General features: G+C 42.2%; 1 pseudogene; it reads left to right on the top strand.

Annotated features, from left to right (window-relative positions):
- The first annotated feature begins 9,074 nt into the window (after positions 1-9,074).
- LOC123484504 lies at positions 9,075-46,922 on the top strand (annotated as a pseudogene).
- The last annotated feature ends 12,979 nt before the right edge of the window (positions 46,923-59,901 follow it).

Below are 59,901 nucleotides of genomic sequence, written 5' to 3'. Positions count from 1 at the left end.
GTTATTGGTATGTGTCCTCAAGGGGGAGTGGGCAAGTATTTATAATTTCAGTCGAGTGATCTGTACTAGGTCATGACAGATTGTTCATTGCATTAACTAGGCTTCACCATTTATATCCTTGTTCATCTTCATCGAGTGTGTGAATCATTTCCTGGAGGGTAGCTTTCTCCGTCTCTGCCCTTGCGTTCTCAGCCTCGGTCTGCTTGGAGGCACGCTTAAGTTCTTCTGCATCCTAAAGCTCTTACCCTCATCTCAGCTTTCTCTTTTCTCCACTTTCTCATGAGTATCCTGGATATCTCTGGTGGTGAGCACTGAGCAGCAGATCGTCCTCACCATCTCTACCTCTTCCAGAGTCTCTCCTGCTGGGCCCACTGGTCTGAGAACCTGGCCTTGTGTCGAGTCCAGTCCAGCACTAAAGATTTGTTCTGCTCCCATTTCACTTTCTGCTCAAACAGCAGAATATTGGTCATTAGGTCCTTGTGCTTAGGTCTTCATGCTCCTTTCTCCTCTCCTCATCCATTATGTCCTTCATACGTTCAAAACCTTGACTTGAGTTTTTTCCAGCAGTTGGAGCAGCTTCAGCAGCAGCCCGCTCTGTATTTACCACTGCCTTGGCTTGAAAAGGGTGCATCCTTACATCTTACAGGCCTGTAGAGAGACAGATAGAGACAGTTCAATTGCTGCTAGCTTTATGTCCTTGTGTGCACATACAGTGCATTCGGAAAGTATTCAGACCCTTTGACTTTTTCCACATTTTGTTACGTTACAGCCTTGTTCTAAAATTGATTAAATAGTTTTTTTTCCCTCATCAATCTACACACAATACCCCATAATGACAAAGCAAAAACAGGTTTTTAGAAATGTTTGCTAATTTATTAAAAATAAAACATGGAAATATTATATTTACATAAGTATTCAGACCCTTTACTCAGTACTTTGTTGAAGCACCTTTGGCAGCTATTATAGCCTCGAGTCTTCTTGGGTATGACGCTACAAGCTTGGCACACCTTTATTGGGGAGTTTCTCCCATTCTTCTCTGCCGAACCTCTCAAGGTCTGTCAGGTTGGATGGGGAGCGTTGCTGCACAGCTATTTTCAGGTCTCTCTTAGAGATGTTTGATCGGGTTCAAGTCCAGGCTCTGGCTGGGCCACTCAAGGACATTCAGAGACATGTCCCGAAGCCACTCCTGCATTGTCTTGGCTGTGTGCTTAGGGTCATTGTCCTGTTGGAAGGTGAACCTTCACCCAAGGATCTCTCTGTACTTTGCTCCGTTCATCTTTCACTTGATCCTGACTAGTCTCCCAGTCCCTGCCGCTGAAAAACATCACCACAGCATGATGCTGCCACCACCATGCTTCACCGTAGCGAAGGTGCCAGGTTTCCTCCAGACGTGATGCTTGGCATTCAGGCCAAAGAGTTAAATCTTGATTTCATCTGACCAGAGAAAATTGTTTCTCATGGTCTGAGAGTCTTTAGGTGCCTTTTGGCAAACTCCAATCGGGCTGTCATGTGTCTTTTACTGAGGAGTGGCTTCTGTCTGGCCACTCTACCATAAAGGCCTGATTGGTGGAGTGCTGCAGAAATGGTTGTCCTTCTGGAAGGTTCTCCCATCTCCAGAGAGGAACTCTGGAGCTCTTTCAGAATGACCATCGGGTTCTTGGTCACCTCCCTGACCAAGGCCCTTCTCCCGATTGCTCAGTTTGGCCGGGCGGCCAGCTCTAGGAAGAGTCTTGGTGGTTCCAAACTTCTTCCATTTAAGAATGTTGGAGGCCTCTGTGTTCTTGGGGACCTTCAATGCTGCAGACATTTTTTGGAACCCTTCCCCAGGTCTGTGCCTTGACACAATCCTTTCTCGGAGCTCTACTTCCTTCGACCTCTTGGATTGGTTTTCGCTCTGACATGCACTGTCAACTGTGGGACCTTATATAGACAGGTGTGTGCCTTTCCAAATCATGTCCAATCAATTGAATTTACCACAGGTGGACTCCAATCAAGTTGTAGAAACATCTCAAGGATTATCAATGGAAATATGATGCACCTGAGCTCAAGGTCAAAGGTCAAAGGTTAGTTGACCCGAACATAAGCTTTCCTATGATATTTGATTAATGAATGTGTAATAACTTGTTCTCTACTGCCATCATTTGTCATAGGGTAAAATCCTATGTGAAAACTGAATGGGATGGAGGGATGAAAGAAAGAGTGATAATAACACACAGAGATCTACCACCGCTGAAATACTAGCACACATTTTCCATCTCTAGGGACATAGACCTTCAAAAGAATCACTTTGAGACATCGACCCAGATGGTACTGACAGCCAAAATTTGGTGGTCTGGCGAATGGACTCTTATTATTGGGCTACTTGTGGGAGGATTAGGCCTATAATTCAAGGCTGATATTGAATGAGTTTGATCATTTGGGGCAGATGACCCGCCTTGCCCCCTAGCACTGCATCACTTCACAATCACATTTATTTATTTAACCTTTATTGTACAGAGACTTTATTGTCCCAATTGAGACCAGGGTCTCTTTTTCAATGGTGCCCTGTGTTACAACAAACAACGATTCAAACAGCTTAAAGAGATACAATTACAAACAGAGCAGAAATTATATACAGTTTAAAGTTTTATTTGTCACATGTCCAGTGAAATAGTGGAAATAAATAAGGGATTTCTGTTTTTAATTTTTATAAATTAGCAAAAATTGCTACAAACTTGTTTTTCGCTTTGTCATTATGGGGTATTGTGTGTAGATTGATGAGGGGAACAAATTATGTAATCCATTTCAGAATAAGGCTGTAACGTAACAAAATGTGGAAAAAGTCAAGAGGTCTGAATACTTTCCGAAGGCAGGGATTAGGAGAAAGTGACTGGTAGCAGGATAAATAATAATAATAATAATAATAATAGTAAACAGTATGGCAGCAGCATAAGTGGTGAGTGGGTGTGTGCGTGGTGGTGAGTGTAGGTATGTAAGTGTGTGTGTGCAAGAGTGTCAGTGTAGGCGTGATAGGCGAATATACATGTAAACAGGAGTAATAGTGACCAGTAGCAGGATAAATAGATAGATACTAATGGTAATGGCAATCAATAATCAATTAACAGCAGCGGAGTGGTAGTAATAAATCTAATCAATAATCATTTTAGCAGAAGTGTAGGTGTGAGGGAGTGTGTGAGAGTGGGTGTGTGAGTATGTGGGGGTGCGTGTGAGTAAGAATGACAGTAAAGGTGTGTGTGTCTGAGTGGGTAGAGACCTGTGGATGGGCACAGAGTCAGTGTGGATAGTTTGTGGGAGAGGGAGAGCAGTAGTTGTTAGCCATTTAAGGGGGATAGAAGCTGTTTAGAGTCTGTTGGATCTAGGAAAAATGTATCTTTCCTAGATCCTTTCCTCCTTTCCTAGCTCCCTTTTCCTAGCTTCCTTGCCTTCTTCCTTTCATTTCCTCCTTTTCTTTCCTAGCTTACTTTCCATCCCTATCTCCCTTTCCCTAACTCCCTTTCCTTTCCTAGCTCCTTTCACCTACCTTTCCTTGCTTCCTTTCCTTCTTCCTTTTCTTTCCTAGATTACTTTTCCTCGCTGCCTTTCCTTTCCACCTTTCCTAGCTCCCTTTCTCTTTTCCTCCTTTCCTAGGTTCCTTTCCTTATCCTTATCTACCTCCCTTTATCTCTCCTTCTTCCCTATCTCCCTTTCCTTATCTCTTTTCCTAGCTTTCCGAGTTTCCTTCCCGTTCCTTCTCTACATCCCTTTCCTCGCCTCCTTCCCTATCTCCCTTTCTTTATCTCCTTTCCTTTTCCTAGGGAAGGGAGCTAAGAGATAGGGAAGGTGGTTATATCCTGCCTAGTTGGCCCTGTCCAGGGGTAACTTTAGACAGGGCCACAGTATCCTTTTCAGGGTCTGGTCTGAGCTCAAACAGAGTTGTCTGTAGTTTCTATAGCCACAAAGTCACAAACCCCCGCCCATTTCTACAATTTATCTTCTTAAAATGTGATTTTTAACCCCTAACCATAACCATAACCTTAACCACACTGCTAACCCTTATCATAACCCTAACCTTAAATTAAGACCAAAATGCACATTTTTGTAGCCAATTTTGACATCGTAGCTGTAGAACCTGACTTTGTGACCGCGGAATCTGACTTTGTGGCTATATAAAAACTACTGTAGAAACCCAGAAGCAGGGCTGACACCTGTGTGAAACAAGGATGAGCCACAATAGTGGAATTTGCGGTTCGACTTCAAAATAAAAGTATCCCATTGAAACTGTAGTGGAAATACAAATAGTGGAATAATGCCATATTTGGACTAGATAATACTTAACAAGTTTGGAATGTTGTTATATAATTTTAAAATGAATACAATAATTAATGCAGTAAGAAAAACTGTTCAAATCCCACTGTGGATGTATTAGACTGCATATCTGCATTGGGGACATATATATATATATATTCAGTGCATTCGTAAAGTATTCAGAACCCTTCACCTTTTCCAAAAACAGGTTTTTAGAAATGTTAGCAAATGTATATTTAAAAAAAACCCGGAAATATCACATATCGATCCTGACTAGACTCCCAGTCCCTGCTGAAAACCATCCCCACAGCATGATGCTGCTACCACCATGCTTCCAGTAGGGATGGTATTGGCCAGATGATGAGCGTTGCCTGGTTCTCCAGACGTGACGCTTAGCATGATCAATGGAAACAGGATGCACCTGAGCTCAATTTAGAGTCTCATAGCAAAGGGTCTGAATACTTATGTAAATAAGGTATTTCTGTTTTTTATTTTTAAGACATTTGCAAACATTTCTAAAAACCTGTTTTCGCTTTGTCATAATGGGGTATTGCGTGTAGATTGATGAGGATTATATATATAAAAAATATATATTTTAGAATAAGGCTGTAAGGTAACAAAATGTGGAAAAAGTGAAGGGGTCTGAATACTTTCCGAATGCACTGCATGCGCTCTGTGCAGCTTTACCTATGCACCCATTAAATGGGGTATCAGCCTACTCAGTGACACCCACAGATAACATTTCCAAAGAATTTACAAAAATGTTAGCGTCATAGCTCTTATTGCAGGACTTTGACTGTGGAAATCACCTCCCAGTCATTCTATTGTGTGTATTGATAAAATTGTGTATGTGTGCCATTCAGAGGGGTGAATGGGCAAGACAAAATAATTAAGTGCCTTTGAAAGGGGTATGGTAGTAGGTGCCAGGTGCACCGGCTTGAGTGTGTCAAGAACTGCAACGCTGCTGGGATTTTCATGCTCAACATTTTATTGTGTGTATCAAGAATGGTCCACCACCCAAAGGACATCCAGCCAACTTGACACAACTGTGGGGAAGCATTGAGTCAACATGGGCCAGCATCCCTATGGAACGCTTTCAACACCTTGTAGAGTGCACTGCCCCAACGAATTGAAGCTGGGGATGCAATTAGGTAGGTATCCTAATGTTTTATACACTCAGTGTATGTATGCCCCCAATGCAATTATGCAGTCTAATACATACACAGTGCGATTTGAACTTTTTTTTTTACTGTTTATTGTTAAATAAATTATGTATTGTATTTATTTGTATGTTATATAACAGCATTCCAACCTTGTTTAGCATTATCTAGTAATATTCCACTATTTGTATCCGTTTCAATGGGGAACCTTTATTTTGAATGCGAACCTGCAAATTCTACTGTTATCCTTATTGTGGGTAGCTTCACACAGGTCAGGGACACAATGCCAATGGGCGCCGAATTACATTTTATACAGTGAGTAGTGAGCTAGCTGTATTTTCTTCCCAAATCCCGGGAGTGGAACTTTTGCACCAAGAAACACAGAGAGATAAAGGTCCGACAAAAGCTGCAGGTACATTTTCTGACCACAATCAGTTGCATATTTACGTTTTTAAGCACAACAACAAGCAGTCAAGCTAGATAGCTAACTTTAGCTATCAAGCTAAGTTTAGTTAGCGACGGTCTAATGACCGTGTCATGTGACTTAGCTGGTTAGTTAGGGAACGTTAATGACGTTTGTGTGTAGAAAGCAAGCTAGTTAGGTACCGTAGGTAGTTATAAATGTTAGCTCTCGTGTCACCGCTAGTTTCCGCGTTTGGTGAGTGTACTCAGCCGAACAAATGCAGAAAGTGGCATCCAACGTTAAGCAACGTGTTGCGTTCTTCGACTGACTGTCAGTGTCAGTCATAACTAATCAGTAGCGTTACAGCTAGCAGGCAACTGTTACTGTACCTGCTAGCTAGCCAACTACGTTGCAATGTTGTCTAAGTTAATGTTTCTAGCTAGCTAGTTAACTAAGACATATTATAACGTTAGCCAGGTAGCTACTAGCTAGTATTATAAATCAAAAGTTAGTTCTGCTTTGTTAGAATGGAATGCTAGGCGTAGCAGCGAAGCCAGACAACGTTTCAGGGTTTAACTCACAATCAATTAAGTTAGCCAATAGTTTTATTTTGATTCAATAAATGAGATAGGATAACCACAGATGAATAATATAGCTATAAGTTGCAAACTTGTGAACTCTACCGTTTACGTGTCCATTATGACGTTTAGTCCGGTGGGTGAGTTCGTTTTGCATGGCCCCGTTTGTATATTTTAGACACTCCGTTGGGGCACCGGGCCATGCAAAACTAACTTCTCCTGTTTATTTCAATATTCTCTATAGAGGCCAACAAATCACTAAATTCAGACATTTAGGCCTACAACACCCTCTGTTATGGAATCAAGTGTTCAACTTGAAATGTAATTTACATACACACTAAAGCTTCAATTCTGATGTCACACTTGAATTGGTTTATAAAATAGCCTAATAACAACCATATCCAACATTACCAACAGTTTCCAACAGTTTCCCTCATTCTCCCCTCATTTGGATATCTTTGTATATTTGGTTCATGACATCATCAATCGCTTCCTTCACTGAATAGGATGCATAGCACCTCACTTTAAAGTACAACATGACTTTAATGTTATAATGAGTAGAATGTTGAGGAAGAGTATAATGTTCTCTGTTCAGAGGTCTAAATGGTAATATTCTTCGCCTCCCTAAATTCTTTTTTTTACTCTGTTTTCCATGACATATACGGTCTAATATCTGTCATCTACAGGAAGCACAGTTGTAGCCACAGTCTTGTGGTATAACCAGGATATAAGAGAGAACAACTATGTTTGCCTACAAAGCAGGAATGGTAAAAGTCATAGAACAGTAGGCCTATACACTGAGTGCACAAAACATTAGGAACACCTACCTAATATTGGAGTTGACCACTTTTTGCCCTCAGAACAGCCTTAATCTGTCGGGGCATTGGACTCTACATGGTGTCGAAAGCGTTCCACAGGGGATGCTGGCCCATGTTGACTCCAATGATTCCCACAGTTGTGCCAAGTTGGCTGGATGTCTTTTGGGGTGGTGGACCATTGATACACAAGGAAACTGTTGTGCGTGAAAAACCCAGCAGCGTTGCAGTTCTTGGACACACTAACCGGTGCGCCTGGCACCTACTATCTATACCCCGCTCAAAGGCACTTTAAATATTTTGCCTTGGCCCATTCACTCTCTGAATGGCACACATACACAATCATTGTCTCAAGGCTTAAAAATCATTATTAAACCTGTCCCCTTCATCTACACTGATTTGAAGTGGAATGAGCAGGTGTTCCTAATGTTTTGTATACTCAGTGTGTACTACCAGGGCACTGAAGGTTAAAATGTCTGTTTCTCCACTCAGGACGAGATTCTGTTTAACAGTCATAGAAGTTAAGACTGAAAAGAATCAGCAAGACCTGACCTCCAGTCCTTAAAATGTTCTTGAATTCAGAGTGGATGCTTCCTCCCTCCATTGCTAGACATGCAGGGCCGAAGCTCCAGCCATTTGGGGGCCCAGCGAGATTTTGTTGAGGGGCCCCCCTTAAAACATTTTAGTGGCCACCCTTTGACTGTGGAGAGAGAGGGACATTTTAGTTTTAAAGTTAATTTCCTGCACCCTACACATTTTGCCATTCGTGTAGAGAAAATGTTGCAGTTTTAAAAAACAATGATTCTGCACTTCTACACGCGTTGCAATGGAGTCTGGTGGAGAAGAACTTTTGCAATTTTATATCAATTTTCATGCAATTCTACCCATTTTGCCACGGGCAGAGAGAAAGCTTTGCAGCTCCCACAGCTAATTTCCTGCAATTCTGCCACTTTTTCCAAAAAAGGGTGGAAAGACATTTTTTCAGTTTTAAGGTAATTTCCGTGCAATTATACACATTTTGTAATTTACATTTACGTCTATTTAGCAGACGCTCTTATCCAGAGCAACTTAGCAGTTAGTGAGTGCATACATTTTTCATACTGGCCCCCCGTGGGAATCGAACCCACAACCCTGGCTGTGTTGCAAGCGCCATGCTCTACCAACGGAGCTATGCCATGTTTACATGTTATGCCATGTTATTTGATAAGAGCTTCTGCTAAATGACTTAAATGTCAATGTTATGTTATCTGAGTGAGCATGACTAACAAAATCAATCGGGTCCCCCCTGGCGGCTGGGGGGCTCTAACGACCGCTTATGTTGCTTATGCCTGGAATCGGCCCTGCAGACATGGGCTCAAGATCCCTGCACAAACAATGATTGTGTGGTGATGAACTAGCCCATCCAGTGCAGCATAGCTGTCCAACCTAATTTGTCAATTGCCATTGTATGCAAGAATGTGCATTGACATTTGTTTCTCTGGAATAGTGGCCCAACCTAGGTTCTTTATACCTCCCCACCCTATGGAGTTGGATTTAAAAAAAGGCCTACATAGGCCTGAGTATTTATTCGAACAATAGTCAGCCTGTGTAATAACATTACACTTTTTTTTACACCTTGTTATGTTAAGTCTTAGTAAAACAGAATCACCGACAAACAAGAGTGCCATGAGTTAGGGCTACATTATTTCCCGCAGCAAATCAATATACTTGAAAGGAGGCTAGGGGTGAGGTGTTGACCACCAATGCAGCTACCTGGGTCGATGCCCTGTATGTTATTAAATGTGGTGGCTGGCAGGGGACCTATTCATGCCCTCCTATCTGTTTGTTTTCAGGAATGTCCGAAGTTAGTCGTGAGGCTGAGTCCGGGAAGGCTCCCAGCCCAGGGACTGCAAATTAATTCTCTAAGGAGGCTCAGAATACTGAGGACTTTCAAAGAGAGAGCGATGGAGGATGCTCACAGCTTTGATAGTACTGAATATGTTCTGAACAATGATGAAGTGCCTCATGATGACAGAGCTGAAAAACGACAGTGATGTTCAAAATGACAACGATAATGCTGAAAACAGCATGATGCTCAAAATGATGATGATGTTAAGAGCGCCACAATGACATTATGCAAAAACAGTGTGAATGCTGAGCATAATGATGGTGTTCCAAACACTAGTGGCAATGCACATTCGAAAATGCCGGTGCTAAAAGGGAAAATTGCCATATAGTGACTACTGATGATAATACACCAAAGGAAGATGATCCCAAAAGAAAAATGAAGATTCTCTCACTCATAAGCAAAGGTGACATATTTATATTCAATGCAGACAACAGCTTGGGAATCATTCATTCCAGTACTCTCTGGCTCATGCTGCTATATGCCACAAAAACGTGATATTGTTATTATGATATCCAATGCTGATATAGCTAATTAACCATTTCTTAACAAAATACAACATGAACTCGAGTTAAAGCGCTGAATCAATAATTATTGATTTTAGACTTCCCTTAATCGTTGGATCCCTTTTTTGTGGTTGGTGCTTAGCTTCCTCTTATGTTTCAAATTTGTCTGCTTGGTGCAACTCTAGTAGGAGCAGAGGCTAGTCCATTTGTGTTGTTGTGTAACTTTTTGCGTAACCATCTTTCTTTTTTTACGGGGTATACTTCCTGATTTGTTGTGTTGTACTGTGGTGTTTGGTAGCACCAGTGAAAATGCTGGTGATGGCCTCTGCTTCCTTGAATTCCTGCATGCATTCTCCGCCTAATGCCACTACAATTGTTTCATTTAATTTGTATTTTTATTGATTAATTTTAGTTGAGTTGTGTTTACAGGTACATGCTAAGTGCTGTTATGTTTGCTTTAGAGTCTCAGCATACCAGCCAGTAGCCGCTTTATGCAGTGGTGATACTCTTGTCCCCATCCGAGCCATGGTGTGGCCTGTACGGTGACCGATCCCGGCGGTTATAAGAATCCCACCCAATGTTTCCTGTGTGTGGATACAGCACCCTGAATTCAATAGGCCTGTCACATGGCTGGGTAATCGCCGTAGGCAGAGGGATTTGGACTGCTGCCTCGACGTTCCCAGGCAAGTCAGATCCCCTGCTGCTGTGTCCGGAAAGCACTCCAAGCTGTTAGTTCAATGCAGATTCACTTGGGTCGCTCCCAAACGCTGGAATGAGTACTTGTGCATCATAACGGAGTGTGTTTCAGGTGGCGATGGCCCTCCTGAAGTGTTGTGGCTTATAGTGACTGACTCTTTCTTTGATAGCCTTTCTGTCTTTTTTTGCACTCACTCTGGGTAATGGGCTGCATGAAGTAGTCACATACCATGCAATCACTGTACCCATTCGCAGTAAGCCCCGGTTTTACATTAAGAAGTGAGCCTTGCTTTCCTCCCCCAGCCCAGCTGATCAGGAGGCTGCTGTTGTTATCCTTCCCTCCCCCACTTGTTAGCTAGTTTCCAGGCCTGAACTCCAGGGGCCTGAGACTTTGTCTCTCTGACATGCCAAACCTTGCCCCATGTTCACCCCTTTCTGTACTTAGAACCATTTCTGTTTCTTTAACCAGTCTATTTGTTCTTCAGGAATTGGTACTGCTATTAGCTTTTGCCAACAAATGTATTTAGTCTAGTCCTAGATATACCGTAGTTGTTGAGGCTGTCAGGTGTCTATCAAATACAGTTGCTGACTTTTAAAGTGTGAACACTGGTATACCCAACAGCTCTCTGATGACTTGTTACAACTCATACTCTGGGTGGATAGATAGACGGAGTCTGTTTATACTCGCCGCCCCTTATGTTTCTGTGGGGCACTCACGATGAATGTTGGGCTTTAAACATTAATGTTGTGTGTTATCTGATACCTGCTGCTTTCTGCACTGTTACAAATTCCGCTGCCAAAGCAGTCCAAATCATTTCACGAAGTTCGTTGCTGCTTATGGAGCTGGATTGGGTAACTTTAAAAAACAAGTCCAATGACAGAGAATATCTCATACACTGAATCCTATTGAACTATGTCCCCTGAGTGGCGCAGTGGTCTAAGGCACTGCATTGCAGGCCCTGGCGAAGCCGCCGCGACTGAGACTCCATGGGCGTGAATAAATTGGCCCAGCGCAGGGTAGGGAAGGGAATAATGCAGGGATGGGATTGTATCCTCTGTAGCTCAGTCATAGAGCACGGCGCTGAAATGCCAAGGTAGTGGGTCTAATCGGACCACCACACAAAAATAAAAATGTATGCACGTATGACTGGGTGCCGCTGATAAAAGGCCTGCTAAATGGCATATTATTATTAGATATTTTTATAGCCCAGTTGATAGAGGCTGAGGCTGGTAACGCCAGGCTTGTGGGTCTGACGCCACGGGGCCAGTATAAAAAGAGTATCACTAACTGAAGTCATTTTTTGGAGGAGCGCCTCCACAATGACTAAAATGTAATTGTAAATGTATAGAAATGCAGCATTAGCACCTATGCTTTGTCCTAATGCAATGGAATAAGGAGAAAGTATACTGGCCTACTTCTACCCTGGGACGGAGCCTCCCAAATATATTGAGGCCAAACTCAAACACAACAGTCTTACTTAGGTTTTGTCATCTGGAGCGTTTCTATGTACCCTTGCACATACCAAAATGAGACACATAGTGTATTTTCCCCATTTGCATGGGAGTGCGAGATAATAGTCGTATTTAGGCAGCAACAAATTCATGTGTGGCCTCCAGATAGGCTTGAACAAGCAGATAGCCTACTTTGGCTCTAAACTTGATCCCCTGGTTCCCATGAAGCAGCCTGTCCTCTCGGGTTGATTTTGTCTCACTCTGTGATGCCATTTTAAATCTTGTTAAGGGCTTGGCCCATCTCTCATTTTGAAGTTAGCATTAGCACTGCTTGCTCTATAGCTGGTTGTGAATGGAGCAGTTTGGCTACTTGCACCACACCCAAGCATTTATGCTAGTGCTAGCCTATGTTGGCTAGCTGTACAGTGTGGAGGCTATTGCATTATTTAGACATCAGTCCAAGGCCATTGAGGAGCGGAGTTCATGTTTGACTGTGGTATTTCCAAATAGTAATAAACCCTTGGCAATGGTAGGAGACCGTGCATACAGTGGTTTTAGAATCGCGAAATAATGTAGCTGCTATCAGTTAGCCACACTGAGTGCTATCAAAGTGCTAGCCTCCACCGTAACTCACGCCAAGTTGGGTATCCTGGCCCAGAAAATGCAACGCAATGTCTGTCATTCAGGGTTTTGTTTAAGTGTGATGTGTGAACAGCATTCGACTGTGTCCAACTTCCAAGAGGAAGTTATGGCGGTGTTGTAAGCCAATGAGCCAAAGCCTGACTTACTGATGTAATACAGCTGCCTATGTCATTAACATTTATATGGCACAAAAGGCCAATTATTAACCACCGTTAACAGTAATTCCACATGGGTCTTGTCAATGATTACAATGCCGACGAGGTTTTCTATCTACGGACTATAGCCCAATAATACCTTTTCATTTCCATAGAGAATTTTGGAACGTTGAAGTGTTTAATTAAAATTGAAGCTGTCCTTGACTCCAAGGTTTAAGCAAAGCCTTGAAACATCAAACAGATTCATGCTTAATTGACCAAGCACAATCCATGCTGCATGAATAGGGTTGGTTGCTAGCTTTAGCAAGCACGCCCATCTGTATTTTTTAGCCTCTGCTGACGGTGACTCAGACAGCCAGTGTGGTTCTTTGGGAAAAGGTGTGAATGTGTGCGTGCTCGCCACACTTCTACTGTCCTAATTCTCCTGTGGGTGACGGCATGTGACTGAAGTGTCTCAATGGCTTGAAGGGTTGCCTTTGGCTCACTTTACAATATCATACCAGATATTTAGCCCTATCTGTTTTGGATAACTGGAATTTTTGTTTGGTCTGGTGTGTGGATATTTTAAAAAGATTGACTGAGCAGCGCCTTCACCCTTGTGTTTGTTGAATTTGCCTTTCAGCCCAGATTCCTTGGAGCAGCCCGAGTTTATAAATATGGCAGTATCAACAACTCTGCTTGACTCCAGATAGTTCTGCTTTGTCTGGAGTTAATGAGGAGAGGCAATTTGAAAATCGTGCCACCAGCCAAGCACAGCCCCAATCCAAAGGGCTAAAGAGATGGTTGGATTTTTTTTGCCCTGATAACTATGGCAGACGAAATGGCCTGGGAGAGCCACCAAAAGCAACTGTGCATGGAGAGGTGGATCTTTGAACAAACCGAAGGCGACCATGCGCTGATTCCAGTTCTATTTATGTAGAGTAGAAATTGTTAATTTGGTGTGCAAGAAATATTTGATACTGCTCAATCAGGGCAGCGATAACTAGCTCCAAGGCCCAACAAACGGCCATTTGAAGTTGTCCTATTATTCTTGCCTCTGAAGAGGTTAGGTGAGCTTGCATGAATGAGGTAACAGGCGTAATTCTTGAAGGTTGACTTTATGCAATAACTCAGCGCGAGCTTAATACACTGTTTAAAAACCATCCTAATACTGCAGGATGTTATCTCAATGTATTGTTCATCACTTTGGTGGCGGTGACCACAAGATGGCAGCCCATAGACATCACCTGTGAGAGAGTCCCCTCTGCTTACTTCTTCTAGACAAACCTTAGGTAAAAGCATAGGCCTACAGCTTCACTCATGCACAGTGTCAGACACTTGAGGTAAAAGTCCATGCAAATGTATGAAACACTGTACTAATTACCATAGCTGTTTGTGATTGCAGGAGAGCACTATGGATGAGGAGGTCCACAGGACCCGCAGAGATATCGCTCACCAGCAATGGAGACTTGGAGGAGAGCCACGAGGATGTGTCTAGGGTAAGGGTGGACAGAGCATCCCCTTTAACTGTACTCACTCACACACTACACATAAATAAATGCACGCACTGCTTCTCAAAACTAAGAGATTGCACTGAATATGTACTTGAAAGGGGAACCACATTATTGCGACAACAGTGGGGGAAAAGGTATTTAGTCAGCCACCAATTGATGCAAGTTCTCCCACTTAAAAAAGATGAGAGGCTTGTAATTTTACAAGGACAACGTAACTGGTGACAGACAAATTGAGAAAAAAACTCCAGAAAATCGGCATTGTAGGATTTTAAAAAAGATTTTATCTGCAAATTATTGTGGAAAATAAGTATTTGGTCACTACAAACAAGCAAGATTTTGGCTTCACAGACCTGTAACTCTTCTTTAAGAGGCTCTTCTGTCCTCCACTCGGTTACCTGTATTAATGGCACCTGTTTGAACTTGTTATCAGTATAAAAAGACACCTGGATCCACAACCTCAGCCAGTCACACTCCAAACTCCACTATGGCTAAGACCAAAGAGCTGTCAAAGGACACCAGAAACAAAATTGTAGACCTGCACCAGGGCGGGGAAGGCTGAATCTGCCAGAAAGCAGCTTGGTTTGAAGAAATCAACTGTGGGAGCAATTAATAGGAAATGGAAGACATACATACCACTGATAATCTCCCTCGATCTGGGGCTCCACGCAAGATCTCACCCCTGTGGGGTCAAAATGACCACAAGAACGGGGAGCAAAAATCCCAGAACCACACGGGGGGACCGAGTAATGACTGCGGAGAGCTGGGACCAAAAGTAACAAAGCCTACCATCAGTAACACACTACGCCGCCAGGGACTCAAATCCTGCAGTGCCAGACGTGTCCCCTGCCTAAGCCAGAACATGTCCAGGCCCGTCTGAAATTTGCTAGAGTGCATTTGGATGATCCAGAAGAGGATTGGGAGGAAAATGCCATATGGTCAGATGAAAACCCAAATATAAATTTTTGGTAAAAACTCAACTCGTCGTGGTTTGGAGGGACAAAGAATGCTGAGTTGCATCCAAAGAACACCATACCTACTGTGAAGCACAATGGGGGGTGGGAACATCATGCTTTGGGGCTGTTTTTTGCAAAGGGGACTCAGGTCGACTGATCCGGTGTGAAGAAAGAATGAATGGGGCCATGTATCGTGAGATTTTGAGGAAAACCTCCTTCCATCAGCAAGGGCATTGAAGATGAAACGCGGGCTGGGCCTTCAGCATGACAATGATCCCAAACACACCGCCCGGGCAACGGTAGGAGTGGCTTTGTAAGAAGCATTTCAAGGTCCTGGAGGGGCTCTAGCCAGTCTCCAGATCTCAACCCCATAGAAAATCTTTGGAGGGAGTTGAAAGTCGTTGCCAACGACAGCCCCAAAACATCACTGGCTTAGAGGAGATCTGCATGGAGGAATGAGGGCCAAAATACCAGCAACAGTGTGTGAAAACTTGGGAAGACTTACAGAAAACGTTTGACCTGTGCCATTGCCAACAAAGGGTATATAACAAAGTATTGAGAAACTTTTTGTTATTGGACCAAATACTTATTTTCCACTATAATTTGTAAATAAATTATTAAAATTCCTACAATGTGATTTCTGATTTATTTTTCTCATTTTGTCTGTCATAGTTGACGTACCTATGATGAAAATTACAGGCCTTTCTCATCTTGATTAAGTGGAGAACTTGCAACAGGTGACCAAATACTTTTTTTCCCCACTGTAATAATTAGGACATACTAATAGGTGGTTGCAACTCCGCAATCGCAGTGGGGACATACACCGACCGATTGGGCAAGAGGAGTTTATTTTATTTCCGAGAACATGTCGAAATCAGCAGTTTGCCCAAGTCAGATCCACACCAGCCTCCACATGAATGAATAGCCCTGCACTGACTGGCATAATTTATATAGTCATTCATAAGGCACAAATGGCTTGGCTTCCATTGCTCTTGTTAAAAAAAAGAAAATCCACAAATGTGATGGATAAATTGGCCAAGAACTACCTTATCGCTAACACTTTACTTGACACCCAGTGTAAAGTAATAACCATGTCATAATATGTCATAACAGCCGACATAACTTAAGTCATAACTGTTTGTATGGCAAACACTGTATGACGCATATATTTAGACCTATTGTGACATACAGTATGTTGCGTTTATTTTATGGCTAGTTAGTGACACCTTACATAAGTGTGAAAACCCACAAAAAGCTACCACACAAGGCAAAACATTACATAAACACCATAGTGTGAAAGTAAGGTTAATGGTATGTTTATGTTATATACTTTTTTTGGAATTGACCACGTAAAATATCATTTAATTAAGACGCATTGATGTCAGACATGCACCAACCCACAATGCTCTGTTTCTGATGTCTGGGATGAAATGCAGGGGTAGACTTCAGGAGCAGGGACAAGACACCCTCTTTTTGACTGATGACCGAGAGTATGGACGCGTATGTGATAGGCCCTATCTTCGTTTATGATTGATGGTCATAATGCTTCTTGACATTAAGCCAAAGTGTATTTTCTTAGTCCAAGCAAAGTGACACAGGGTGGTCATAATGCTTTTGAGCGCCTAAAGGTATTTTCTATAAGTTATTTGAAAATAGAATGATGAAAAAACATGACTGTAAAAGGGATCATACTACAACAACAACAACTTTAAGAAACAAACTTCAAAACGAGTAGGAAACTAATTGGCCCAAAACTTTTGTTTTTAATGTGGATTTTGACACTGATTGGGTAGGTGTCATAACTAGCATAAAGATTTCACGCTAATATATGTCAAAACACTTTTAAATATATGGTCATCACCGTAGCAATGACCACATTATAGACAGGCTATGATAAGTTATATCAGCTTTAGGGACATATTATGACATGGTGATGACCATGTCATAATGTGCTATGACACTGGGTGTCAAGCAAAGGCGTTACACAAAATGATCTCTAGCATAATGAGAGCCCAGCCCTATTCCTCGAAGATAGTCCAACCCTATTCCTCGAGCCATAGAATTATTCAATAAAGGATTTCACTTCATATGCTTGCCACAGCAGCTACATGACTGTGAGCTGTAACTCCGCAGGGTCAGGTGCAAAGCAGGTATTAGCCTTATTATTATTAGTTTATTAGGCATCAGAGATGGAACGGTATGCACTCGCTTAACCCGTAAGTTGCTCTGGGATAAGAGCGTCCACAAAATGACTAAAAATGTAAATGTAAATTAGCCTACTCTCTGAGGAGGATAATTGGCTGTCAGTGAAATTCCTTGAGGCTCCTAGTCTGTCGCAGAGCGATAAGACGTCCAGGTGTCTAGACTGTGATCCTTGGCATGGCTTTTAACAGGCAAGCAGCAGTGGTCCGGTTTGTTTATTGTCGCATCAATTTACTAGACATAAAATGATTTGGAAGATATGTCTTTCTAAGGGATTACACCGCTGCAAGACATACTATGGATGGACTCACAGGCGCCGTATATACAGGTTAACTGACAAAATAAAGGAATGACGCCAACAGTGTCTTAACCCATTGGGTAACCTGTCTAAGCCGGGTAAGGGGGCTTCTACTAAGCTTATATGGAATTGCTTTAAGAAGGTCATACCAACGATCATTTTGCTATTTGATTTAGAATTTTAAGAACCCTTGAAGTATTAAAAAAGTATATAAAACAATTATTTGATGAAATTTGTATTTGGCTTACTGCAAGATTAGCTAAACGCTTTAATAGCAGATTCACTACATGTAACAAAAATCTGAGGAAGTTTGTTCTGAAGTGTCTTCCTATATCTGAGAGATATATATATATATTTTTTATTTATATATGTATTTAACTCTTTATTTTTGGCACTAAACAGTTTCCACAATACACTATATATGCAGAAATGTCCCTTCAAATTAGTGGATTCGGATATTTCAGCCACACACCCCTCTGACACAGGCGGATAAAATCGAACACATGCAGCCATGCAATCCATAGTCCAAACAGTGGCAGAGAATCAGACCTACTGAAGAGCCTAGTGACTTCTCAACGTGGCATAGAATGCCACCTTTTACAGTCAGTCCCGCCAAATTTCTGTCTCTGCTGAGCTGCTCCACCAACTGTAATTGCGACTGTGATGTGGAAACGTCTAGTAGCAACAACGGCTCAGCTGGAGGGTAGCCTGAAGCTCATGTTAGCAGGAACGGGTCGCGTGAGGTGGGTAAGTACGTAGTGCGAAAAAGTTATCTGTCCTTGGTGCAACACACTCACGGAGTTCCAAACTGCCTCTGAGAGCAACGCGCCAGCACGGTAATAGCTGCTCGTCGGAGCTTCTATGCGGTTTCAATGGCCCAACAGCCGCACAGGCTTTGCAGATCACCACAAAAATGCCAAGCGCCAGCTGGAGTGGTGTAAAGCCCACCGCTGTTGGACTTTGGAGCAGTGGAAACTGTAAAGCCAGCAGAACGCACCATTCTAATGGCAAGTGCCAACTGTAAGAGTTTGGTGGAGGGAGGAAGGATGTCTGGGGCTGTTTTTCATGGTTTGGGCTAGGCTTAGTTCCAGTGAAGGGAAATTGTTAATGCTATAGCAGCAAATGAGGCTACCTAGATGTATTTACTGTGCTTCTAACTTTGTGGCAACTGCTAGGGTCAGGCCCTTTTCGCTTTAGCGCCGACAAATGCCCCCTGTAGCACAAATCCTCAAGGCCCATTCAGATGGTTTGTCGGGATCGTGTGGAAGAACTTGACTGGGCCTGCACATGAGCTCCACTCGAACCTTTAGATGAATTAACCCGATCAGAACCAGGCAGCCTAATCGCCCAACATCAGCCCCCGACCCCACTAAAGTTCTTGTGGTTGAATGGATAAGTCCCCGTGATGTTCCAACATCTTTGGGCCTTCCCCAGGCGTGGAGGCTAAGAGAAAAGGCAAAACCACCCCACGTATTAATGCACTAGAATTTTAGATGAATTTGGAGTGAGATGTTCGACTTGAGCAGGTGTCCACATGTGTGTACTTCCACGTAATTTTTTCAAACTGCTACCGGGTGCCATAGACAGTACTTGCCGTAGAGGGCCTGTGTGGGTGTCCTAGAGCAAAACAACGTTGTTTAGTGAGAGTTTCACCTTTTAGTTTATAGCCCAAACTGATAGGACGCTACAGCTTCTGTGGAGGGCTGTAGAGCAGAAACTGAGAACTACCTACCGTGTTCGTGAGAGTCTCACCTTGAGGTGCTGGTAAGATTTTGGCAGCCAAAACTGTTCGACACTACAGCAGATGGGCCAGAAAGACCACTCGGGATGTCCGTGGTCTGACAAACACCACTTTAGCTCATTCCATACCTTCACCGGATGGAAGTGCGACGATCGGTGAACTGAGAGGCAGCATCCTATGCTAAACCAACAACTGGAGGATTTTTATTGGGATTTTTTGTATTATGCTTATTAGATTTCACGTGTTCAATAGACATGTACTCTAGGGCTTAACAGGGCGTGGGGCCACCACAATGCCAGAATAGCACCAATGCGCCTTTGGCATAGATTCTACAAGTGTCTGGAATCTTTATGATGGAGGGTTGCGACACTATTCTTCCACGTAGAAATTCAATCATTTTGTGTTTTGTTGATGTTGTTGGAAAATACTGTCTCAGCGCTGTTCCAGGAACCCCATGCGAGTGTTCAATTGGGTCGAGATCTGGGTCAAATTCGCACGATAAGTGATTTCACACGCTTAACGTCATCAAACTATCCAGTGGCCCACAGCGCCCTGGGGATGGCGGCAAGATTGTCATCTCATGGGGAAGGCCATGGTGAAGCTAAAATAATGGGAAACTGGGCCTACCCAGCATTTTTTTATGACCCTAAGCATTAATTGTTTAGAATTTCAGGAACTACACTCTGTCGTAAGCACCTGTTTTCACTATAGTTTGTCCCTTATTATTGAAGTAATTGATGCCCCAGCCGTGTAGTTAAAACAGTAGCAGCAGCTCTTTTGTGAACTTCACATCATGGGCTTATACTTTGTATAGAGCTATATATATGGGGAGAACAAGACTGATGATACACTGCCGTTTTTGCAGGCTTTCCTACTTACAAGTGCATGTAGAGAGTCTGTAATTTTTTATCATAGGCACACTGCTATCTGTGAGAGAAGGGAATCTGAAAATAAAACCCAGAAAACCGCATTGTATGATTTTTTAAGTAATAATTCTGTGTTTTATTGCATGATATAAGTATTTGATCACCTACCAACCTGTAAGAATTCCTGCTTCACAGACCTGTTAGTTTTATACTTTAAGCCTCCTGTTCTCCACTCATTACCTGCGGTAACTGCACCTGTTTGAACTCACCTGTATAGGCAGAGCACCTGTCCACACACTCAAACAGACTCCGACCCCCATAAATGGCCATAAGACCAGAGAGCTGTGTAAGTAGACATCAGGGAGAAAATTGTAGACCTGCACAAGGCTGGGATGGGCCACAGACAATAGGCAAGCAAGCCTGTGGGAGGAAACAACGGAAGGCGTACATAATTAGAAATGGAAGAAGTCCAAGATGACGCTCACAATCACCGGTTGGGCTCCCAAGATCCGACTGGGCAAGCATCAATGAGATCATGAGGAAGGTGAGGGATCAACCCAGAACCACACGGGCAGACCTGGCCAATGACCTGAAGAGAGCTGGGACCAGGCAGTCTGGAAGATAAACCATTAAGTAACACACTGCGCGGCCATGGATTGGGAATCCTAGCGCACGCATGGTCCTTTAGTGAAGACAAACCAGGCTAGCTGGCCAATGACCATCTGGATGGATCTAGGGAGGAATGTAAGAAGGTCACGGGGTCCGATGAGATAGAAATATAGCTTTTGGTCTAAACTCACTCCCTGTGGTTTGGAGGAAGAAGAAGGATGAGGGTATATCTCCCAAGAACACCATCCCAACGGTGGAGATACGGAGGTGGAAACATCATTCTTTGGGGATGCTTTCTGCCAAAGGGGACGAGGATTTATCAGATTGCCCATATTGAGGGGAGTGATGGATGGGACCATGTGATCGCGAGATCTTAGCCAACAACCTCTTCCTCAGGTAAGAGTATAGCATTGAAGATGGCGTCGTGCCTGGGCCCTCCAGGCGCCCACCCGAAACACACAGCCAGGGCAACTCAAGGAGCGGCTTCGAGAGGGATCTCAAGGCCCTGGAGCAATGGCCCAGTCTCCAGACCTGAACCCTAATAGGAACATCTTTGGAGGGAGCTGAAAGTCCGATGCCCCAGCGGCACAGCCCCAAAAACCTGAAGGCTACAACTGGAGAAGGTCTGTATGGGAGGAGTGGGCTGCAAAATCCCTGCTGCAGTGTGTGCAATCTGGGTCGAGACCTGCAGAAACATATGATTCTGTAGACTAAACAAAGGCGTTTACTGTACCAAATATTAAGTTCTGCTTTTCTGATGTACAGACACTTTATGTCATGCAACAAAATGCAAAATGAATTTTACTTAAAAACTACAATGTGATTCCGCTGCAGCTGAAGTAAAAATGAGGATAAAAATTCCACACCTATGACATGCTTTGTACAGGGAAACCTGCAAAATCGGCAGTGTATCAAATACTTGTTCTCCTCACTGTATAATATAATGTGATTAGCTACCGTATACGTGCTGTTCAGAAAGTATTCATACCTTGACTTGTCTCCATATCTTTGTTGGGTTAAGTTTTTGTTTAATTCAAATTGGATTAAATGGATTATTTTTCCTCACCCATTTACAAACTAGCCCCTATAATGACAAAGTTAAAACATGTTTTTAGACATTTTTGCTAATTTATTGAAAATGAAATACAGAAATGTCTCTTGCATGTGTTCTCTACACCCCTAGCCTGAATACTTTCTAGAAACCCCCTTGGAGCGACTTATTTGAGCCGCTCTTAAAAGGCTATTCATTTTCAGCTTTGTAACTCAGGGATTTGGGTGGATTTTCTCCATTCCTTGCAGTTTTTCAAGTTACAGGATTGGCTGTGGAGAAGCCGTACACACTCTTAAGTCTTTCCACGTATTTCAATGATATTTAAATCTGATTTGCCTAGCCGAGGACTTCTTATATTTTGTTCTGACGCTGCATTCAGCGTTAAGCCGTTTGGCTGTATGCTTGGGGCCACTGTGCTGTTGGTAATGCGAATCCCGCCCAGTCTAAAGGTTGTTTCCAATCTGTATCAAATTGCCTGTATTTGACTCCACTTTCCCATTGTCCTCTATCGTCAGTCTCCCAGTCCCTGCCGCCGAAAAGCATCCCCACAGTAAAATGCTGCCTACCACCATGCTTAAGCGCAGGGATGGTGGTTAGACGGGTTATGCACAGCTGTGCCTCTGTTTTTTTTCCAGACATAGCACTTCTGTATCTAGGCCAGAGAGATTCTATTTTTGTCTCATTAAACCACGTAATTTTTGCCTTATGATCCGAGACTTTCACTTGCTTTTTTGCAAACTCCAGGCATGCTGTCATGTGCTTGTTTTTCTCAGCAGTGGCTTTCGCTCGAGCCACTCCCCCATATAGCCCAGATTGGTGAAGTGCTGTGGAGACTGCTGTCCTTCTGGCAGGTTCCTTCTGTAGTTCTGGTCATTGGGTTCTTGGTCACCTCCCTGATCCTGTCCTTCTTGAGTTCGGCCTGCCTGCCTAGTTTGGTTGACGGCGCCGCCGAGGGCAGAGCAGTGGGTTGTCTCCATATATATATTTTTCAGTTTCCCAATGATGGAGACCACTGTGCCCTGGGAAACCCTAACACTTAGAAATAGTTTGATACCTTCCCCAGATATATGCTTCCAGGATATACAACCTATGTTATCACATATGCAATAATAAGCAATCCCTTCTATATTTGGAAAGTACTGGTGCAAACTTGAATATTAGCTACCAGTGATTAGGGTTGGGAACTCAGATTTTTACATCAACATACTGCCCTTCTCTCATCCCAGGATTTACGCCATTACTGGTTATACAAAAGGGGTTCGAAAAATGCAAGAAATACATTGGCATCGGTTACCAGAATGCTAACAAAACTAGCAGAATAGCGATGAGGCTGCTAGCCAAATATGCCAACAAGCGTAAAGACAGGCAATCCAGCTCATACAGTTCTACATACAGTATATAGGTAGGAGCTACAGAATGGGTGAGAACGAGAGACATTGTGCAAAGGAATACACTTTGACGCATGTTTGTCTGAAAGAAGAAACGCACTGCTTCTGGCAGGTGAGGGAAAAAGTATTTGATCCCCTGCTGATTTTTGTACGCTTGTTCCACCGACAAAGACATGATCAGCCTATCATTTTAATGGTAGGTTTATTTGAACAGTGAGAGAGCAGAACAACAACAAAAAAATTCAGAAAAACGAATGTCAAAAATGGGGTTTATAAATTGATTTATATTTAATGAGGGAAGGGTATTTGACTATGCAAAACAAAACTTAGTATTGAAAAACCCTTGTTGGGAATCAACAGAGGTCGGACGCTTTGGAGTTGGCCACCAGGTTTGCACACATCTCAGGAGGGACTTTGTCCCACTCCTCTTTGCAGATCTTCTCCAAAGTCACATAAGGTTTCGAGGCTGACGCTTGGCAACTCCGAACCTTCAGCTCCCTCCACAGATTTTTTTAGGGATTAAGGTCTGGAGATGGCTAGGCCACTCCAGACCAATGCTTCATCTTGAGCCACTCCTTTGTTGCCTTGGCCGTGGTGTTTTGGGTCATCGCTATGCTGGAATACCATCCACGGCCCATTTTCAATGCCCTGGCTGAGGGAAGGAGGTTTTCACCTAAGATTTAACGGTATATGGCCCCGGCCCATCGTCCCTTTGATGCGGTGAAGTTGTCCTGGCCCCTTAAGCAGAAAAACAACACCCAAAAGCATAATGTTTCCACCTCCACGGTTGACGGTGGGGATGTGGTGTTCTTGGGGCTCATAGGCAGGCATTCCTCCTCCCCAAACACGGCGAGCTGAGTTGATGCCAAAGAGCCCGATTTTGGTCTCATCTGACCACAACACTTTTTCTTCCATTTGCGCATAAATCGCACCAACTGTTGTCACTTCACACCAAGCTGTTTGGCGATGGTCTTGTCAGCCCATTCCAGCCTTGTGTAGGTCCACAATAAAATAATGTGACGGGTGAAATGAAGAACGCAATCTGCTTTACCTCCCTAACGTATTGCACAAGGGTTGACTGCAGGTATTTACTTAAAGTATCTACAAATATTAAAATGGATTGAAAAACTTCAAATAAATAGTTTCAACGGTATTGACGGTATTGAAAACCATTCCGTAACTATTTCCAAATACCTCAGTATGCGTATACCACCCAACCTAACCAGTATACATGTAATCCACGTACGAATGGATCAAACCATAGGCCTATTCTTGTCCGTTGTCCATGTGGTATTGTTGCTGCTGTTTTGTACTGTGGGTGGTCCACAATGTATAAAAAAACATTTGAAGAATTCCCTACAGAGAGATGGCAATGCGCCCTCTATATAGCCCCATGTTTATACTGTATTGATTGATGAATATATCATACTAATCCACATTAGAAAATGCAGACCGATGGTATATGTATTAACATGGAATGTCTAGACAGACATTGTGAAAATTGGTCAGGCATGCAGTTCAAATCCCATCGATCCTCTATTTATGTCACTGACGGTAAAGGTTTTGTGACCATTGTAAGCACACAGAACATCGCCTCATTGGGGTCTTGCATGTCTAATTTATGTTTAGGGATAGTGCCATCTTTGTTAGGGGCTATATGATGTAGTAAGTGGCAGCAGTAATGCTACATTTCGATAAGGACAGTACAAATCTCTGACATATAGGCTATTTTATGATGGAATAAATTGTAATACATGGTACAGTTGGAGCAGTAACGCTTCTGACTTGAGACCATATGCCCCCCAAGGCGATGGGGGTTCGAGCCTCTGCTCACCCAACTGTTTGTCCCTTCCTTACTGTACCTCCACCTTGGTTTGAGGTTACTTGGAGGTATTTGGGCCACACATTCTGAACATGGGGAGCTTACCCCTATCACTCAGTTTTTTTTGTGTTAGCAGTGGCTATAGTTAGGTTACGTTACAGTGGCTTTTGAAACATCCGAATCAACCCGGAGATGACCGTTTCTCCTGGCCCCTATAGATTGCATTCAGGGTAAGTGACAAACTAGAGCTAAGTATAAAAATGAAATAAATAATGAAGGTGTCCTTTAATATGTCATACTAATCATCATGTTATTTACAGTACATTGTCATGATGTGTGGGATACATGATTATTGTCATCTCCCTTTAAAGTAATTAATGTGTTGCCCGAAGGTGGCAATCATCTTTCACTGGACGCCAGTCCAACAGCTTTGAGGTCCCTGGTGTGATTCAGGGTGATTGAGAGGAAACAAGCAGAATGTACTTAAAGGGATAATCTATACTGTGCAGGACACTTGTTTGCATGGAAGTCCTATGTTGTCAGGAGTATTTTTCCAATCTTAGTGGCGATTGTAGGAACATTCCGGATAGTCTGTGACACTTTCGATGTTGTTGTGTATGGCACATTTTTGATCATTTAAAATCTGCATTGGTTCAGTTTCTGTAAACTGTGAGAATGCATCAACTTAGGTCAAACTCATGGGCGTTTCTTCAATGTGAACCTCTATCCTCTGACTGATACATTTTTCCTCTGTGACTTTAGGACCCTTCTACGGTGACCTGAACTGTCAGAAAGCCACATCCGCTCCGCTAACTTTGCCTCGATGACAGAGGGCATTATTGAATCAGGACCATACAAAGGTACAGTAACCAGACTATCAAGAAATGCCGGCAGCAGCAAATTGAATGTAAAGACTGTTTCCGGTGAGTGCATGTTTTTCCTTTTCTACAGTAACCTGAGTACCTGGTACACTTTCTTTAAAATGTTTGTTTTTTGGGGGGCTAGATCAGTTTAATATTGCAGATAGATTGTGTAATCAATGTAATTGTCTGCATCATTTCCAATCCCCCCCATATATATATTTGCTTGTAAATATATACAGTACCTGTCAAAAAGTTTGGACACACCTACTCATTCCAGGGTTTTTCTTTATTTTCTACATTGTAGAATAATAGTGAAGACATCAAAACTATGAAATAACACATGGAATCATGTAGTAACCAAAAAAAGTGTTCAACATATCAAAATATACAGTGGGGGAAAAAAGTATTTAGTCAGCCACCACTTGTGCAAGTTCTCCCACTTAAAAGATGAGAGGCCTGTAATTTTCATCATAGGTACACGCCAACTATGACAGACAAAAATGAGAAAAAATTATCCAGAAAATCACATTGTAGGATTTTTAATGAATTTATTTGCAAATTATGGGGGAAAAATAGGTATTTGGTCAACAACAAAATTTTCTCAATACTTTGTTATATACCCTTTGTTGGCAATGACACAGGTCAAACGCTTTTCTGTAAGTCCTCACAAGGCTTTCACACACTGTTGCTGGTATTTTGGCCCATTCCTCCATGCAGATCTCCTCTAGAGCAGTGATGTTTTGGGGCTGTCGCTGGGCAACACAGACTTTTAACTCCCTCCAAAGATTTTCTATGGGTTGAGATCTGGAGACTGGCTAGGCCACTCCAAGACCTTGAAATGCTTCTTATGAAGCCACTCCTTCGTTGCCCGGGCTGTGTGTTTGGGATCATTGTCATGCTGAATGACCCAGCCACGCTTTCATCTTCAATGCCCTTGCATGATGGAAGGAGGTTTTCACTCAAAATCTCACGATACATGGCCCCATTCATTCTTTCCTTTACACGGATCAGTCGGCTGGTTCCTTTGCAGAACAACAGCCCCAAAGCATGATGTTCCACCCCCATGCTTCAGCAGTAGGTATGGTGTTTTTGGATACAACTCAGCATTCTTTGTCCTTCAAACAATAGTTGAGTTTTACCAAAAAGTTCTATTTTGGTTTCATCTGACCATATGACATTCCCTAATCCTTTCTGGATCATCCAAATGCACTCTAGCAAACTTCAGACGGGCCTGGACATGTACTGAGCTTAGGCAGGGGGAACACGCCTGGCACTGCAGGATTTGAGTCCCCTGGCGGCGTAGTGTGTTACTGATGGTAGGCTTTGTTACTTTGGTCCCAGCTCTCTGCAGGTCATTCACTAGCCCCCTGGTGGTTCTGGGATTTTTGCTCACCGCTCTTGTGATCATTTTGACCACGGGGTGAGATCTTGCGTGGAGCTCCCAGATCGAGGGAGATTATCAGTCTTCCATTTCCTAATAATTGCTCCCACAGTTGATTTCTTCAGACCAAGCTGCTTACCTAGGGTGCAGATTCAGTCTTCCTAGCCTGGTGCAGGTCTACAATTTTGTTTCTGGTGTCCTTTGACAGCTCTTTGGTCTTGGGGCCATAGTGGCGTTTTGGAGTGTGACTGTTTGAGGTTGTGGACAGGTGTCTTTTTATACTGATAACAAGTTCAAAGAGGTGCCATTAATACAGGTAACGAGTGGAGGACAGAGGAGCCTCTTAAAGAAGAAGTTGCAGGTCTGTGAGGCAGAAATCTTGCTTGTTTGTAGTTGACCAAATACTTATTTTCCACCATAATTTGCAAATAAATTCATTAAAAATCCTAGCAATGTGATTTTCTGGATTTTCTTTTCTCAATTTGATCATAGTTGACGCGTACCTAGGATGAAAATTACAGGCCTCTCTCATCTTTTTTGAGTAGGAGAACTTGCACAATTGGAGGCTGACTAAATACTTTTTTCCCCCACTGTATTTTATATTTGAGATTCTTCAAATAGCCACCTTTTGCCTTGATGACAGCTTTGTACATTCTTCTATATTCTCTCAACAGCTTCATGTGCTAGTCACCTGGAGGTGTGCCTTGTTAAAAGTTAATTTCTGGAATTTCTTTCCTTCTTAATGCGTTTGAGCCAATCAGTTGTGGTTGTGACAAGGTAGGGGGTATACTGAAGATAGCCCTATTTGGTAAAAGACCAAGTCCATACTATGGCAAGAACAGCTCAAAAAAGCAAAGAGAAACTACAGTCCATCATTACTTTAAGACATGAAGGTCAGTCAATACAGAACATTGAACGCTTTCTCAAGTGCAGTCACAAAAACCACCAAGCACTATGATGAAACTGGTTCTCATGAGGACCGCCACAGGAATGGAAGACAGAGTTACCTCTGCTGCAGAGGATAAGTTCATTATTACTAGCCTCAAAAAAATGTAGCCCAAATAAATGCTTCACAGAGTTCAAGTCACAGACACATCTAAACATCAACTGTAAGGGGGACTGTGAATCAGGGCCTCATGGTTAATTGCTGCAAAAGAAACCACTGACTAAAGGACACCAATAAGAAGAAGAGACCTGCTTGGGCCAAGAAACACGAGCAATGGGCACTAGAGCGGTGGAAATTTGTCCTTTGGTCTGGAGCCAAACTGGAGATTTTAGGTTCCAACCGTTCTTTGTGAGACGCGTGTGGGTGAACGGATGATCTCCGGATGTGTAGTTCCCGACCGTAAGACATGGAGGAGGTGGTAGCGATGGTGTGAGGGGTGCTTTGCTGGCACACTGTCTGTGATTTATTTAGAATTCAAGGCACACTTAACCAGCAGCTGGCTACCACATCATTCTGGCAGCAATACGCCATCCCATCTGGTTTGGTGGGACTGTTATTTGTTTTTTTAACAGGACACTGACCCAACACACCTCCAGGCTGTGTAAGGACTATTTTACCAAGAAGGAGAGTGATGGAGTGCTGCATCAGATGACCTGGCCTCGACAATCCTCAACCAAATTGAGATGGTTTGGGATGAGTCTTACCGCAGAGATGAAGGGGAAAAGCAGACAACAAGTGCTCCACATATGTGGGAACTCCTTCAAGACTGTTGGAAAAGCATTCCAGGTGAAGCTGGTTGAGAGAATGCCAAGAGGTGTCAAAGCTGCACAAGGCAAAGGGTGGCTACTTTGAAGAATCTCAATTATAAAATATATTTTGATTTGTTGAACACTTCTTTGGTTACTACATGATTCCATGTGTTATTTCATAGTTTTGATGTCTTCACTGTTATTCTACAATGTAGAAAATAGTAAAAAATATAGAAAACCCCTTGAATGAGTAGGTGTTCTAAAACCTTTTGACCGGCAGTGTATAATATATTATTTCTATTTTTTGCACTGTATTGAAAATCATACAATCAGTATTTCAAAAACACCCCGGTAGATGGTATACCACCCAAGCCTAGTTTGCGTTATTCCCTTTCGACCACGCCGCCTCCCCATCAACCCCGGTGTTCCAGTTCAGGTTGCAAAATGCAAGGTACTTTGTTTGTGTTGCCCTAACAAGCTGCCCCCATGTCCAGCACCAGAGATATGGATAGATGAGGACGGCATTTGAATTTATAAAGGAGGAGTCCAATTGAGTTTTAATAATCGCCTTGATCTCCGCTTGTTTTCCTCCTGGCTCCCCTTTTCATTATTGCATCGTCGCTACACATGCAAATAAATTATCTCTCTCCCCCCTTGGCAACGGATTGGAGGCGCTGGCGTCCGAAGGTTGGACCCTGAGTGGCCGCCGTCCCCTCTTTCATGTCATGTAGATTCGCGTTATCACTCGGAATTCATCAAGACCTATTGGAAAGTTTTTACACAAGCTGTATAGATTTGAGGCTGTGGTGGGAACTGGAAAATACTTACCTTGGCAGGCCCATTCAAGCCTATTGAGGGAAGTGAAGTCACTGAACACAAAGAGACTTGACCATAGGGCCAAGACATGCTTGCATCAATTGACTCTCGTGACTAATTAACGGAACCAAAAGGTTTCACTTCAGTGATACAGTATCTATGCAACAATATTCAACACATGACGCCACATCAGACCGCCTGGGTTCGATTCATTACATTTTACATTTTTGTCGTTTAGCAGACGCTCTATCCAGAGCGACTACAGGGCAATTAGGAGTTAATGCCTTGCTAAGGGCACATCGACAGATTTTTTCACCTAGCCGGCTCGGGGATTAGAAACCAGCGAACCTTTCGGCTTACTGGCACGACGCCAACCACTAAGCTACCTGCCACCCGATTCCAGGCTGTAACACAACCGGCCGTAATTGGGAGTCCCATAGGGCGCCTCACACCGGCCCAGCGCCAGGCCCGGGCTTGGCCAATAGAATGTTATATGTGTGGGGGGATACAACCATCCCAGCTCTGCAGATTTTAGCCGAAGAGTCAGGAACTCACTAGATCGCTTGTTTTGGTACTGCCCATATGTAGCTTGTTTTTTAATCGCAGGTTCAGGAATGGTTGAAGAATTACAACATTTACCTGGAGCTAACTCTGCAAATAGCACTGCTGGGGGATTTGAAAAGTCATAGCCATAATAAATTCCGATTAATATTATAATAATACTTTTAGCAAAACATTTTCTTTAATTTACAATCTGTATTGACTATGAGAATAGAAAGGGTTCAGGAAAGGTTCATCACAGTAAAAAAATATATGGCTACATAGAAACCAAAACTGATGGTGGGAGGGGTTGAGGGGAGCTGAAGGGTGGGGCTAAAAATAATAAAAAATAAAAAAATAAACAAGATGACTAATGTAAAATGGATACTGTGTCCGTAAAATGTATATAGTATGTAAGTTATAAGCAGGAAGTAGAAGCCTAAGTATTGTTGTCCAATAGTTTACTCGAACTAAGGGAGGGGATGATTGGGTTAGGGGGAAAATATACAAAATATATATTTACCATAAAATACATGGGCATGAATTATTGTCAAAAATAATAATAATGAAGTGGGTACACTTTGAAAGTGGTAGTCCTTTCCGAACATAGCTAAAGGCAGACATGGTAGCATACAGTATTGTTGGTTGATAGTAGCGCACATACTTATCATCGCAGAGGCTTTGTGTGATGTGTTGAAACGCCCAGTCATCACCAGCAAGGCGAACCAGGGTGAACTGTGTCCCAGGCAACAACTTGAACTCTGCTGTTTGTGGATACCTGTGTTTGGGGGTATGTGGTGTCCATGAGGACACACCACTTTTTGGGAAGCGAAACCACTCACTTCGTCCCTACGCTATATCGGCATCGAACACGCCACCCTCCCTAGGAGAGGGGGGTGACCTCGACAACTTATGGTGTTAAAATGAGAGGCTGCCTGGATTAATTTAAAGACCCTTGCTCCCTTCGGTCTCACCGCTGACTTTGATCTGAGGCCATTCTTGTGATTATTGATTTGCTATTCATTGTAAATGTTTGTAGGCCTATGTAGCCAAAGATTGTATCTATTATCTTATGCTATCCATTTATGTTATATTTATATCTGTAAATTAACCAAAGATATCGAGCCACACCCAACTATTATTACAGACACCTGTGTGTGTGCCTTTGAAACTATATAAACTAGTGACCCGCAGTGTTTGTCAGCTATACCTGATGAAGACAGCTTGTCTGAAACGCTTTTTGGCTATTAGGTTATTCAATTATTGCATCTGAGCTCTAGAGTGTGCGGTTCCTTTTCTTTTTCAAGTGTTCTACTCGCAAGCCAGCACCTCGCTTAAACAGGTGTGTGTTTATTTCGCCCCACATGAGGACACATCAACACACTGAGAAGGTTCCGACCTGACCTGGGCCAGTATTCACAAATTGTCTGATCTAGGATCTGTCCGACTGATATTTTATTTATTATCATTAAAGGTAAATGTATCTTAGCTCAGCACTCCACGAGACACTTTATGAATACAGGCCCAGACCTGACCTGTCACATCTCAGCTGGCCAACCCATAAAACCCCAAAGGCAAGCCTACAAAGATAGTAAGGCCGTAATGATAGAACACTCATTTTACAGCAAAATCTCAGTGCTATTCGTTAAAAGCCGAGCATAGGCTTAAATGCTAAGTACAAAACCGCTATCCCATGGAGTTTTCCTGAGAAGTAATATCAAACAAAAAGCAAGGTGCAGGTACAGTACACTGTGTCCAATGTGGTGTCAGGTAGTCCAATTGCTCTAGGAGTCTTTCTTGGTAAAATATCAACCTAGTTGCGCCACTGAACCCAGTGGATCCCATTTTAGTCCAGTGGTCTGTTCTGTGCCTGTCATCTCCGGATTACACCCCCTATTTGGTTTTAGTGGTGAGCCGCCCCATCTATAGAGCCAATGAGACCCAAAGAACACCCAAGGAGGACCCGTGGGAGATTTCATTTCACAGCTCTAGATAGGGAGGTGTTGATGAATTGACTCACTAATCAATCACCACTGTTGCCTGCTGTTTCCAGTGTCAGGCAAGCCGGCCCACGCCTCCCGTGGCACCTGAAGCCCCCAGCTCGGCCAAGCGCGCCAGCCAAGCTGGCGCCACCAACCAGCGGATAGCCAGGCTGAGATACAGAAAGGTACCCGCAGCAACAGAGACGAGATGTATACGGACCTGCTTTCTGCTCCCTCTTTTTCTGGTTGGGCCTCTCTCCTTGCTCCTTCCTTTTATCAAGGCTCTGTGTCATTCCTTTAAAATCCATCGCCCACGCCCTTCTTCATCGACTCTACTACCGCTTTCGCTGTCTTCCCCCGTCCCTTCCCCTCTCTCCCCTATTCATACAATTTCACCTTTGGCTTTGAGCTGCGAATGATGCGACTACCGACGGTGGTCTCCGGTTCGAGAACAGCTGAGGTTAGGCTACTGGCAACTAATTCTGACGGTTGTCTGCATTTCTCCCATAGCTGGTTATAGGGGACCTCTTCTTTTTCAACATTTCCCAAACGCACACTTGCTAGGACCAACCAAGCCTTACACAGTTCACCTGAGTTTTAACCAGCATCCCAGCTTAACTCCTGTATCCTCCTTGCATTACTGGGCTCCCACAGTTCCTTGCAGGCTGTCTTTGCCTCCCTCAAACTGAAAAAATCTCCCTTCTACTTAAATGAAACTCCTTGCAGTTGCTTATCCCTCACTTCTTTCCCTGAAGGTGAACGATACTTTGTGTAGTATTTCACCTGTAGATGATAATCGCCAAAGTATCATAGTCAGCATCTAACTTTGACTCAGTGTTTCCATGTTCCAGTCTGACTGGAAATTATATATCAATCCTATGATTGATTCACCAGTCTCACATCTACATTGTATATTCCTAACACTTTATGATATCTTACTAGAGCTCCCAGCCAACAGATACAGTCTTCAACATTCATGACAGCCGCTTTTCAGGCACTATGCAAGGGCAGCCACAGAGCGGGCCGGGTGGTCCGGCAGACGACCGAAGAACCCGGCCATGGGAACTGGACCTAGTGAGGAAGCGGAGCATCAACACGCACAAAGTAATACTTACCACCAGCACCTACTGCCCCTTCTTTCTTCTCTCACTCACACATTCTCAACATTGTTTTTTTCACACCTCTATCTCCTTAGTCCCTCCCTCCTCTCACAACCATTTCCGACTTAGCAGGTAGACTACCCCTTTTCCTTTCATTGTTCACCCTGGCTGGCATCTGCAGCTGGCATCGCAACAGACACACACAGCATTTCATAGCCATAGTTGGATTGGTGAGCCACCGATGATCTCATCTGTCCATAACTCCCCATTGTGCTGTGAATGTTTACTGATGGCTCCCCTGCTTTATTGTACACTCACAAAAGAATAAGACAAAAGGGTTGCTGTAGAACATCTGATGCAGCCAAACTGTTTCTCAGTGATACTACACGACACTACATACTTTTAATATCCATTAAAGATATTGCCTTGAATGTGACACAACTTTAGATAACCTTTAAATAAAATCTTCTGCTCCCAGAGGCTTTAGCTCAGAGGGCTAACATGGTCTTGAGACATGTCGATGACCTGTGTTTGGTACCTGGGGTTGGCCACACTAGGATCCTAACTATGCTAATGTTAACTTGTTCTCAACCGAACATCAGATACACTAGAATGCTAATGATGTTAGCGCTAACTTGTTTGAAAACCCAAGGTCAGCTACTTTTGGATGCTAACTATGCTAACACTAAGTTGTTCAAAACCCCAGGTCAGTTACACTGGGATAATATATGCTAACACTAATTTTTTGAAACGGCCAGTTACTCCGAATCTAACAATGCTAAATCGCTCCATTTTTTGGTCTGTTACACTAGGAATGCGAACGCTTCTCTCCCCGCAGTGCACCAGGCAGACCTTGTCAGAGAAGCCGGCCGTGGCTCACGGACGGTGGACCGGGAGCCGGAGGGCAGATCGTGCCGCGTGACAACAAGCGCAAGTCCACGGGTCAAGCTGACCCAGACACTGGCACAACCAGCTCACCCAGATGATGCAGACTCAGCGGCAACTGGCGTACGCCCGCTGACCTCGGCCTTAAGTCGCCGGAGCTTCATGTAGTCAGCCACTCGGTTTTGACTTTGACCTAAACGAGCAACCTGAAGCTCGCTTAGTTTAAACCAATAGTGATACAGGATAATTTTTTTTCATGCCGTAATGCTAATGTAAGTTTAGGATTGGGGGTAAAGTAACTTCATCCTAGATCTGTGGTTTTGGGCAACTTCTACCTTGTAAGAATGGCCATTTCTGGTTCTGGTTCTTTCTCAATACTCTGAAATGACTTCCTTTCTTCATCATTTTATTTTTTTCATAACCACTGATTGCTAGTGAAAGGACTGGATAGGTTTCCACTATTCTGCTTTCACCTGTCAGATCAGTCAGTGATTATTAGGAAAGGAAGATAAGACTATTGACACCCAGCCACATTCTGTTTTTTCTCCTTTTTTTAAAAACTTGAGCTGCTACAGGTTGCCCCAGTGCGGATGATGCTGAGTGGGTTTACTTGTGTTGAATTCTCAAACACACTAAAAGCCTTTGATAAATTGTTTTCATTTGTCTCAAATAAAGTGGATTTAAAAGACAGACCGCTTAATGCAAAGCCGGACCTATTTTATGTGACTTAGCTGTTTTATACATGATGCATCATTTATTATTTGTAGTAAATGTATTGAAATAGTAAGAAATACGAAAACAAATATCCTTTTTTCTTTTGGGGCGCACTGACTTTCTTGCACTGGCTCTATGCACACTCACACATCACACTAGCACTGTGGTTTTGGGCAACTTCTACCTTGTAAGGATGGCCATTTCTGGTTCTGGTTCTTTCTCAATACTCTGAAATGACTTCCTTTCTTCATCCAGATGAAGTACTCCTAAGTGGCGCAGTGTACTCCTGAGTGGTGCAGTGGTCAAGGCACTCACGCAGTGCGACTGTGCCACTAGAGATCCTGGTTCGAATCCAGGCTCTGCTGCAGCCGGGCCGCGACCGGGAGACTCATGGGCGGTGCACAATTGGCCCAGCCCGCCAGGGTAGGGGAGGGAATGGCCGGCAGGGATGTAGCTCAGTTAATAGAGCATGGCGCTTGCAACGCCAGGGTTGTGGGTTCGATTCCCACGGGGGGCAAGTATAAAAATAATATGTATTCACTAACTGTAAGTCGCTTCTGGATAAGAGCGTCTGCCAAATGACTAAAATGTAAACGTAAAATGTAACACACACACACACACACTATATACTGTACGCTCACACACACACACATGCATATTGTCGCTACACACACTCACACATAAACACACTTTCACTCTCCTCACATACACTGCTGCTACTCTGTTATATCTATCCTGATAAGGGGTTGGAACCTAAATTATTTCCCCAACCGCTTCGCTCTGTAGAGAACCATTATTTTTTTTGTTCCACTGTTCTGACCAGCAAAATTAAGTTCTGAACCGGACGAACCCCCAAAGAAGTAATGGTTTATATCGCTTTATTTTTGTAACTTTTTAAACCTCTGAAATCATTATTGTTTTACATTTTGCTCTACATTAAATTACTTCACCAATGGATAGAGCATCTTGCTATGGTGCGGGCAAGCTACAGGGGGAAAAAAAAGTGATTTAGCAGCCACCAATTGTGCAAGTTCCCCACTTAAAAAGATGAGAGAGAGCCTGTAATTTTCATCATAGGTACACAACAACTATGACAGAGCAAATTGAGAGAGAAAAATCCAGAAAATCACATTGTAAGATTTTTAATGAATTTATTTGCAAATGATGGTGGAAAATAAGTATTTCGTCACCTACAAACAAGCAAGATTTCGGCTCTCACAGACCTGTAACTTCTTCTTTAAGAGGCTCCTCTGTCCTCCACTTGCTACCTGTACTAATGGCACCTGTTTGAACTTGTTATCAGTATAAAAGACACCTGTCCACAACCCAAACAGTCACACTCCAAACTCCACTATGGCCAAGACCAAAGAGTTACATTCATCTCTAGGAGACAGAATGCGCTCCTTCCTGAGCGGTACGACGGCTGCATGGTCCCATGGTGTTTATACTAGCGTACTATTGTTTGTAGAGATGAAACTGGTACCCAGGCATTTGGAAATGCTCCCAAGGATGAACCAGACTTGTGGAGGTCTACATTTATTTTTCTGAGGTCTTGGCTGATTTCATTTGATTTCCTATGATGTCAAGCAAAATGGCACTGAGTTTGAAGGTAGGCCTTGAAATACTTCCACAGGTACACCTCAATATACTCAGATGATGTAAATTTGCCCGTCAGAAGCTTCTAAAGCCATGACATCATTTTCTGGAATTTTCCAAGCTGTTTAAAGGCACAGTCAACTTAGTGTATGTAAACTTCTGACCCACTGGAATTGTGATACAGTGAATTATAAGTGAATAATCTGTCTGTAAACAATTGTTGGAAAAATTACTTGCGCCATGAACAAAGTAGATGTCCTAACCGACTTGTCAAAACTAGAGTTTGTTAACAAGAAATTTGTGGAGTGGTTGAAAAACAAGTTTTAATGACTCCAACCTAAGTGTATGTAAACTTCCGACTTCAACAGGACATGTAGGTAGGGATAAAAGTGACTAGGCAATCAGGATCAGGGGTTGGAACCAGTTCAGGGAACAGAACTGAAAATTATCATCAGACATTTTGAGAATAGAACCAGAACCAGAACCAGAACCGAGAACAAACGTGATCAGTTTTTTTAACACGGGAACCGGTTAATAATGTTATTTTATCGCCCTCACTATCACTCAAACTTATTCCAGTGTCTGCCTGCCCGCCAGCTGAAAATCTTTGCCAGTGTGTTTGTAGGCCACCCTACCCTCCTTCCGAAGCATGCAGTCTACTGTAGCTACCGACTTTACAGGAGTGATTCAAAAAATTAGGGAGATGGATTTTTTAATTAGAGAACAATGGATTAACTTTTTTCAATTCTGGTTAAGGATACTATAGATATCACATTTTATATTGATTCATTATTTTTAATTCTGGTGCCGCTTTACACACACAAACTTGTTAGCTAGCTCTGGTCTGCACCAAACTCTAGGAGTGCATTATGTGTAACGTAATGGAACTGGAGTGTCATGATCAAGGGCTAGCTCTGGTCCTATGTTTGTTAAGCCAACTCTGAAGTTCAAAGACATTCAAAGTTTCTTCAAAGAAGCCACTCCTTCGTAGGTATAATACTGTGAGCCCCTCAGATTATGCATGTCATAACATGCCGGGCGCTTCATACCCAGCGCTCCTCACCCGCAAAATGTAGTCGCATCCTACACTACACTGTCTGTCCAATGCATGTACTTACAGTGGGGAAAAAAATATTTAGTCAGCCACAATGTGAAGTTCTCCCACTTAAAAGATGAGAGAACCTGTAATTTTTCATCATAGGTACATAAGTCAACTATGACAGACAAATCACATTGTAGGATTTTTAATGAATTTATTTGCAAATTATGGTGGAAAATAAGTATTTGGTCAATAACAAAAGTTTCTCAATACTTTGTTATATACCTTTGTTGGCAATGACACAGGTCAAATGTTTTCTGTAAGTCTTCACAAGGTTTTCACACACTGTTGCTGGTATTTTGGCCCATTCCTCCATGCAGATCTCCTCTAGAGCAGTGATGTTTTGGGGCTGTTGCTGGGCAACACGGACTTTCAACTTCCTCCAGAGATTTTCTATGGGGTTGAGATCTGGAGACCGGCTAGGCCACTCCAGGACCTTGAAATGCTTCTTACGGGGCCACTCCTTCGTTGTCGGGAGGTTTGTTTGGGATCATTGTCATGCTGGAAAGACCCAGCCACGTTTCATCTTCAATGCCCTTGCTGATGGAAGGAGGTTTTCACCAAAATCTCACGATACTGGCTCCCATTCATTCTTTCCTTTACACGGATCAGTCGTCCTGGTCCCTTTGCAGAGAAACAGCCCCAAAGCATGATGTTTCCACCCCCATGCTTCACAGCAGGTATGGTGTTCTTTGGATGCAACTCAGCATTCTTTGTCCTCCAAACACGACGTAGCTGAGTTTTACCAAAAAGTTATATTTTGGTTTCATCTGACCATATGACATTCTCCCAATTCTTTTTTAGATCATCCAAATGCACTCTAGCAAACTTCAGACGGGCCTGGACATGTATGGCTTAAGCAGGGGGTACATGTCTGGCACTGCAGGATTTGAGTCCTGGCGGCGTAGTGTGTTACTGATGGTAGGCTTTGTTACTTTTGGTCCCAGCTCTCTGCAGGTCATTCACTAGGTCCCCCCCCGTGGTTCTGGGATTTTTGCCACCGTTCTTGTGATCATTTTGACCCCACGGGGTGAGATTTGCTGGAGCCCCCAGATCGAGGGAGATTATCAGTGGTCTTGTATGTCTTCCATTTCCTAATAATTGCTCCCACTGTTGATTTCTTCAAACCAAGCTGCTTACCTAGTTGCAGATTCAGTCTTCCCAGCCTGGTGCAGGTCTACAATTTTGTTTCTGGTGTCTTTGACAGCTATTTGGTCTTGGCCATAGTGGAGTTTGTAGTGTGACTGTTTGAGCTTGTGGACAGGTGTCTTTTATACTGATAACAAGTTCAAACAGGTGCCATTAATACAGGTAACGAGTGGAGGACAGAGGAGCCTTTTAAAGAAGTTGTTACAGGTCTGGGGAGAGCCAGAAATCTTGCTTTGTTTGTAGGTGACCAAATACTTATTTTCCACCATAATTTGCAATAAATTCATAAAAAATCCTACAATGTGATTTTCTGGATTTTTTTTCTCAATTTGTCTGTCATAGTTGACGTGTACCTATGATGAAAATTACAGGCCTCATCTTTTAAGTGGGAGAACTTGCACAATTGGTGGCTGACTAAATAATTTTTTTCCCCACTGTACATGTAGGTAGAGTTATTCAAGTGACTATGCATAGATAATAAACAGAGTAGCAGGGGGGAGAGGGGAGGGGGGAGGGGGGCAAATGCAAATAGTCTGGGTAGCCATTTGATTAGATGTTCAGGAGTCTTATGGCTTGGGGGGTAGAAGCTGTTTAGAAGCCTCTTGAACCCAGACTTGGCGCTCCGGTACCGCTGCCATGCGATAGCAGAGAGAACAGTCTATGACTAGGGTGGCTGGAGTCTTTGACAATATTTAGGGCCTTCCTCTGACAACGCCTGGTATAGAGGTCCTGGATAGCAGGAAGCTTGGCCCCAGTGATGTACTGGGCCGTACGCACTACCTTTGTGGTGCCTTGCGGTCGGAGGCCGAGCAGTTGCCATACCAGGCAGTGATGCAACCAGTCAGGATGCTCTCAATGGTGCAGTTGTAGAACCTTTTGAGGATCTGAGGACCCATGCCAAATCTTTTCAGTCTCCTTAGGGGGAATAGCTTTTGTCGTGCCCTCTTCACGACTGTCCTGGTGTGCTTGGACCATGTTAGTTTGTTGGTGATGTGGACACCAAGGAACTTGAAGCTCTCAACCTTCTCCACTACAGCCCAGTCGATGAGAATGGGGGCGTGCTCGGTCCTCTTCTTTTTCCTGTAGTCCACAATCATCTCAAGTACTCAGCATATGTGGGAAAATAACACATATGGAATCATGTAGTAACCCAAAAAGTGTTAAACAAACCAAAATATATTTGAGATTCTTCAAATAGCCACCCTTTGCCTTGATGACAGATTTGCACACTCTTGGCATTCTCTCAACCAGCTTCACCTGGAATGCTTTTCCAACCGTCTTGAAGGAGTTCCCACATGCTTAGCACTTGTTGGCTGCTTTTCCTTCACTCTGCGGTCCGACTCATCCCAAACTGTCTCAATTGGGTTGAGGTCGGGATTGTGGAGGCCAGGTCATCTGATGCAGAACTCCATCACTGTCCTTGTTGGTAAAATAGCCCTTACACAGCCTGGAGGTGTGTTGGGTCATTGTCCTGTTGAAAAACAAATGATAGTCCCACCAAACCAGATGGGATGGCGTATTGCTGCAGAATGATGTGGTAGCCATGCTGGTTAAGTGTGCCTTGAATTCTAAATAAATCACAGACAGTGTCACCAGCAAAGCACCCCGACACCATAACACCACCACCTCCATGTTTTACGGTGGGAACTACACATGCGGAGATCATCCGTTCACCCACACCGCGTCTCACAAAGACACAGCGGTTGGAACCTAAAATCTCCAATTTGGACTCCAGACCAAAGGACAAATTTCCACTGCTCTAATGCCCATTGCTCGTGTTTCTTGGCCCAAGCAGGTCTCTTCTTCTTATTGGTGTCCTTTAGTAGTGGTTTCTTTGCAGCAATTTGACCATGAAGGCCTGATTCACAGTCCCCCTCTGAACAGTTGATGTTAAGATGTGTCTGTGACTTGAACTCTGTGAAGCATTTATTTGGGCTACATTTTTTGAGGCTGGTAACTAATGAACTTATCCTCTGCAGCAGAGGTAACTCTGGGTCTTCCATTCCTGTGGCGGTCCTCATGAGAACCAGTTTCATCATAGTGCTTGATGGTTTTTGTGACTGCACTTGAAGAAACTTTCAAAGTTCTTGAAATGTTCTGTATTGACTGACCTTCATGCCTTAAAGTAATGATGGACTGTAGTTTCTCTTTGCTTATTTGAGCTGTTCTTGCCATAATATGGACTTGGTCTTTTACCAAATAGGGCTATCTTCTGTATACCACCCTACCTTGTCACAACACAGCTGATTGGCTCAAACGCATTAAGAAGGAAAGACATTCCACAAATTAACTTTTAACAAGGCACACCTGTTAATTGAAATGCATTCCAGGTGACTACCTCATGAAGCTGGTTGAGAGAATGCCAATAGTGTGCAAAGCTGTCATCAAGGCAAAGGGTGGCTATTTGAAGAATCTCAAATATAAAATATATTTTGTTTTGTTTAACCCTTTTTTTTGGTTACTACATGATTCCATATGTGTTCTTTCATAGTTTTGATGTCTTCACTATTATTCTACAATGTAAAAAATAGTTTAAAAAAGAATGATCCTTGAATGAGTAGGTGTGTCCAAACTTTTGACTGGTAGTGTATGTAATTAAGTCCTCACTCTAAAAATAATTTGCCCATGACATTGAGGGGTCACTCAATATCCATTAATCTCGTATTTTAGGAAAGTAGAATTTGATCATATTCAACGATAATGTGCTTGCACAGATAATACTATTCTATGGTATTTCATATCTTATTGAATTGTCTAAAAAGTGTGTGATGTAATCTTGTCTTTCAGGAGGAGTTTGGCTACAATGCTGACACTCAAAAACTCTTGTCCAAAAATGGGGAGACCCTAATGGGGTCGATCAACTTTTTTCATCGCCAGCGTGAACACACTGGTGGACAAAACAATTGAGGACACTATGATTAACATCAAACAGTATGAAACTGCCAGGTAATGAGAATATCAGTTTAAATTAGTTTACTGTTACTTGTTGACTGACTTACATCCTCTTATTGAACATTTTGAGGGCATATGTTTTTCCTAGTCATTTTCTGAAATTGACTCAGTTTAGGGAAATTGCCATGTCCAGTTTTTTGTTTGTATTTATTATGGATCCCCATTAGCAGCACCTACACTTCCTGGGGTCCAGCAAAATTAAGGCAGTTTATACAATTTTAAAAACATTACAATACTTTCACAGATTTGTGTGCCCTCAGGCCCCTACTCCACCACTACCACATATCCACAGTACAAAATGTGTATAGTGCATATGTAATCGTGTGTGTATGCATATGTCTGTGCCTATGTTTGTGTTGCTTCACAGTCCCCGCTTTTTCATAAGGTGTATTTTTGTCTTTTAAAATCTAATTTTACTGCTTGCATCAGTTACTTGATGTGGAATAGAGTTCCATGTAGTCATGGCTCTATGTAGTACTGTGCGCCTCCCATAGTCTGTTCTGGACTTGGGGACTGTGAAGAAACCTCTGGTGGCATGTCTTGTGGGGTATGCATGGGTGTCCGAGCTGTGTGCCAGTAGTTCAAACAGACAGCTTGGTGCATTCAACATGTCAATACCTCTCACAAGTAGTGATGAAGTCAGTCTCGCCTCCACTTTGAGCCAGGAGAGATTGACATGCATATTATTAATGTTAGCCCTCTGTGTACATCCAAGGGCCAGCCGTGCTACCCGGTTCTGAGCCAATTGCAATTTTCCTATGTCCCTTTTTGTGGCACCTGAACACACGACTGAACAGTAGTCCAGGTGCGACAAAACCTAGGGCCTGTAGGACCTGCCTTGTTGATAGTGCTGTTTAGAAGGTAGAGCAGCTCTTTATTATGGACAGACTTCTCCCAATCTTAGCTACTCTTGTATCAATATGTTTTGACCATGACAGTTTACAATCCAACTTTCTCAATTTCCACATTATTTATTACAAGATTTAGTTGACGTTTTGGGGAGGTATCATCAACGTTTTGTAGGATTTTGTTTGACTGTTTGTCGTGTTACTATCCCTAACTTGGTCCCAGATCTGTTTGTGCTGTATAACCAACTCCTCTGGTCATTGTCTGGCAAGACGATGACCATAGGAGTTGGGCAGACTGCTGTAGTACCTGAAGTATGTAAGTTAAAATAATTGTATGTAGTTGACCTCCGTCTGCTCTTTGACGCCCACTGTAGGGTTGAATATGACGCGTACCGCACAGACCTGGAGGAATTGAACCTGGGCCCGCGGGATGCCACCACGCTTCCCAAGATAGAACACTCCCAGCAGCAGTTCCAGATCCACCGCGAGAAGTACGAGAAGATGCGCAACGATGTCTCCGTCAAGCTCAAATTCCTGGAAGAGAACAAGGTACTTCAGAAGCTAGTTTTAGCTGCCATGTCAGGAGTAGGCTTAGTCTTTTTTTTTGCGTCAAGGGCTAGTACAGAATACATGTGACCAGATTTTTGCGTCTTTACTAGGATGTAATTGACTTGTAGGGCTTGTAGGGCTGGGCGATATGGCCTTTTTTACTTATGCGCGATTTTTTAAATAAGCATTGTTGTACGATTAAAGGTCAAATACACTGGATTTCAAACAGTCAGCAATAATCTAATGAATTCAGGGCTTGTGAAGTTATACCTAGGATAAATATAAGACTTCCACAACCATAAGACCCACTAATAATGTAAGGATTTTATCAAAATAGTTTAACCTGCTTTTCTTTGTTGCTATAATCACTGACTAAACAGCTGGTAGAGCAGACTGACTAAAATGCTGCCAATGGTACGCCAATGCCCCCGCGCGACAAACTGAATCAATGGGCATTCCAGAATCAATGGGCATTGATACTCTCGTTTTAGTAGTGTCTGCTCTGCACACAATTTGAGTAGTTGAGACATGAAAAGGATATCGTTAGAAAAGTTAACTTCTCCTCTGTTATAGTAAAACAATGTCTCAATGTGTTTTGGTGTCCATATGACCAATTCTGTTGGACCAAACCTCAAATGCAAATAGCAAGTTGAAACTGCGTGTCAGAGAGGAAGAAGTAATCTCTCAACTTTGTTGGTGTGAGAGGCAGGGGGCGGGGCTTGGTGTGTGTGTGTGTGTAAACCATAGAGGAAGAGGCGAAGCAAGAGGTTTCACTCTTGCTAAAATCGGTCAAAAATAAGGCCAATGTGTTTCTATGGGCTCTGGTGCACAGAGGAGCGAAAGAGACGAGGCCAAAAATACAACACGAGAACAAGTAGACATAAACGCTCATAAAAACAAAAAAGAACAAAACCTTGATTCTTCCAATACAGGCATTTGGAATATCGCGCAAAAACATAATTTCAAATTAATTAGATATATCGCCCAGCCCTATTGTCTTGGAACCTTTGCTGCCAACTAGGGTAACCGGGATCCCGGGACTGTCCCGGGAACACTTCACAAAAAATGTAATGGCAAGACCCGGGAAATTACAACATCTTTCCCCAATGTCAAACGAATGCAATTCCACAAAATACACAACATGCGCAGCAGCAGATTAGCAAAAAATTAAATAGCACATTATCCAAACAGGTTGTCGCATGGAAGCCTTCTTTAGCCTAGCGTATTTACTTCACACAAAGTCGCCATGAATTCAAAGCACGCATAATTGACACTGCCGGACTACAGACAGTCACAAATTGTATAGGTATATGCACAGTTCACTACATAGGCATCTCTGTCACAGACAATGAAGTCTGTTAACAATTCAGAGAGGCATGAGGGAAAATTCTATCTTCTCCTATTCTAGAGCCTAGGCTATTTTCCTATCCAGTCCCAACCCCACTGAAACCCAAAATCCTGACTCCTGTCTCACATGAAAATTCTTAACTTTATTCTGTAATTCATGGGTTGCATTATTAAAGCACGTCTCTCGCTTATGCATGTCAAAATACCGCTATAACATTTCCCCCGCTTCTCTGCGCTGTCTCGTACTTGCTGCCTATATGAGAGCTTCGGTAGAGAATGTGTGATCAGCAAACAGTATGTGAGTAGATATGGACATTTTTTAAACAGAGTTGGTCCCTGTTAAGATGCCTTGATATTGAAACAATTTCCACTCTTCATCTCCCCGTTATTCATGAGCTGATCTGCTATCTGTATAATCAACTCGATTTTGCCAAATGAGATATTCTGTCATTCGTTGAAGGTAGTTATCTAGCAAGCTTAGCGGCTTTGGTCATTTTATTTTTGTTTGACTGCCGTTACAAAGTTTGTATGATTCGATAACGCTGTACTCGGGGTGCGTCCTGAGCGCGTTCTGTGTCGAGATAGTGGCGCAGCCAAGCCGACAAAGTGACGCAGCGCCCCTCTATTTGGGGAGAACACTGGCATAGTGACCATATCTTGGTTTTAAATGCTTTAAGTGGGCACTTAAGATATTTGCGGTATTTCCTGTGATTCTTGGGATAAATATGAATTATTCCCACTATTGAAACTTGGTAGATTTTCAGGAAAATAATCATCATTACATCATGTAACATAGTAAATGTAAATCCTGGACACTCAAATTACTATTATGTTACATTTGGTATGGTTAAAAAAGACTGATGGTTACTTAAGCAAAAACGAACATAGAGTGGTTGGACGGGTGGGCGTATAAAGCGAATGTCTAGCAACCCAAAGGTTACGAGTTCAAATATCATCACGGACGACTTTAGCATATTGGCTAATGAGCAACTTTTCTAAATGTTTAACATATAGTACGTTTAGAAAATTCTTAACATATAGGAAATGGGTTGTAGACATCCACAAATTAGTACATACCATACTAAACATAACATATCATATTAAATGGAGTGTCCCGGAATTACCTACAGAATAATATGAAATGCTCTGAGACCAGGTTGGCCAAATATAAAACTGACCAGTGTTGCTGTTTGAAAAGTCTGCTGGGATATTTGCTAAAGCAAAACAAACTGGTCCATTACACAGTTCTTCAACAGGCATTAAATGCGAGTATGTGTTTGTTTACTCTGGTGTGAGTGCTCATGTCCTCCTCCTGTTCTTCCTCCTCTTTCTCCTCCCCCTCTCCCAGGTGAAAGTGTTGCACAACCAGTTGATCCTCTTCCACAATGCAATCGCGCGTACTATGCAGGAAACCAGCAGCAGCTGGATCAGACGCTCAAGGAGTTCCACATCAAGTTGAAAATGCCCGGTGGCGACACGCCATCTTGGCTGGAGGAGCACTAATCAACCGACCCACCCCTCCCAAAAAATCCACAGTGGTTTGGTCTGGAGAGACTCCAGAATGATCATGAAACAACAGGAAACGCTCTCCTCTCCCTCTCTGCCTCTGTTCCCTGCACTCTTCTTCAGGATTGTAAAACTTTTTAGGCAAAGCGAAACTAAGACGAATAAATAATAAAAAAACAAAGAAATATTTATCAATCTCTTGGTCGATAAACTGTCAGTTCTGTTTTCTACTATGCTCTTGTTCTTCCTGTACAAGGAAATCCATTGACCTCTGTTTCTCTCGTTCTCTGCTTTTTTACTTGGAACTGCTGCAATTCTTTTCGAATCATGGGAAATTCACTTTTTAGGGTTGATTTGACAAATCTAGTGAGAAGCACGGAGATGTTAAATACATTTTGGAAAGTGTAAAAGGCCTTTTTACTCCAGCTTATGAATGTTGCATCTCGACACCTCAGAGACGTTTTGGGACAAAATGGCCGTTGTGTTCTTGGCTACATCCAGTTGGTTAACTTATCTCCACTTTTTGTAAAAGTCTGGCCACCCATTGATGAAGTAACACTAATGATAGGCATCATTACATTTACAAGATGCATCATAAGCTTGACGTTACACCTGTTATACCCAGTGTAAGACTGTAGGAAATGGATTACCGCCTTCTTGGAATTCTATACGGTAGATTAGATGGTTGGTTTTCAGTCATTGCATTATACTTTAATGAATAGCACCGCTGACCATTTATAACAAGCATCAATGTCATGTTTATGGTGCTATTATGTTGCAATAATGGTGTGCAAGTAGTGTTAACCATTTGTGTTTGTCTTCAATCATGGGTATATGATTAATTATTTAATTGAAAATGTGTAATTCTAGAGAAATTGAAGGACCAGCCTTACCACATGAATTTGATGTGCCTTGTTTTATGTCTGTACAACTCTCTCGCTCAGTCTGGTGTTTCAACTAAACACAAACCCCTCACACTGCCAGCTTCAGGATCACATAGTGGTAGATGGATAGATAAAGAATGGACCAAACATACCTACATCACATACACTCCATACCAACATAAACCCCCTCAATTATCCTATTTCACTATTACCTCACCATGTGAATAGAATCGTTTTTGCTGCATTTGAGAAGGGGGTAAATACGAGTCAACAGCTAGCGATTTAGCTGCTAATTAGCGAGTGAGACGTATCTGCTTTAAAACTATCCTATAAGCTATGCGAGAATGTAAATGTTTGCATTTTAGAATCAGAGCAACAAAAGTTCAGTCTTGGAATTGTACAACGACAATCTCTATGCTAGATAACGGCACAAACAGCACATTGTTTACAATGTGACATTATTTTACATTACATTATAGTGAAATAGGGTGATTCCCTTGACTTTCCAATTGCAGTCACTTTTTAAAAAGTTTTCTTCCTCCTCTCAAATATATTATACCACAAATGTATGTACTATGAGACTAATGACAAAAACCCTTGTAAGAACTTTGTATTTGAGATTAAACCTAAATTAAGTGGACTTGAAAAACTTTGTACATAGGAAAGACCAGCATCCTCTGCCTGAGCTGCTAACCTTTTGAATAGTTATTTTCTGAATATTATAGTTATTTCCTTCGAGAAGGCCAACTGGTATTCTATCCAGCTGTCTTTTCCTAACGGACAAAATATGGCATGGGATGTCATAATAACGTCATTCTGGTTGTAAACTGTTTTTCTGGTTGTTGAAATGTCAGATAACCAGATGACAACCAGGTGAAGACATCTTTTTCATGACGCCATATTTTGGTTATCTGGTAAAATGACATCTAATCACCTTTCCTTTAGAACTAGACCACAATGTTCACAAAAAGACGTCTTAATGATGTTATTGCAACCACTTTTGCCCAATGGGGGTTCCTCTGTCTTCTATATGTACCTACAGTACCGTTCCTGCTGTACATCAGCTTGTATGTGTTGTACATCAATCTGTTGTTCAATGACATGATGTAAGCATAGATAAATATATATATTTGTAATTTCCTCTTTTACCTTAGATATAGGGTATATGAATGAAGCGATGGGGCATTTTTTCTCATGCTGATTAACAGATGTTGAGACCAAAAACAGGTTTCTGAATGTTGTGTAACATCTTTTGGGGAAAAATTTAAATGTTTTCTTCATAAATGGCTCCTTTGGTGTTTTGTTTTCCAATAATTGAGTGTGAGCATTTTACATTTTCACAATGTCATTGCATTTGGTGCCTTTGTTGTATGATTTGTGTGTGTATACATTTAGCTGATTTAGCCTCACTGAGTGGGATATTTTTGCTTTTTTTGGAGCAGTTCCAGTGCATCATCTCCTTTGAGTTGAAGCTTTTCCAAGTGGAAAGCGTTTATTTTATAATTACCTACCTGCAACACCCAAAAGTCTTAAGCGTCACAGGATCTAGCTGATTTGTTAAAAACCAGAATGGATGTGAAGTTTAACGTCTGTCTTCTCAAAGCCATTACAAATGTAAAAGCATGTGCTTGTGGATGTCAAGGTGACGTGTATGCGGGAAACGAAGTCAGCGCAGGACACCGAACTACTGGCAGAACGTACTTTACTCAACACAGTAAAGAAAGTACAAAACAAAACTCCAAACAGGGAGGAACAATAAACGCATACAACCAGCACTGCCGACCTAACGGAAAACAATCACACACAATAACATTTTTTGTCATTTAGCAGACACTCTTATCCAGAGCGACTTACAGTTAGTGAACACATTTTTTATATACTGGCCCCCCATGGGAATCGAACCCACAACCCTGGCGTTGCAAACGCCATGCTCTATCAATTGAGCTACATCCCTGCCGGCCATTCCCTCCCCTACCCTGGGCCAATTGTGCGCCGCCCCATGGGTCTACCGGTCGCAGCCGGCTGCGACTGGATTCGAACCAGGATCTCTAGTGGCACAGTTTGCACTGCGATGCAGTGCCTTAGACCACTGCGCCACTCAGGAGTACAATAACCAATGAGAGACAGGGGGTTATAAAGGGAATACAATATAACATAATGTGAAACAGTTGAAAACAATCAGGACAAACTAGACAAACACCGAAACATAGATCGGTGGCAGCTAGTACTCGGGGATGACGGCGAAGCCTGCCCGAGCAAGGAGGAGGGGCAGCCTCGGCTGATTCCGTGACAGTGGAACTGATTTGTCAGTGCTTAATAAATTGCTGTCGCTCTGCAATTTGTCAGAAATTCAACTTTGCTGGCTCCTGGTCAGTTTTCAAATATTTCATTCCTCAGATTCTATTGTTTGTCATATTTATGATTGTACAATTCAAAGCCTAACAGTTTTAAACAGTCAATTTGTGGTCATCAGACATTAACAGTGTAAGTGCTCACTCACAGCATCTATTATTCATAAGCATAGACTCTTTGTGTCTGTATGGTATCATATGTTCTTATGTTTGCCTGGATGATATGTTACTGTAATATAGAATGATCTGTACTGTAATATATAATGATCTGTTCTGTATACACGTTTGGCATGTAAAACACCTGCATAAAGTAATGTGTGCCTCGAGGTGTGACACATAAAACTTAAGTATATCCTAGCTCATCCCAGGCCTAAACACACTAACAACAACAGTAACCATAAAATCCAGGCAGCATAAAACAACCCTTGACACCAACAACACATCTGTCACCACAGTGAGGGTGCCATGGTGACAAAGTGGCGCCCCCCACCCCTTCCCTCTCTGTCACCCCAGATCACACTCACAGCCCTCCCTTGAGAGACTGGTGAATTCTGGAAGGGCTCTATGTTGTGTATGTGCCCCACTCCTCCCACCACACTTGAATGGGAAGTAAAAGAAGCTTGTGGAAACTGATTGGATTAGCCAATTACACAACAGCCACCGCATCATCAGCTAGCCTAGCCAGGCGCATTAGTGAATTAGCATAGAGCCCAGTACCGCATTGGCATGATGGCTAGGCTAAGTATCCCCAAGTCTTTATGGGGGATTTATGTGATCGGTAGGCTCAAATTAGGATTTTGCATTAATATAATCATGAGTCTGAGGTGGGCAGTATGGAGAGGAACCTGAAGGTATAGGCCCTGAGAGAGATACCTGCTTCTGCTTGAGAGGGTGTGGCTGTCACTGTCACTTATGTCCAGGCGGTTGACTCTGAGCATATGGTTTAGCACACACACACACACACTTCAGGGAAAGGATCTTAAACTTGTTATATCGACATTACATGTGTGTGTATGTGTTCACATTTTGTGCCGCTATAAAACATGGGTCCAAGGCCCATTTAGCAGAGGGTCTCACTTAGCAATTACACAGCACACTTACAATATGTCTGCCTCCCAGAGGATGTCATGGAAATTGATTGATATTTGTACTAAAACTAACACCACCAGCAGCTGATGTGTATCTAGTGTTTTTGGTCATTTTTTATTTGTTATGTTTGCTAAATCTAGATTTAAAAAACTGAGCCCTGAGTAAAGGTGAAATTGAGAAAATGTATAAGCCTACTGTATAACAGTTTAGTTTCATTGTTATTATATGACATTTCTGGCCGGTTTCCCAGATACAGATCAAGCCTAGTCAAGGACTAAAAGCACTTTCAATGGGGATTCTCCATTGAGTAAGGTTTCTAGTCCAAGTCTGAGCTTAATCAGTGTATGGGAAACCGCCCTTAGTGCCATGCTATGACACCCCTGACAAAGCACAGCTGGATAGCAACCTCTCTATGTCAGTACAGTCATCATAATGCAAACTGCTACTACATCTGTCAAGACAATTGTCATGACAGATGTAGTAGCAGTTTTCATTATGATGACTGTACTGTAGTAACAGTTTGCATTACGATAGCTGTACTGACATAGCACACTGCCCACCAATGAAAAGTCTTAACACCATGTCCCTGTCATAGTGACACTGTCAAATAGAGTTTAACCACAAAAACATAAATCAGTGAGGTTTTTGATGATTTATGTACCAAGTATACTTGTTGCAAATCACATCATCAACAGGTGCCCAATTTCTAATGGTAATTGAATTAAGAAATCTGCCACAGGTACACTTTTCATCAACTAATGCCTATATCAATGTCATCCAGTTCTCTCAGGACAATTCAAGTTTATGCATCTGCTCCGCTTTGCATAATTGTTCCAAATCTCTAGTTGAGTAAAATTATTATATGCTCATCCTCAGACTAGTTGAGCCGCCACCTCAGCAAGAGACATATGGCTCGAGGGAAGAGGGAGGAGAAAGTGGATGTATTTCATTTAGAAATGGGGCCTTGCATGGAAGGACTGAGGACTAATTCATGTGTTTATTAATTAATCCCCTTGACTGTAGGTTTTCATTTATTTATCAACCTCTGTCTAGGCTATGAGACTTGGATAATTGTCTGTCACTGCGAAAAAATTGAATAGCCATATGATTTCAAATATGGCGGATATGAAGATTTGAGCCAGTTTGCTAAGGCAGGAAAATAATCCTGCAACAACAGGAAATGTGAATTATTATGTGGATTATAATTCATGGACATTTTTGTAAGTGTTGATACATTTTTCATAAGGGAAAATCAAGTCTGAAATTGCCGCTTCTTATACTGTAGTAGCAGTTAATTTGATCAGAGATGGTTACAGTATAAGCAGAAAGCTTATTATCGCATCAATAATTCATAATGCATTTAGGGCTTTAAAACTATGGGCTGGTCAGTGCCATTAGATATGGGATCAGTAGCGTTGCATGGCATTCATCTTGAAGTAGCAAATAAGTGTAAATGTTGTTCACAATTGCATAGCAGCTCCTTTGCAACAAAGGCTGTGGCACTTTAATACAACATATAGGGCTGGTTTCCCAGACACAGATTAAGTCCTGGACTATTAAACTCTCTAATTGCTTTTTAAATCCTGGACTAGGCTTAATCTGTGTCTGGGAAACCGGTCCATACAGTATAACAACCTATTACCTACCTTCATTTCAGTTTTAATCTATTTTCTTCACACACACTCTCTCTCTCTCATTATTGGATGTAAGATGTATGGTGTAGCCTACCTTTTGCCTGTAAACTTCAAATTGGGGGTCCAGCCTTCAAGGTGGGTTACCCTTAGGGACCAAACAGGGGTATAGTGGCAGCCCACAGTCATAAAAAAAATAACTGGACATACAGTAGGGGAGATAGTGTTAATCTTCGGGTCAAAGGTGAGGGGTCTAATGGGAATTTCAAGGTGAACAAAAAGGAGAGCAGTCAAAACAATCAAAATCATCTCAGTTTATTTACGTTTCAACAGGGAGACACCCCAGCACAGAAGCAGAGAAAATGTCTAACTTGGCCTTCGCAGAGAAGGCTCTTATATCCTAATTACACAGCACCAAATGTTCTGTAAACAACAGCCTGGGAGGCTTGTAGGAAGTCAAAACAACTTTGTCAGCTGCTACAGAATCACATAGTGTTTCACAAAATACAACAAAAATCAGTGTCCTTGGAATTCCAGTCTGACGTCAATCACTATCAGCAGATACACTATGAGTTTAATCCATAACATACAGCATCGAGTCCATCAACCCACACCTTGCACAACCAGAAAACTGGAAATCATGTGTAATATAGAAAGGAAAACATATAAATATGCTAAGCATTGTGTTATTCACTCTAAACCGAATAAGAACTTTATTCATCTGAAATATTCCCCATTACAAGGGGTCAGGGTCAGAATTTAACGATTAATAGTTATATAAATGTTCTACTCCTGACCTTAAATGCTACCAAGCAACTGTCACATTTCTGTATTATTCTCTACCATCTTACTCACCATTCTCTTCAGGTCCTCACTCTTCCTCTCCATCTCCAGGCACTCTCTTCATCTTCGTGGCCTCCACCAAAATAGTCACCTTCAAAGACATCAGTAGCTAGCCTATAATATGTTTGCCCCACAGGTGGTGATTTTATACTTCTTCAAGAAATGCTGACTAATACTATTGTAGAGGCCTATTTGCAAACTGCATATACGTAGTTTGCAAAACGAAAGCGTATAGCTAACAAATATAGTGTCGAAATGTTGACATTCAACATAGGCTTATTACATTGTAATAAGACATCAATAACCTCAACAAGACGCGTTGCACCAAATTGTCATAACATTTGTCACCGGCTGTGTATGTCGCGCGCCTCAGCGCAGGATATGGGTGGACACACCGCGTTCACCTGCCCCAATCAGGTTTGAGATTGTGCACGCGATCGCTTTGCTGCCTCCCCGGCTGCTGCTGCTGTGTTGCCTCTGCCGCCCTTCAATAGATTCTCGTCCCTCAAAGCAGCCGCAACGAACAGAGGACTCCGTCGCTGCTCTAACAACCAAATAAAAACAAGATACACCTTTTCTTTATCTGAAAAGTACGCCTACTAACTAAAACGTTTCCCGTGCGGATTACCTGGTATGTATTTTACCCTCCTATCTCTCTCGGTAAGTGATTAATCAGTCGATTATTTGCTCATTTAGAGTCTGCAATTAAGTAGCTAACTCATTGCAACTGTGAAGATGTGTGAAATGACATCATGCAAGTCAATGCTTCTAAACAGTTATTCTTATATGAAGTTTATTCGCTCTTTGTATGGATGTCTGTGCATAAGGTTGTATTAACCTTCATGTATTTGCCAGCCTAAATTCCTTCCTTCGTTTTTAGGGTTGTTTTACAACATGTTGTAGCCTACTATGTGAATGGTACAGGATAGGCCATTCAATCCAACAATTATTCTTAATTCTATGGATAGGACAATGTCACAGGATAGAGATATTGTAGCTTAGTATCTTTGATAACAATGCACATTTCATGTCATGTGTGAGCATACCATATTGTATGTTAATCTATTCTGGCTTTACAAATATTTTATGTATTTGTTGTCAGAAAATAATACAAGTGGTTACAGTTTTGCCAAATAGCTATCTGTTAAAATAATCAATATGCTTGTATTTGGCTTTAACATTTTAACATGACAGAATTAATTCACATGTCCTTAATTGAATAAAATTAACAGTGATTATTCAATGTTCTAATTGATTCAGCTTTGCCACCAATTAATAATGTAAGTTTGCCAATTGCCATCAATTGATTTTGATTTTGATGGCTTGGATTTCATTTATTGTAAACTGTGTAAAGTCTACTAAACTGCATTAGCCCATCTTAGATTGATGATATTGTTTTGTGTGAAATAGTATTACCATACAAAAACAACTCTATTTCGTCCACTAAAACACCTGCCCCATCTCTTTGAAAACACATTCATCCATTGCTGTATACATGTACAATGTTGAGTGTTGCAGTTTACCCAATCTTCTCAAAACAAGAGTGAAAATTACAACTGCTTCACAAGCAATTCCAATGTTATTGTGGATGTTCTCAAGTCAACTAGTAGCTCTGTGACCCCTCAACCTGCGAGGCTACATGTAAGGCTTTGCAACTCTGCCTGCGTTGGTCAAATCCCAAGACACCCGCTCTTCTTGGCCTTTGTATGCCATTTCTCATGCTGAGATGAATTAGAGCCAATCCATTCAAGTGAGGGGAACAATGCCCAAGAAAAAAAGTTTCTCCCCTCCCGGGTCTGGTCAAGGCGGTGGGTTAGTATCACCCCCGTTACCATGGATACCGGGACCAGCAGGGAAAACTACATTTTGTGACGCCATCGGCCATCTTATAGCAAAAAGGGCCTTGGAGGAGGCTTGATTGATTTGTGTGGGAGCAGGAGCAGGATAATAAAAAAGGGTGGGAATTTGGGGTCTACTTTTCTGTTTTCTTAAATCATGTCTATAAAAGTGTTACAGCTTAGATTGTTGTAGAAGGTTGGGTTTACCCATGCTTATTGCACAAAAAAAACCAACTTTATTGGATTTGAATTGGAATGTGATTCTGAAAGGATGTCACTGAAATATTTTATTCTCTTCACTTTGTGAGATTAGCCTTTCATCTCCCTTTCTTTTAATGGTGGAAATCACATTTAACTGTTGCTGTGCTGCACTGTCATGGAAATGGAAAAAGTAAAGTTCAGGAGTGGAAAATGCAATGTCTTCATCTACAACACTGACAGATTAGAAGCCACAAAATGCATCGGAAAGAGAATAATGAGACTTTAAAAAGTCTGTATAACTCGCTATGACGATATACTTCAAACACAAACCTTGCCAGGTTTGAGGATACAATAAAGTACATCTTCAGGATTCATATTACATATTTACTCTGTGAGTTAGATGAATGTTAATATGTTTTAACTGTTTAGGATTGGCTTTGGTAATACAAAAACTACTTTATTATTAAGGGGGTGCGTAGTATCATTAAGCACTCTTGTAATTTAAACCACATATGGGTCACCTATAATCAGTCTTTCTCAGGGTACAAGGGGCTGGGGTATTTGTCTTGCTCTGAGCTAATGCCCTGGGCACCTTGTTTTTCCCCTCTCAAGTAAACATCAGGTGTTTTCAGTTCCTCCCTGCTTCCCCCTCCTGTTATCACTATGGTAACCTCAACAGCGTCCCTTCCTCATCTGACTAGGGCCTAGGCCAATCACCGCTTTCTGTGTCAGGGGTTGAATATTTCTATGAAAATGAAGAAGCCATTTGAAATGTTATTTCATTTAAAATGTTAATTTGAATAGAGACAGATACAATGACACCATTGACACAATAAATACACAACAGTCACACACGTTAACCCACACTAATTTCCAGTGCTTGTCCCTAGATGAGCATTAAAGTATATTTAAAAGTCAAATCTGGTTGTACGGTACTATAAAAGGTGTTTTTCTAGCCAAAATTCTAAATACCAATACTAGAGGCTCAGTTAGTAGAACTCAGTATTCCATAACCTCCAGGCTAGACATTCACCACCTGTTAACAATGGAACAAAGGGGACGGATTCAAACCTTTGTTTTGATGCTTACCTCAATTCATTGTGTTTCCCTGTTCTGTGTGTTCCCTTCTCCCCTCTGTCAATGGATCTTCCATCAATGTAATTGTCTGCATCACTTCCAATCCCCCATATGTTTTTTTTCTCTCGCAAATATATATATATATATATATATACATACGTTCACATACATGTACACATACATATAAATACATATACATACACTACCGTTCAAAAGTTTAGGGTCACTTAGAAATGTCCTTGTTTTAAAGCTATTTTTTTGGTCCATTAAAATAACATCAAATTGATCAGAAATACAGTGTAGACATTGTTAATGTTGTAAATGGCTATTGTAGCTGGAAACGGCTGAATTCTAATGGAATATCTACATAGGCGTACAGAGGCCCATTATCAGCAACCATCAGTCCTGTGTTCCAATGGCACATTGTGTTTGCTAATCCAAGTTTATCATTTTAAAAGGCTAATTGATCATTAGAAAACCATTTTGCAATTATGTTAGCACAGCTGAAAACTGTTGTGGCCTTCGTGAGACTAGTTGAGTATCTGGAGCATCAGCAATTGTGGGTTCGATTACAGGCTCAAAATGGCCAGAAACAAATAACTTTCTTCTGAAACTCGTCAGTCTATTCTTGTTCTGAGAAATGAAGGCTATTCCATGCGAGAAATTGCCAAGAAACTGAAGATCTCGTACAACGCTGATCTCCCTTCACAGAACAGAAAGAGGAGTGGGAGGCCCCGGTGTACAACTGAGCAAGAGGACAAATACATTAGAGTGTCTAGTTTGAGAAACAGGCGCCTCACAGGTCCTCAACTGGCAGCTTTAAATAGTACCCGCAAAACACCAGTCTCAACGTCAACAGTGAAGAGGCGACTCTGGGATGCTGACCTTCTAGGCAGAGTTGCAAAGTAAGCCATATCTCAGACTGCCCATCTTAATCTTTTATTTTTATTGGCCAGTCTGAGATATGGCTTTTTCTGGACAGCTCCGATCAAGACTATCCTATTAACGTGATATGAAGGTCCAATGAAGCGGATTCTAAACTACAGGACTGTTTCGCTAGCACAGACTGGAATATGATCCGGGATTCATCCGATGGCATTGTAGAATTTAACACATCAATCACTGGCTTCCTTAATAAGTGCATTGACGATGTCGTCCCCACAGTGACCGTACATACATATCCCAACCAGAAGACCTTTAAACAGGTTAACGCTCACAAGGCTGCAGGGCCAGACGGATTAACAAGACGTGTACTCAGAGCATGCGCTGTCCAGCTGGCAAGTGTCTTCACTGACATGTTCAACCTTTCCCTGACCCAGTCTGTAATTTCTACATGTTTCAAGCAGACCAACTGGAAACTGGATCCTGGACTTCCTGACGGGCCGTCCCCAGGTGGTGAGGGTAGGCAACAACACACCAGCCACGGTGAACCTTAACACGGGGCTCCTCAGTGGTGCGTACTTAGTCCCCTCCTGTACTCCCTGTTCACCCACGACTGCGTGGCCGCGCACAACTCCAACACCATCATTAAGTTTGCAGACGACACGACAGTGGTAGGCTTGATCACCAATGACGATGAGACAGCCTACAGGGAGGAGGTCAGAGACCTGGTAGTGTGGTGCCAGGACAACAACCTCTCCCTCAACGTCAGCAAGACAAAGGAGCTGATCATGGACTACAGGAAACGGAGGGCCAAGCACGCCCCCATTCACATTGACATTGGCAACTGCTTGGCATCCGACCGCAAGGCCCTACAGAGGGTAATGCATACAGTCCAGTACATCACTGGGGCTGAGCTTCCTGCCATCCAGGACCTCTATACCAGGCGGTGTCAGAGGATGGCCCTAAAAATTGTTAAAGACTCCAGCCACCCAAGTCATAGACTGCGCTCTCTGCTACCGCACGGCAAGTGGTACCGGAGCGCCAAGTCTGGGACCAAAAGGCTCCTGAACAGCTTACTCCCAAGCTATAAGACTGCTGAACAGTTAATGAAATGGCTACCAGGACTATTTGCATTGACCACCCTTTTTTCCCCCACTGACATTCTTGTACACTCACTGGATTCTACCCGCACACTCTCACACACACACACACACACACACACACACACACACACACACACACACACACACACACACCACACACACACACACACACACACACACACACACACACACTTGTCATTTTATTGTGTTACTATTTCCTTTTCGTTCTTTTTTTTAACTCTTTGTTGTTGGGAAAGGACTGTAAGTAAGTATTTCACGGTAAAGTCTACATCTGTTGTATTTGGCGCTTGTGACAAATAAAAATGTATTTGATTTGTTGTAGTATACTGTAGAATACTGTAGTATTCACATTTAACTCTAGTATAAATACTGTAGTAAAAGAAAACTGTAGGATATACTGTAGTGTTTTTGCAGGCTGTAGTATACTGTAGTATTTACTGTAGTGTTTTTGCAGACATTACTGTAGTATTTACTATATTGTTAATGTTTTATTATATTTGACATAGAAGTGGAGGCTTTCTCCTTCAGGACGTAGGCAGGAATGAGGTCTGAACGGATAGTTCAGAGCTTCTGCTCTTCTCTATAACCTGTAGGGTTTATGCTTGGCTTGTAGGTTTTCACTTATGGGTGGCACAAATTGCGATATGGGAGAGGAGAATGGGAAGGGGTATATGCTAATTAAATGCTGTAGTATTAACTATAGTTAAAAAGGGTAGTGTTTTTTTATGGACTGTAGTGTTTATGCGACATTACTGAAGTATTTACTACAGTGTCTTTTTTGCAGATAATACTGCAGTATTTACTATAGTATAATACAGCATTCTATAGTAAGTACTACACATGATCAAGGGATAGTACAGTGTGTAGTATAGTATTCTACAGTATACTACAGTTACTATAGAATTCTATAGTAAGTACTGTAGTATTCTATTGTAAACTGTAGTATTTTTTTATGTGGGACTTGAGAGCTCCCGTATTAGTTACATTAGGCTATATCTTATGACTACAGTGCCTTCAGAAAGTATTCATACCCCTTGACTTATTCCACATTTTGTTGTGTTACAGCCTAAATTCAAAATTGATTTAAAAAAAAGAAATCTCACCCATTTACACACAATACCTTATAATGACAAAGTGAAAACATGGTTTGCACATTTTTGCAAATTGATTGAAAAATGAAATACAGAAATATTACAGAAGGATTCACACCCCTGAGTCAATCATTTGTAGAAGCACCTTGGCAGCGATTACAGCTGTGAGTCTTTCTTGGTACGTCTTGGATTGTGCAACATTTGCCCATTATTCTTTTCAAAATTATTCAACCGCTGTCAAATTGGTTGTTGATCATTGCTAGACAACCATTTTCAGGTCTTGCCATAGATTTTCAAGTAGATTTAAGTCAAAACTGTAACTCGGCCACTCAGGAACATTCACTGTCTTCTTGGTAAGCAACTCCAATGTAAATTTGGCCTTATGTTTTAGGTTATTGTCTTGCTGAAAGTTGAATTAATCTCCCAGTGTCTGGTGAAAAGCAGACTAAACCAGGTTTTCCTCTAGGATTTTGCCTGTGCTTAGCTCCATTCCATTAATTTCTTATCCTGAAAAACTCACCAGTCCTTAACGATTACAAGCATACCCATAACATGATGCAGCCCTCCACTATCCTTGAAAATATGGAGAGTGGTACTCAGTAATGTGTTGTAGTAGATTTGCCCCAAACATAACACTTTGTATTCAGGACAAAAGTGAATTGCTTTGCAAAATTTTTGCAGTATTACTTTAGTGCCTTGTTGCTAACAGGATGCATGTTTGGGAATATATTTTTTTCTGTACAGGCTTTCTCCTTCTCACTCTGCCAATTAGGTTAGTATTGTAGAGTAACTATAATGTTTATGATCCATCCTCAGTTTTCTCCTATCACAGCCATTAAACTCTATAACTGTTTTAAAGTCTCCATTGG

The sequence above is a fragment of the Coregonus clupeaformis genome, chromosome 5 (assembly GCF_020615455.1).
Source record: "Coregonus clupeaformis isolate EN_2021a chromosome 5, ASM2061545v1, whole genome shotgun sequence".
In the NCBI taxonomy this organism is placed as follows: domain Eukaryota; kingdom Metazoa; phylum Chordata; class Actinopteri; order Salmoniformes; family Salmonidae; genus Coregonus; species Coregonus clupeaformis.
This window is presented reverse-complemented; position numbering and strand designations above follow the sequence as displayed.